The sequence below is a fragment of the Bos javanicus genome, chromosome 1, assembly GCF_032452875.1.
Source record: "Bos javanicus breed banteng chromosome 1, ARS-OSU_banteng_1.0, whole genome shotgun sequence".
NCBI lineage: Eukaryota > Metazoa > Chordata > Mammalia > Artiodactyla > Bovidae > Bos > Bos javanicus.
In genome coordinates, this window is record NC_083868.1 from 130028892 (window position 1) to 130100102 (window position 71211).

The window sequence follows — 71211 nt, forward strand, 5'->3', positions numbered from 1 at the left end:
TCTCTATTTACTTTGAACTTCTCAATTCTGGAGATATATTTCCCAGAGTGGGCGCTGGACCACCCAGCAGAATTACCAGGAAAGCTTTTTGAACCTATGGATTCCTAAGCCCCATCTCAGATACCCTAGGTCAGCTCCCTGCACTAGGGTCCAGGAATCTGCATGTTGAAAGGGCTCCATGATCAGCCTTATGCTCCATTAAGACTGAGAACCGCTTCTTTTTTTTTTTTTTTTTGGCTGCCCTGTGTCTTCGTTCTGCACCCAGGTTTCTTTGTTGCAGCGCACAGGTTTTCTCTAGTTGCAGCACATGGAGGCTTCTCCAGTTGTGGAGTACAGGCTCTAGAGCACACTGTCTCAGTAGCTGCAGTGTGCAGGCTCTTCAGTTGCAGTGCTCAAACTTAGCTGCTCCACGACATATGAGAACATAGAGTTCCCCGACCTGGGATGGAACCTGTACCCCCTGCATTGGAAGGCAGATTCTTAACCACCAGACCACCAGGGAAGTTCCTGGGAACCACTTCTTCAGAGATGTATTTCACCAAGTTGTAGTTTCGTCCATTTCTACAGGTTTCATGTTTCACTCTGCTTCAGTTCAACAAAAATTCATGGAGAGCCTGCTCCGGACCAGATGCTGTTCCAGGCACAGAGGGGGCAGCACTGGCAGGGACCGAGGTCCTGCCTTCATGGAGGCTGCAGTGATTTCAGTTTCATGACAATGCCAACAGCCACAGCATGCTAGGACTCTTTTTTTTTTTTTAACAAGTAGAAAACAGCACTTAGCGTGTAAGCAACTTACACAGACTGCTAAGTGATGTTTCTAGAGCTAGAATCTACTCCCCTCATTTCAGACCCACATTCTTTGCACTGCCCCTCAGAGCATTAAAGGCTCAGCTGGTGGAGTGAGACCTGCAAAGACCCTTAGCAGACAACCAACTGGAATGTCCAAGAGGTTTTAATTGTCATTTCAACTCTAACCAGTTGCCCCTACATGTGAGGGAAGGCTCTGCAACTAACCTAAGATCATGGCATCCAGTCATGGAAGAGCCGACTCATTAGAAAAGACCCTGATGCTGGGAAAGATTGAAGGCAGGAGAAGAAGGAGACAACAGAGGACAAGATGGTTGGACAGCATCACTGACTTGATGGACATGAGTTTGCGTAAGCTCCAGGAGTTGGTGATGGACAGGGAAGCCTGGTGTGCTGCAGTCCATGGGGTCACAGAGTCGGAGATGACTGAGCGACTGAACAATAATAACTGAACTACCAATACAACCAGGATCAATGAAAAAGTTGCTGCAATTGGTTAATGATGTCTACAGGGGGTATAGAACCAGGGAGTGGCTGCACGGACTGCATATGAACACTGGTCCTGTATATGCACAAACCCTCCCTTCTTAGGTATGTATGTATGTATGTATCTTTGGTTGTGCTGGGTCTTTGTTGCTGTGCACAGGCTTTCTCAAGTTGTGGTGAGGCGGGCTACTCTCTAGTTGCAGTGTGCGGGCGTATTATTACAGTGGCTTCTCTTGTGCAGCGCAGGCTCTAGGCACTCATGCTTCAGCAGTTGCAGCACGCAGTCTCAGTAGCTGCGGCTCCCGGGCTTAGTTGCTCTGAGGCATGTGGAATCATCCCAGGCCAGGGATCCAACCCATGTCCTCTGCATTGGCAGGTGGACTCTCATCCACTGTACCACCAGGAAGTCCAAACCCTCCATTTTATAGATGAGGAAACTGAGGTCCAGAGAGAAATAAGTTATCCAGGTCTCAGACCTGGGACTGGACTTGAACCAAGGCCTCTAAAATTATAGTCACGGGCTCTTTATACTATCCAGTGCTATCTTTCCCATGCAGCCAAGATAATTAAACTGAGAAGTGGATCAAAGCGTCAGGAATCAAAGACTTTCTGGTAGTGGTGCCAAGGGTCCTGTGGAGGCCAGAAGACGGAGGAGAGGCTGAAATGGTGGGAGGTCCCAACAGGACCAGCAGGGAGCCTGCTGCTGCTGCAGCTCTTTAGTCTCTCAGTCGTGTCCGACTCTGTATGACCCCATGGACTGTAGCCCGCCAGGCTCCTCTTTCCATGAGATTCTCCAAGCAAGAATACCAGAGTGGGTTGCCATTTCCTTCTCCAGGGGATCTTCCTGATCCAGGAATTCAATCCATGCCCCCTGTTTGGCAGGTGGATTCTTTACTGCTGAGCCACCAGGGAGCCTAACTAGGGAGGCAGTCCCTCCCACTTCTGCCCTCCCAGGGAGGGAAGGAAGAAACCCACATTACTGAGCCCTCACCTGTGCGAAGCACTGTGCTAACTACATCAATCATCCCCTTTAATCCTTTCAATCACCACATGAAGAAGCTCCAGCCAGAGGAGGAAACAGAGTTGGGGAAGCGGGGGGGTGTTAAGTGACTGAGCCAAGCTCACATAACCCAAACCAGGGCAGGCTCCCAGGTATTGGTGGCTCTACACCCCACCTATGACCACACAGCGGGGCTTAGAGCACATGCTTTGGGTCCAAAAGACCTTATTTTGCGTCCCAACTCTACCACACGCTGGCTCTATAACTTTGGCAAGTGCCTTGACCTCTCAGTCTTTGCATCTGTCAAATGGAGAGATAGCAAGCCTTAGCTCAGAAGGTTGCTGCTATAGTATTAAAAGAAATAACATATAGGAAGCACTAAGCCATAGAATATAGTAAGTGCTCATTAAATGGCAGCCCTTACTGTTGCCCTCACCACTGCCTTGGGCATGTCACCTGAACACCTGGCACCCAGTGCTGGCTGGGATGTCTTTCTTGGAAGTCTCATCTTAAGATCATCTTGTTCCTACAGCTGGAGTTAGCAGCCCCACTTGCAAATGTTTTCAAGTATCATGTAAATCACAAGGGAGTGAGTCTGTGGAGAAGTTAGGAAGCGCATTACCCACAGACAGACTCACCTCAGAACAACTGCCACAAGATGGCAGCCTAAGAAGTAGCCATAAATCAGCAGAGCTCTTCCAAGTCAGGCCACACCCTGTCAGATGGGGTCTCCCCCAGCTCTGTTCACACTGACTACGGTGAGCAAGGACCTCTTCAGGGCACTTCCTGAGGTGGTCGCTGCTTTCCTGACCTCACTAGGGACTATTAGGGCATCAAAGAAGGGAGTTTGGAGTTTTAACCTAAGACAGTGAAGCGTGGAGCTTATATTTACTAAGAGTAAATAAAAGTGATGTGTTTCTTTTAGATGACTCTTCCAATAAATGTATGGTTACCATGGGAGAAAGCGGGATGGGGTGAGGGGTAAACTGGGAGATTGGGATTGACATATACACACTACTATGTATAAAATAGATAATTAATCAGGAACTACTGTACAGCAAAGGGAATCTACTCAATCTGTAACGACCTATATGGAAAAAAGAATCTAAAAAAGAAGGGACATATGTATATGTATAACTGATTCACTTTTCTGTACACCTGAAACTAACACAACACTGTAAATCAATTACACTCCAATTTAAAAAATTTTAAGAAATAAATAAACAATAAAATGTATTTTTTGAATTAAGGTCCCCAATAATATACCTAAGTAAAAAGTGTTACTAAAAGGCAGTAGTTTCCATTTTGTTTTTGGAAATCAGACCCAAAGAAGTAGTAAACTTAGAAGGCCTGAGATGCACCCCCCCACACACACACACAATGGGTCCCAGTAAGTGCCACATCTCCTCTGATCCCCTGATTCAAGGAGGAGGAGCACCCTCAGCCTCATTCATTGCACAACCTAACATTTATTGTATTTTATATGCATTATCTCATTGACTCCTCCTCACAAAACCTTATACAAGTAAGATAACATTATTATAGTCCCCATGTTAGACGTGAGAAAATAGGCTCAGTGATATTAAGTAACTTGCACACAAAGTTCTCAGTCACAAGTGGTAGGTCCAGAAGGCAGGCTTAGTTCCTCCTACTCCAGTACTTGATTTCTAACACCTTCAAGATCAGACATCTCCTGCTGCTCAAAGAATTCCTCAGTCAGTTCAGTCACTCAGTCATGTACAACTCTTTGTGACTCCATGGACTGCAGCACTCCAGGCTTCCCTGTCCATCACCAACTCGCGGAGCTTACTCAAACTCATGTCCATTGAGTCAGTGATGCCATCCAACCATCTCATCCTCTGTCATCCCCTTCTCCTCCCACTTTCAATCTTTCCCAGCATCAGGGTCTTTTCAAATGAGTCAGTTCTTCACATCAGGTGGCCAAAGTATTGGAGTTTCAGCTTCAGCATCAGTCCTTCCAATGAATATTCAGGACTGATTTCCTTTAGCATGGACTGGTTGAATCTCCTTGCTGTCCAAGGGACTCTCAAGAGTCTTCTCCAACACCACGGCTCAAAAGCATCAATTCTTCTGTGCTCAGCTTTCTTTATAGTCCAACTCTCACATCCATACATGACCACTGGAAAAACCATAGCTTTGACTAGACAGACCTTTGTTGGCAAAGTAATGTCTCTGATTTTTAATATGCTGTCTAGATTTGTTATAACTTTTCTTCCAAGGAGCAAGCATCTTTGAATTTCATGGCTGCAGTCACCATCTGCAGTGATTTTGGAGCCCCCAAAATAAAGTCTGTCACTGTTTCCCCATCTATTTGCCATGAAGTGATGGGACCAGATGCCATGATCTTAGTTTTCTGAATGTTGAGTTTTAAGCCAACTTTTTCCCTCTCCTCTTTCACTTTCATCAAGAGGCTCTTTAGTTCTTCATTTTCTGCCATAAGGATGGTGCATATCTTAAGCATGCATAAAGCCCTAGACAATGAAGGTAGGAAGTGGAAAAATGCATGGTCTCAGACCTTGCATGCTAAGTCACTTCAGTCGTGTGGGACTTTTTGTGACGCTATAGACTGGAGCCCACCAGGCTCCTGTGTCCACGGGATTCTCCAAGCAAGAATCCTGCAGTGGGCTTCTACGCCCTTCTCCAGAGGATTTTCCTGACCCAGTGATCAAACCCAGGTCTCCCACATTGCAGGTGGATTCTTTACCATCTGAGCCACCAAGGAAGCCCCTCTCTGCCCTCAAGGGCCTTCAATCTACTGAAGGCAAGAACAACAGTCAGAATTGCCACCATGTGGCTGGGATAGTTTTCTTGGAGAAGAATCTTAGCATAAGTTCTGAAACAAAAGCTTTCACCAAAACCCCAGGGCCTAGGGCTTCTTCATGAACATGGCCCACTTCCTCCAGAATCCCAGAAACCCTTCATTTTGGCTGGTGCTTAACTGGAATAGGCAATGGGGGAGGGCTGGGCCATGCTCTGATGACCAAGCTGTCATGATGTAACCTTGACTTGACCTTGCTGTCTACCCACAGATGTCCTGGTCTGGAGGAAACACAATCTGTCATTTAGGCAGGAGCCAATACCAAGAATGGGGCTGGAATCATCGTGTTTACCCCTGTGAACTGCTGTCACATAGAAGCACTTTCAAAGGGCAGCTGATAAAATTGCTGTTTTGACCCTCCTTTTAGCTGAAAACCAGACACCGTCAAAATAGCTTTTCTTTTTATTAGCTACATTATTGGAGAAATGGTGAAGAATTGATTTCATAATTGATTCTCCAAATAAAGATAATGTCTGTAGAGTAAACAGGCAAGAGCTGACCAAGGAAGGATACGTGTGTGTGTGTGTGTGTGGGTGTGTGTGTGTATCTGCCTGTCCTAATGTGCGGCTATGTCTCATCTCAGAACATGTGGTCTGCTCAGACTTTGTTCATCCTCCATAGACAAGACCTCTTTGCCCCCAGACCTCATGGAGTGCAGTCAACCAGGCTGCCTGGAACCATCCCTGATTTCAGTCTGAAAAGTAGCAAGCTCTAATGGAACAGCCATTATATCAACAGTCTCTAGAATGAATTAAAAGCTTAGAATAAAGTTATTCATTTAAGTGTTCAACCAATATTCACTGAGGCCAAGTTTCAGGGGATACAAAAGTCATCAAAAAAGCTAGTTCCTGCCCCTGGATAAGCTAGTAAGGAAGGCAGACATAAAACAAATAATTCTGTAAGCAAATATAAAGTACCACTAAATTAAAAATAAAAAGAATAAAGTATCAGAGATGGTAGTAGCTTGGCTGAAGGGGTGGGAACGGAGATGGACAGGATAGACAGACACAGAGAAGCTGAGACTAAGAGTGCTGACTGTAAAGGCAGTTCTCCCCTGCCCCTGACCTAGAACTGCAATATTCTGTGGTTTACATCTTCCTTGTCGGTCCGTTGTTTATTCAGATTATTTTAAAATCATAGAATCTTAAAGACCTGCAATCTTTAAAGTCATGGAATCTTAGTTTTTTTGTTTGGGTTGTTTCTTTTTTTCTTGTGGGATCTTAGTTTCCTGACCAGGGATGGAACCCAGACCCTGGCAGTGAAAGCACCAACTCCTAACCACTGGACTGTCAGGGAATTCCCAAGGAATCTTAACTGTTAAACTGTGGGCCATAGGGCCTTAGGTTTCTATGGGATACCCTGATATGCTCTGGGGATCTGAGACCTGTAGTCCCCACTTTTAACCAGTGCAGTCCCACTCTCATCTATTGGGAAAATCACCAATTTTACAGATGAGAAAACTTCCAGTTCCCTGGGGGCTGAAACCTCCTCTCTTCCTAGAAGGCACATTACTTTTCCAGTTCAGGGCACACTCCATCTTCCTAAGCCACCATTTTTGCAACCGCAGGGCCCTTCCTCTGCCTGGTGGGCTGCCATTAGGACCCGGGGAGCAAGCCCACCCCACAGGCCATGAGGCCTCACTGCGCCGTTTGTAGTCGCTCCTCGGGTCATCCCTGTCAAGCCCGTGGTGTCAGAAAGCGCAGACCTGCACTGAGAGCCAGGTCACCCTGAGCTGTGGGGCCGCCGGCCGGAGCCCCTGTTTATTTTCCTTCCTGGACACACCGGTGACGTGGTGTTTGAAAAGCTCCAATGAGACTGGAATGAGAGTCCACAGGAGAATGGACGGTCACCTCACAGAGGCCTGCTGGTGATTTGGAATGTCCTTCAGAAGGCTTTTTAATAAACTTTGTTTGTGGTCTGCCTTGATGAGGAACACATTTGCCTGGGATCGGCAGGGATGTTTGGTTTCTAGGCTTCCCTTTCTTGGCCTTAGAAGTTCTTGGTGGCAGTGGCTGCCTGCAGGCCCTGGGGACTCCCCTGTGGAGGGCTGACCTGCCTCCAGCTTTGTCCCCGTAACTTTAGTCCTGCTACACTCCTGGCCCCTGGTGTCCCTGATAAACTCCAGAGCTCAAAGTGCAGGGTCAGAAAGGTTTGAAAGTTCAACAGGAAAAAAAGGTCCCATTACCTTTTCTAAGAAGCTTCCAGGCTCAGCACTGGAATTTGTTTTTTTTTTAATCCATCAAATAATGTCTCTTTGCCTCCCGGCTCTCCCTGTTCCCTGCTTTCCCAGCCTACATCAACTGTGAGAATTCGTTTCAGTAGCTTACACGCATAACAGTTTCTGGCCAAGAATCCCCACTAGAAAGAGGAATACATTTACAGGCCTACTCCTCCAACTGGGTTTATCTCCCAGGCAGGAGTAGGCAACAACCAGCTGCTTTCCTGGTTGTTTCCTACCTGTGTCCTGGTAGACACCCCACGTGTGGTAAGTGACCTGAAACTCTGTGCTGAACTGTTCTATTTGTCCAAAAAGGGATGAGCACTCAGCCCATGTGCCCTGTGGCCTGAGATACACGCATATAGATGAACCTCCTGGAGAAGGGGTACTTCTTATTCCCGTTTGACTCGGGGGTGCACAAAGCAAAAAGTGGTCCAGGGAAGACAGGTCTGCGGTAATCTGAGGTCAGGGGACAGGAAGGAGGCAGCAGAGCCATGATCCTGCTCCATTTTTTCAGGGTGACCTCCACACGGCCCAATGGAACAAATGCCCACGCTGAGTGAAACATTTGCCAAAAACTGTAACAGCATGGAATAGGGGTGACAAGAAAGAGAACTGGTAAGAAGCACACTACAGTTGACTAACAGCAAAGTCTGCGACCTGCTAGGGGTCAGGGCGGTGCCCAGGATAAGGGTTTCCTGCTGCTCCCTGGAGTCACACAAACTGCCAACAGTGGATTTAAAACCCACTCTGCTGTGTGCCCTTGAGCAAGTTGCTTAGCCTCTCGTCTTTTCTCCTCTGTGCAATGGGGATGACAGTACTTTCCTTGAAGAGCTGTTTTTGTTCATTTTTTTAATTTAGCTGCCCCGGGTCTCAGTTGCAGTATGTGGGATCATCAGTCTTCACTGTGACATGTGGGATTTGTAGTTGCAGCATGTGAACTCAGCTGTGGCATGTGGGATCTGGCTCCCTGACCAGGAATTGATCCCAGGCCCCCTGCATTGGGAGCACAAAGTTTTAGCCACTGGACCACCAGGGAGGTCCCAAAGAGCTGTTTTTATGGTTAGAAAATAATATATGATGTATGTATGTATACAAATGCATAGAAAGAAAACTGAAAGGATAAATCCCAAAGTTAGGAGACAGGCAAGAGAGTGGGGAGGGAACTGAAGGTGGGAGAGAAGGAGGGGCTTTGGCTTTCTTTCACCAGGCAGATAAAGACAGTGTTGGGGGACAGAGAGAGAAGAAAAACTGTGATTCGTTTAATACTACGCTTAGCGCATTGCACACAGTAAATCCTTAGTAAACAGTAACTCTTGGTACTCACCTTTTTCTCTAAAGTCTTAGATACTTATGTGGTAAAGGACCTGTCACCATGAAAAGTCCCTTGTAATAGTCCCTTTGGATTCTGACCTGGGGCAGAGGAAGGAGTGGTGGTCAAAGGGCCCCTGATCCTTTATTTTGGTTCAAAACCACCAACAGGAGAGGAAGCTGGATGTGTGGACACCCCGTGGGTTACTTTCTTGTTATGAAATCCGAGCGGGAGCAGTTCCCGCCTGGCTAGAAAACGTGTGGCCTCCCTTCCGGCCTCGGCTGGAGCCCCTCTCAGGCTGTGCTCTTGCCAGACCCAGGCGGCCCCCCTCACAATACCATCCTGGAGGGGCAGCCCAGATATGCGGTACAAAAACACCCCCGCAGCAGCCCATTTCATAACATCACGTGTCCAAATAAATGGAGCTGTTGACTCAGGCTAATTCGATGAGGGGCCTTTCCTAAAGAGCAATCTGTGTGAAGCTAAGAAAAACAGGATTCTTGGTGGACTTAGGCTCCTAATCCCCAGCTTCCCCAGCAGAGCCATGGCCTGGAAGAGCTGGGGGGCCTCCCAGAGATGCCCTGTGACGAGTGGGCCAGAAGGCTGCATTCTTGTTCTGCAGCCTGCCTCCAGGCTTGCTCATCCCTCCAGGCTAGTTCATTCTGCCAGGGCAGGAGGATGGGGGCCTCCGGGCTGCAGTCGGGCCAGGACCCAGGCTGAGGGCTTCCCTGGGGCTGCACACCTGAGCTGTGGGCGACTGGGCCCAGTGAAGGCGCCCCACAAGCCCCTCACTGTTACCTCACATAGGCTTACTTTAACCCCAAGAGTTGGGTACCATTCAAGCTGTGATTATCCAGGCTTACTTTCCAAGGGGAAATTAAAGGGAGAGGTGGGTTTATGGGGAACCCCCCCACCTCCACACACACACACACACCCCAGCATACAAAAGAAAAAGGAGGAAAACAAGAGGGGCTGTGTTATAAGCATCTGCAGAGGGGCTGGCCCCCTGGCCAGGCCCACACTATCTTGCATCCACATCTCTTCTGTGAGTGCCTGTGAGCAGGGACCCTGTTCAAGACCTCTTTCCAAGTCACCTGGGGGTCAGTCAAGATCCAGGGCTTGTTTTGAGGAATAAATCTGGAAACTTGTGCCAAGGGCTTGGCCCCTTGCCCAGCCTGCAGCAAATGCTTCATCAGTGGTCTAGCCCTGTCCATGAGTCTTACATGGCCGGCAAACAGTGGGTTGGAACTGTGGCTCCTGCCAGAACATGGGGAGTTTATAAATAGGTAAACAAGACAGACATTAGAAAAGGGCCTCGGACCCTCAGCTAAGAACTAGGAGAACTGGAGTTCAGAGCATAGAGCAAGATTACAGAAATACCCAGAGAGGGCTTCCTGAAGGAGCTGAAATTCCCAGAGGGGCCATGAAGGGACAGGCAGGATTTGGGCCCATGGAGACGAGAGAGGATGACATTCAAGTGCGGAAAAGGCAAACACAAAGGTGGGAAACCAGAAAGGAGTCCAGCAGGAGCAGAATGTCTGCAGGGGGCCAGCGGGAGAAGAGGTTAACATTTCAGAGGAGACGCTGGACCTCAAGTGGCCAAACAAGACCCTTAATGCAGGGATGGAGCCCAAACAGGAAGTGCTGCAGGTAAAACAGGAAGCTGCACCTTACTAACTGCCCTGTACAGCCAGCCAGGTCTGCCCCCTCGCCTCTACTCATGCACTTCCCTCACCTCTCTCACCTCCTGGACTTATCCTCCCATCTGCCCTCATACACACTCAAAACTAGCCCTCCCCAAGAAGCCTTCTGTAAGGGTTTGGGAGTCAGACTGGGCTTGAGCAAGTCACTCAACTTCAACAGACCTCCTCTTTATACTCACACTTGCTTAGCTGTGAAATGGGAAAAGTACCTACTTCTGTGGCTATACTGAGATGAAATTAGATAACATATGTAAAGTGCCTCATAAGTGTCTGACACATAGTAAGGAGGTTCTCAGTAAACACTTGGGGTCTGAATGGATTTCAAGCCATGTAACCTCCAACCTTTCCACCCTGTGAAGCCCTCTCTATCTTTCCTTTTCTCCTCACACTTGTTGGCATAGGCTCCCCACTGGAACGCCTTCCCTACTCAGCCTAACACAGCACCCCACAGAAGCCCAGCTCAGCATCCTCAGGCCTGACATCACATGGTCCTAATTATGTACACCACATTATTCACTGTTCCCTCAGAGGTCAGACCTAGTTGTCCACTCCTTGGAGGCAGAGAACAGTCCACCTTCCCTCCACAGTAACCAGGATAAAGCTAGGTACGTGCTGTGCGCTGGGCAGGGACTGCAGCTCAAATATCTTCAAAGACCAGGCAGGTCACACAAATGAGGGATGCAAGCCTGGTGACGTACTTAGGGCATGGTGGGGCCTGTGGCAACCTGGCCAGCCTTGCTGTGTGTTGATTGGTTGACCAAGTTGCACAGGGAAGAGGCTCTTTAGAGACAGAAGTCCTGGATCCCTTGGTGGACAGGTGACTATAAGCCAAGAGGCTTCCCTCTCTCTGGACCACAGGGACACTATCTGTCCAGAGAAGCCAATAAACCCTTTCAGGCAGTTCCTAAGCCATGAAAAAGATCAAATGAGTTGGTGTTTCCAAGAACACTTTGAAAGCCTGAGGCCCTGTGGGACCTGAGGGACCATGTGCCGAAGTCTTAACATTTTCCCCAAACCAGGCCCCATATCTCAGATGATCAGGAACGGGTGTACTGTTAGGGGAGCTTAAAAGGCCCCTGCTGCCCAGCTGGGAGCCGCCTCCTATCTCCCCACGATCTCTGGTGGCCCTGGCTCCACAAGAGGGTGGTAATTGGGTCCCTCTGGAAAACAGCAGAAGTGGCTTAAGGCAGCTGGAGGCGGCAGAAACCCTATCCCCTCCAGAACCCTGACATTCTCATCAGCTCCCTTCCCACCCACCAGCCACGGCTGCAGCTTCCTGGGACCACCTGGCTTCCTGCTTGCCTCTGTTCCCATGGCTCCCTGCAGGTCCTCTCCACTGCCTTGGCTGAGGCCAGTGACTGGAGCTGCTCCAGGGCTGTCTTCACTCCAAGGTCTTGGTGGCAGCTGCCAAATGGCACAGTGACCTCCTCAACCCCAGTTCCAACGTCGCTCACTTCCTGAGGCAGGGGGACACTGAGCCCCAATCTTTAGCCCAGCTTGACCCCAGACACTGAGGCCTTGTGGCCATGAACAAGTGCCATGAACAAGTGCGTTCCTGGCTTTGCATCAGAGATGTACTATGATATTAGGTTGGTGCAACCTTAATTACGGTTTTGAACTGTGAATTTTAAATCATTATAAGTAGGCAGAAACACATCTTTATTTATTAAAATAGGAGCCATTACAACTAACACACTTTTTATGAATAAGAAATGTTTGTTTATTCTTGTAGCATAAAAATCTGTGCTTCAGAATTTGAAAAACTCTTGGAAAGCATTTTCTGCCTCCTGCTGGCTGTGGAAGTGTTTTCCCTGCAAAAAGTTGTCAAGATTGAAAAAGTGGTGTCGGTTGGCAAGAGGTCAGGCAAATGAGGCAAAACATCCAACCCAATTCATTCAACTTCTGAAATGTTGGTTGTGCAATATGGTCGGGCATTGTTGTAGAGAAGAACTGGGCCCTTTCTGTTGATCAATACTGGCTGCAGGCATTGCAGTTTTCGGAGCAGCTCATTGATTTGCTGAGCATACTTCTCAGATGTAATGCTTTCTCCAAGATTCAGAAAGCTGTAGTGGATCAGATGGGCAGCAGACCACCGAACAGTGGTTATGACATTTTTATGGTACAAGTTTGGCTTTAGGAAATGCTTTGGAGCTTCTCAGTCCAATCACTGAGTTGGTCTTTGCCAGTGGTCATATAAGATCACTTTTCATTGCACGTCACAATCCGATTGAGAAATGGTTCACTGTTGTTGCATAGAATAAGAGAAGACAACACTTCAAAACAACAATTTTTTTTCCAGTCAGCTCATGAGGCACTCACTTACCAAGCTTTTTCACCTTTCCATTTGCTTCAAATGCCAAATGACCATAGAATGGTCAATGCTGAGTTCTTCAGCAACTTATGTAGTTGTAAGAGGATCAGCTTTGATGATGGCTCTCAATTGTCACTGTCAACTTGCGATAGCTGGCCACTCCACTCCTCATCTTCAATGCTCTCATCTCCTTTGCAAATGTCTTGAACCACCACTGTACTATTCCTTTGTTAGCAATTCCTGGGCCAAATGCGTTGTTGAAGTTGCTAGTTTTCTCTACTGATTTACAACCCATTTTGAACTCAAATAAGAAAATTGCTCAAATTTGCTTTCTGTCTAACACAAATTCCATAATCTAAAATAAATATAAAATAAACAGCAAGTAATAAATCATTAGCCAAAAAAAACATAAAGCAAGAAATACACATTAAAATGATGTATAACATAACCACATTTATTTAGAATGTATTCCAATACTGAATGGCAAATTTCAACAATGCAAAAACTGTGATTACTTTTACACCAACCTAATAGTTTCCAGGGCTCATGTATGCATGCTAAGTTGCTTCAGTCATGTCCAACTCTTTGCGACCCTATGGACTGTAACCTGCCAGGCTCCTCTGTCCGCAGGATTCTCCAAGCAAGAATACTGGAGTGGGTTGCCATGCCCTCCTCCTCCAGGGAATCTTCCTGACCCAGGGATCGAACCTGCATCTCTTACGTCTCCTGAATTGGCAGGCAGGTTCTTTAGCACTAACGCCACCTGGGAAGCCCTGCCAGGCCTCAAGCACCAGCTATTTACCCAGCACTTTCCATATCCTTTCAACAGCCCCAAGAGGCGGTATTATTACACCCATTTTTCAGAAGGGAGAACTTCAGTTTGGAGAGGTTAGGTAACTTGCCAAGATACAGATATAGAATTTAACCCCAGTTCTCACTAAAAGCTATTGTGTGTGTGTGTGTGTGTATGGTGTGTGTATACATATACATATACACACACACCATCCCTCACCCATGAACATCCCCCTAGTTACTGCTCTTTCTCTCCCCACTTTTTATCTATTAATCTTAAGAAAATTATCTGGGGAATGCTCTGGTGATCCAGGACTTGGTGCTTTCACTGCCATGGCCCGGGTTCAATCCCTAGTTACTAACTAAGATCCTGCAAGCCACACAGTGTGACCAAGACAAAGAAAATTTTCTGTGCTCATTCTCTGCACTTCTTCATCTCCCTCAAATAACTTCAATCTGGCTGCTATACTATTTGCCTCACTCTCATGTCATAAAATAATATTTGTAAAATGTTCCTAGCAGGAGTAATATAACAGTAGGGGATTCAGAGGTAAAAACTATTATATATAAAATAAGCTACAAGGATATATTATATAACACACAGCATATAACCAGTGTTTTATATAACTGTAAGTGGAGTACATGGGCTTCCCAGGTGGCTCAGTTGGTAAAGAATCCACCTGCTGATACAGACAGAGAAGGCAATGGCAACCCACTCCAGTACTCTTGCCTGGAAAATCCCATGGACGGAGGAGCCTGGTAGGCTGCCATCCATGGAGTCACACAGAGTTGGACACAACAGAAGTGACTTAGCAGCAGCTGATGCAGAAGACGCCAAGTTCAATCCCTGGGTCAGGAAGATCCCCTGGAGAAGGAAATAGAAACCCACTCCAATATTCTTGCCTGGGAAATCCCATGGACTGAGGAGCCTGGTGGGCTACAGTCCCAAGGGTTACAAAAAGTCAGACATGACTGAGTGAGTAAGCATAGCATGTAAGTGGAGTACAAACTTTAAAAATTGTGAATCACTCTATTGCACACCTGTAACTTATATAATAGTGTATATCAGCTATACTTCAAAAATAATAAGTAAATAAATACATATAATCATTTTTAAATGTTCATATTAGTTTTATTAGGGCTTACCAGGTGGCTTAGTGGTAAAGAATCCATCTGCCAAGCAGGAAACGCAAGTTCGATCCCTGGATAAGGAAGATCTCCTGGAGAAGGAAATGGCAACCCACTTCAGTATTCTTGTTTGGAAAATCCCAGACAGAGGAGCCTGGAGGGCTACAGTCCATGGGGTCACAAGAGTCAGACACAACTGAGCGGGTAAACAACAACAAACTCATCAACTTTATTATGGTATCTAAAAACTGTATGCAGCTCAGGTGTCTAACAATAGGAGAATGGATAAAGTAACTGTGTTATAGTCAAACAATGAAATATTACCCAGCAATAAAAATGAACAAAATACGGTACACATACCCACAAAATATGAGTGAATCTCAAGATTCTTTTCCTGAATGAAAGAATAATTACCTGAAAAAATAAACCTGGTAAGAATTTCTAAACCAGGCAAAACCAGTCCATGAAGGAAACAACAAAAGCGTTGCCTCTGTGTGGGGGCAGGGACTGACTGGGAGTGGGCAGGAGGGAACTTTCCTGCAGAGATGATGATACTCTATATCTTCATATTATACAGGTGGATACATCAGTCAAGACTCATGTGTGGTAGAGTTAATACTAGCTCATTTGTACATGGGGGGAAGAACCATAAATAAATATTTAACTCTGGTTAATCATATGTATGGGCTTTCCTGCTAGCTCAGACGGTAAAGAATCCACCTGCAATGCAGGAGACTGGGATTCAATCCCTGGGTTGGGAAGATTCCCTGGAAAAGGGAATGGCTATCCACTCCAGTATTCCTGCCTGGAGAATTCCATGGACAGAGGAGCCTGGCAGGGTATAGTCATGGGGTTGCAAAGAGTTGGACACGACTGAGCAACTAACATTTTTACTTTCTTTTTTTTTTTTTTTCTTAGGAGCCCAAGCACGATGTACCCTCCTTTGCTCGCCATTGCGACCAGCTACAGAACCTAAAAGCCCCACGCCTCCGCTTCAGCGCCACTCTTTACTTTCAATAATATGTATGCCAGGTAATCCCCTGGTGGTCCAGTGGCTAGGACTCAGCATTCTCACTGCCAGGGGCCCACGTTCCATCCCTGGTTGAAGAAATAAGATCCCAGAAGCAACAAGGCACAGCCAAAAATATATATGTGTGTGTGTGTGTGTGTGTGTGTGTGTGTGTGTGTATGCTGAACAGGCTTCCCTGGTGGTTCAGACTGTAAAGAATCCACCTGCAATGGGGAAGACCTGGGTTTGATTCCTGGGTTGGGAAGATCCCCTGGAGGAGGATGGCAACCCACTGCAGTATTCTGGCCTGTAGAAACCCCATGGACAGAGGAGCCTGGTGGGTTACAGTCCATGGGGTCGCAAAGAGTCAGACATGACTGAGCGACTAAGCACAGCACATGCGTGCTGAACTGTTTAGAGATGAAGTATACTGATGTCTGCAACTTACTTTGAAACTTATCAAAATACAAAAGGAACAGATGGATGACTAGAAGGATGGATAAATGGATAGACACATAATAAAGCAAATACAGCAAAACAACAATTGTAAACTCTGGGTAGATAGTATGTATATGTATTATGCTTGAAGATTTTTATAATGAAGTTGAAGATTTTTATAATGGAGGAAGGAGATCATTACCAATAACTTCCTAAAGGCTACATTAAATGAAATCAGAAAAACTGGGTTCAAAATCTTGACAAAGCCATTTCCTACCTGTCTGATCTAGGACAGGACTTAAATTTGCCAAGTCTCAACATAGTAGTGCATAAAAAGAAGCTGATAAATAAGGTCTGTGCCACATAGTACTCGTGAGGATGACGTGAGAGAACATATATGAAGATCCTGGAGAGGTTCATCGTGACCTGAAGCTATAAGAGGAAGAAGGAGGAGAAGGAGGGAGTGGGGGGAGGGGAGGGAGGGGAGGGAAAAAGAGAAAAAGGAGAGTCTTCTACTACAAACTTACAGAAACTCTAGATTTTAAAATAACTAATAAAAAAGATCATTTTTTTTCAACTTCTTGCTCTCAAGAAAGAAAAATCCCTAGAACCAGAAATAGAGGGAACTGAAAGCCAGAAGAGCCGCACGAGAGAAGACACTGCGGAAGCCCCAGGCAAGGGGCAGAGGGCTTGCAGACTGCAAAATCTCCTTAAAGGCAGGGTGCTGCAATTTGAACTTTCTTATGGACACAAGAGACAGAGCTTTGGGATCACTCAAGTTAAATTAGGAATGAGAGTCCTACAGAAAGTCAGGACTTGTGAAGAGCTGCACCCTTAGTATAAAGCAGCTTAGAAAAACTTCCCCACCAGCCCAGAGACATAGCAATAAAACTTGTCTCTTCCTGATCGCCCAGAAGAAATCAAAACACCATCCTTTCACCACGTGTTGGTTTAGAGGTGGACTTCTACCACCCACATTGTATAGCAATCCCAAGTCAAAAAATTAACAAATAAATTAAAAATAGTTTCCAAGCTGCTGATGCCTCCAGGGTACCTGGCAAAACCAAAATGAAACCTCTTTTTGAGGTCATTCCTACAACTCAGGCAGTCAGTATAGGATTCTCACCAATAAAGAAATCACTAATGAAAATGGCAGACAACACAAATAAAAGCTTACCATGAGCAACTTTTCAGACACAAAGAAACAAGATAAATAGCATCCCAAGAGCTTCTCATAGATGAACATTCTGAAAGACTGTAAAATAAGTATGTTTAAAATAATAAAAGAGAAAAAGAGAAGAAACCAGAAACCATAATGAAACACCAGGCAGTTGTTTAAAGAACCAAACAAAATTTGTATAAATGAAAAAATAGTCATCAAAATTAAAATTTACTGGATGAGTAAAATCATATTTTAGATGGAGCTGAAAAGAAAATTACTGACTTAGAAAATAGCTATGAGGAGGTCACCCATAATATTGTACAAAGAGATAAAGCAATGGAAAGTATAAAAGATAATTATGTGAAAAAGAAAATTTTATAATAAAAAAGAACAAATAATGGGAGAAAAGATAATATTAAAAGATATAACAGCCAGAAATTCTCAAAAATGATGAATAATATGAATCTTCATGAAGAAGCAGCACTCCAGTCCTCAAACAAAATATACAAAAATAATTCCGTGCCTAGACATACCATATTAAAACTGCAAAACATCAAGATAAAATCTTAAAACAGCTAGAGAGAACAGACACATTACCCACAAAGGAACAATTAGGCTTAACTCAACTTCTCAGCAGACACCACAGATGCCAGAAAGTAACAGAACATTCCAAGTATCTTCCTTCCATGTGCTGAGGAAAAGTAACTGTCACCTGCAGTGTTCTATATCCAGTGATATTAACATTTAAGACGGAGAATGAAATTTCTTAATTTCACCAGGATTTTCTACTCACAAACTTTTGGTGAAAGCACCATGAAACTATATACATCGGGAAGAAGGAAATTAAACTCAAAAGGAAGAAATGGGTGAACAAAGAAAATGCAAACATGTAAGTGACTCTAAAATAAGCATTAACTGTAAAAACACACAGATAATTGTGACAAAGTCTTAGCACATAACAAGTGCTTGACTGCTGTTTATTGGTTGGTGGTGATTCTTGACTGCATATACCTCTCCTGAGACATAATGCTACATGCGTTTTGGGCACAAACTCAAAAGCACTTCAGCTTATGGTTGTCATACCCTATTCACTTCTTCATTCCAGGAGTATTTTATCACTTCTGATCTGCATTTATTTTTTTTTTCCATCTTCTGTTGATGAGGGAGGGAATTCCAGTTTGAGTTCAGTCTAGTATTTTGAAACACCACTCGTTAAATTTTTAATGAACTGAAAAAATTATTCCCACCCCTCTGATACTGCACCCGACAAGAACAATCCCCACTGCCTGCCAGACTTCAGAAGAGTTAGATTCTTACATGGTGACTTGGGGCTCCAAGTACAGGTCTGTCTTTACTTACAATGGAGTTACCTCTCAATAAACCCTTCATAAGTTGAAAATATCGTCAGTCGAAAATGCATTTCATATACCTAATCTACTAAATATCATAGCTTAGCCTAGCCTGCCTTAAACACACTCAGAAGACTATAGTTGGGTAAAGCCTGTTTTATAGTAAAGGGTTGAATATCCCATGCAGTTTATTGAACACTATATAGAAATTGAAAAACGGAGTGGCTGTATGGGTACAGAATGGTTGTTAGTATATCAGTTAGTTAATCTCATGGTCTCGTAGCTGAGAGCTGCAGCTTGCTACCACTGCCCAGTATCACGAGAGTGTTATACCACATTATCACCAGGAAAAGATCAAACTGTGAAGTTCAGTTTTTACTGAATTTGTATCACTTCCACACCACTGTAAAGGCTAAAAATCAGAATTCAGGGACCATGCGTATAAGTGTTCCAGCAACCAAAACAAAGTCACACAATGTCACTTCCGCTGTACCGTACTGGTCAAGGTAATCACACAAACATCCAGATTCAAAGGGAGGGGACACAGACCCTACCCCTTAAAGCGAGGAATGCCACCGAATTTGGAGCTCTTATTTTAAAACTATCACCTGCAATGAGAACACAGCTGAAATTCGGTGCAATTAAAAGTAGGAGGCAGGCTTTACAGGTGGCTCTAGTGGTAAAGAATCCACCTGCCAACACAGGAGACGTAAGAGGCATGGGTTCGATCCCTGGGTTGCAAAGATCTCCTGGAGGAGGGCTTGACAACCCCTTCCAGTATTCTTGCCTGGAGAATCCCATGGACAGAAGAGCCTGGAAGGCTACAATCCATAGGGTCGCAGAGTTGGACATGAATGAAGCGACTTAGCGTGCACTCACACAAAGTGAAAGGTAAATAACCAGTAACAACAATGAGATCTGTAAGTTCCTGAGCACATCCCACGTTCCAGACACTTTCATATTTCACTTACCTTTATGCTGAACCTGTGATATAGGTAGGACTAATACACCCCATCTTACAGAGGAGGATGTGCACTCATAGGGTCAATGCGAATGCCCAAGGTCCTAGAACTAAAGAGTAGCCAGATTCAAATCCAGGACAGCCACAGGGCAAGGCCATCCTTTTACCCACCCTACTATGCTAATTCTTAAAGTAACTGAGCAGGGATAGCATACTCCAGTCCTGGCTGCCTATGAGGAATCTGAGCTTGGAGCCAGCCATCAGGAGAGGGAGGTGGCACCCCAGAGCAGGGGCTTCCTGTATAAACAGGAGGCACATGGGAAGCGGCACTGTGGTGCAGGGACAATGGGCAGTGAGCAGGCAGGGCCTCCTGTCTCCGGTGGGCGCTCAGGGCTGCGGGCGGCAGGGCAGGAACAGCTGGGGCCCTGACTCCCTGACGCCTGGCCCAGGAGAGGAACTGCCCCTCTCATGGCTTTCCCAGGAGGAAGTTCCCTACTGATTCTCGGGAAGCCCTTCCCATCCCAGGCCTCGGCTGTGCCTAGACCTCCTCTTTCTTCTTCAGGAGCATGTTGTCTTTAGGGCTAATCTGGGATACAGGCCTCCTCTGAAGTCCCTGTGGGCTGGAGGCTTGGAGGGTGTGGGCAAGCCAGGCCAGGCTCAGATGCCAATCTAGGAGGCAGCCACCTGTGAAACGTGTGCTAAGGGAAAGAGCATAGGGCAATTAAAGGAAAAAAAAATTGGAATATGTAAAGTAAAAAGACCTGACTCCACATCGCAGCTACAGTTCTTACAGCTGTGTGACCTTGGGCAAGACACTTAACCTCTCTGAGCCAGTTTCCTCACTTGTCAACTCTGAAGAGTCATTTGAAGGTTAAATGAGATAATTGGTGTAAAGTTACCAACACATAGTGAGAGTTACATAAACAGTACCTATGAGTATTTAAAGCACATAGAAGCTCCTCCAACCTCTGCCCAACAACCAGTTTACTGTAGCATCTAAACTTTCACCATCAGAGAGACTGTGTCACCACTAAAATCACCTCCTAAGAGGCAAGGCACCCCAAGTCTGGGAAGCCAGAGAAAGTGGGCTTGAGGGAGGGTCCCAAGCAGCCCCTCATCACTGCCTTCCCAAGGCTCCCCTTACACCACACTCTCCTGGTCACCCCCTCTTCTCTGTCAACTCCTGCTTTTTACTAACTCCTCAACTCTACCCATCTCTCTCTTTTTTTTTTTTTCTCTCTCCACCCTCCTTGGGTGTATTCATCCTGTCCCATCTATAGGTTGGTGACTCCCAAACCTCTCTCATGAGTCCATACCTGCACGTCCAACTGCCTCCCAAACATCTCTAGCTGGATGCCCCTTGGGCAGCTCAAATGCAACTTGTTCCTCACAGATAATCATCTCACGCAAGAAACCAGTGGGCCCTTCTCACCATCTTCCTGCTCCTTCCTTAGCAGGCCTATCACCTCTCCCCCCGTGTGCCTGTCACGTCCTTCCATCCTCTAAGCCACAGTCAGAATAGGCTTTCTAACAGACAAACCCTCCCTTTCACTCCCATTTGACAGCCAAATGGCCTCAGGATAAAGTCCAAGTCCCTCAGGAAGGCACCCTTGGCCCTTAGTGATGGGTCAACGGGGTAGAGCCTCATGGTTCACTGCCTGCCACCTCTCCCCAATACTGGGCACTGCCAAACCCAGCCGCAGGTGGTTCCCTAAGAACATCATTCCCTTCCTCTTAAGACTTAACCCCAGTATCACCTCCTCCAAGAAGACTTCCTCCTCCTTCCCCTATCAGAACTTATCACACTATACTGTATATGCCTGTTGACCTACACAGCTCACAAAACTGTACTTTCTAAGGGCAAGAACAAGGCCTTCCTCTCTAGATCCCCAGGTCCAGCACAGGACCAGTATGAAGGTAGTGTCTGGATATGTTCATTTGAATGAATGAATGAATGACCAATTCTGCCCAACAAGGAATGGTACCTAAAGGCAATCTTTGTGGGACAGCCAGTCTCAAGCAAACCCACATATATGATAGAAGCTTCCTCCTCCCAGATGAGTCATGTAGTTTATTTTTATTTAATTTTTGGCCACGCAGCAGGGCATCTTAGTTTTCAGACCAGTGGAACGGAAGCATGGAGTCTTAACCACTGGACGACCAGGGAAGTCCCAGCTCATGTAGTTTAAAGCTTGAAAACAATTTTGAGCCACAGCCCCAGAAGTCACGGAAATGACAGACATTCTGTAATGGCACTTTTTTAAAGACTCAAACCGGAGAGAAAAGGGGTGGGTGTGGGGGAGTGTGCGTGTTTGCACACATCAGTGAGGACATACGCGAACAATTGCATGTGAATGTGTGGGCACACCTGTGCAGAATATATGTGGAATGGTGGGCACACACTCACCATCTGTGATTTGTTCTCCATTCATCACTCTACAGATGAAAGGACCACCCCATGACATAGAAATAATGCCCCGGAACTTGCGAGCACCCATTTCTCAGGGAAAATTAGAGCCAAGGCAGCCCCGCCCGGCCCGCATGAAGCTCCAGCTTCCCCGCACAGGGATTCCCTCGTCTGGATTTTACCTCGTCTCCAGTGTCGCCCCTGCCTAGAGACCGTCTTAGCTACGCCTTCTTGCGGCCACAGGAAGCTGCAGCGGGTCCCGCCGTCTCGAGGCGGATCCTCTCTTCCCTTCCAGGACAGGCCTTCGAGGAAGGGCTTAGCAGAGGCAGACAGTGAGGGGCCAGAGTCTCCAAGGACTCGAGGAGACAGGGAGATGGCGGGGCGACCGCAGGGCAGGCCCCAGCCGGCCCGGCCGCTCTGGGCGCGCGCGTCTGCGCTGAGAGCCGAGGGCCACGCACCACGCCCGGCGGAGGCCCCGCGCCCCAGGCTTCGGTGCGCTCCACACCGGCTTCCTGCGCCGCCGCGGGCAAGGATGACACGGTCGGAACGGCCCTGGCCCAGACCGCCGCCGGCCGCCGCTTCCGGCGCTGCAAAGCGAGGAAGCCCCCCGGCGGCGTCGGGCCAGCCGGCTTCCGGCCCGTGGGACGTGCAACGCGGGGTCAGCGTCCTGCACCCTCGGCACGCGGCGTGCCTGGCACACCCGGAAGCTGCCCTTTCCTTCCTCCATCCGAGGGCCTGGCAAGACGGCCCACACAGCCTTTGCCTTCTAGTCCTCCGGGAACCTCTCCCATCCAGAATTCCCTCCTCTTCATCCTGGCATCTCACCATCCTTGAACATACACGTTCGGACCCCAGCTGTTGGCCTAGCGTCCCTCCCATTCCCAGTTTCTACCTCTCTCAGAACTATCATGAAATCCTGGATTGAATCATACTAAAGTATCAATGACTAAAAACATTTGAAGGCCTCATCTTTCCCCAGACTAAATCTGCACCTAGGAGAAAGAAGCGCTAAACTTGGAATCTCAGACATTCATTCAACAAACATTTTCTGCACTGCAGGGACATCAGTAACTAAGAATACAAAGATAAGAACGCAGTCACCACCCTCAGGGAGTTCACACTCTAGGAGGAGATAAACAAATTAAGAAATAATTGACAGCAGAGGGTAATAATTGCTGAGATAGAAGGAAGCACCAACAAAGTGCCATAGGAGCCCAAACACCCAGCCCAGCCTGCTGATGTAGATTATTGCAGTGGTTCCCAGCCTTTCTGGAACCAGAGACCGGTTTTGTGGAAGATAGCTTTTGCATGGCCCGGGAGTGGTGGGGATGGTTTCGGGACAATTCAAGCAGGTTACATTTATTGTGCACTGCACTTCTACTCTAATGCCTCCACTGATCTGACAGAAGGTACCAGTTTGCGGCCTGGATGTTGGGTACCCCTGGATTACTAAGCCAGGGAATACCTCCCAAGAGAAGCCTATGCTTGAGCACACTTAAAGGATGAAGAGCAAGCAGCTGAGAGGATGAGCAAGTCACTTTTACCAAGACCCACATGACCAAGGATGCACACCTCATTTGGACTGAGAGGAGGGGTGGACAGGAACACAGAGCACCCAAAACGTGGACATGCTGAGAAGCCCCCACAGCCTGTTGAAGGCAGAGGGGATGTCCAACTCACCTTCAGAGCCCTCTTTCTGGCATAACATAAACACTTAAAAAACGTTTGTTGAATCACAACCAACAAGCTGATCTACTGTGGAGTGAGTGTGCATTGTCTTTCTTCCCAATCAGACTGAAGAAAACTCTTCATGCGTAGAAACTAGGTCTTTTCCATGTCCACCATACCACTTGGCACATACTTTGGCACCTGACAGGCACAAAGCTGAAAAGCACCCCTTGATTAAGGCAGTAACATGCTGTTTTCTGGCCCCCAGCACCGGCAGTGTCAGGGGGTGGGGAGGGCAACACAGCCTCTCCTGGGGGCATGACCTTTACCTGCCAGGCCTGCTCAGATTACCCAGCCAGAAATCTCCCCTTTCTTCCTCTTGTCACCTATGGCATTTGCATCTTGGACTGGGGGGATGTGTACAGGCTGTGTACCTGTCACCTGGAACTCCCTGTGGGCAGAGATCACACGTGGCTCCTCTTTGCATCCCCACACCTAGAACAGCCACTGCACAGAAAAGGGTCCAACACGTGTGTGAAGAAGCAAATTAAGTGATTGGGGAGTTTGTGAATTTGTTCATTCTTTCTTTTCTTCCTTTCTTCTTTTGGATGGAAGACACTCCTGATACCATTCAAGATGCACAAAAGCAGCTGTTTCCTAAATGATCACTTAGCGTCCCTTGTCATTGTCATTAAATATAAGAAAAATCCATTATTCATCCTGCCTGTCCTTCACAGACACTACCTCAGGGCAACCAAATGGTTGATAAGGAGTTTCTCTTTATGGAAGAGTCCAGTTAATTAATGAAGAAGGAACGACAAGATTAGAATATCACCATTTTGCTAATGAATCCTAATGAATAAAGCCTCTAGACAGTGATCATCAATGGCTGTTAAAATCCAAAAGAGGAAAAATTAAACATTAGTGTGTCCTGATTGAACTATGGACTTCCCTGGCAGTTCAGACAGTAAAGAATCTGCCTGTAATGTGGGAAACCTGGGTTCGATCCCTGGGTTAGAAAGATCCCCTGGAGGAGGAAATGGCAACCCATTCCAGTATTCTTGTCTGGAAAATCTCATGGAGAGGGGAGTCTGGAGGGTTATGAACTATGCAACACTATTGGTGAAGTGTTCTTGCCAAAATATCAAACCTGATCTAACCAAGCCTCTAGATCTACCTGCACACAGGAAATACAGAGGACAGAGGAGCATGTTAAAGGATGCCACAGGGATGCAATCAGCAAAATCCAGGCTGGGAGAAGCCCTGTCCTACAGGACGAGTGGTCCACTATTGTAGAGAAATAAAGCATGGAGAAAGAAAAGAGATATTGGGCAAAAAGACTTAAGAGACACATTAACCAAATGCAATAGTCCGTCTAGTCAAAGCTATGGTTTTTTTCAGTAGTCATGTATGGATGTGAGAGTTGGACTATAAAGAAAGCTGAGAGCTGAAGAATTGGTGTGTTTGAACTGTGGTGTTGACGAAGACTTTTGAGAGTCCCTTGGACAGCAAGGAGATCCAACCAGTCCATCCTAAAGGAAATCAGTCCTGAATATTCATTGGAAGGACTGAGGCTGAAGCTGAAACTCCAATACTTTGGCCAGCTGACTTGAAGAACTAACTAACTGGAAAAGACCCTTTTGCTGGGAAAGATTGAAGGCAGGAGGAGAAGGGGATGACAGAGGATGAGATGGTTTATGGCATCACTGACTCGATGGACATGAGTTTGAGTAAGCTTTGGGAGTTGGTAATAGACAGGGAAGTTTGGCATGCTGCAGTCTATGGGGTCACAAAGAGTCGGACACAACTGAACTGAACTGAATATATGGATAGGGCTTCCCTGATGGCTCAGCAAGTAAAAAATTTGCCTGCCAATGCAGGAAATACAGGAGACCCAGGTTTGATCCCTGGGACGTGAAGATTCCCTGGAGGAGGAAAATGGTGACCCCCTCCAATATTCCTGCCTGAAATATCACATGAACAGAGGAGCCTGGTGGCCTACAGTCCAAAATGTCACAGAGTCGAATACAACTGAGTGATTAAGCACACACAAAAAAATATGGATATATGGATCTTATTTGGGTCTTGGCTCACATCAACTTTAAAATCCTTTTGAGATATTTAAGAAAATCTGAACATTAACTGTGTATTTGATATACTAAAAAAAAATCACCCTCAATTTTTAGATATGATGATGGTAGTATGGCTATTTTTTTAAGTGCTAATATTTTAGGGATATTGACTCTCATATATACAAGTAAAGTAATAGATACGATGTCTCTATTTGGTTTCAAAAGAATGGTGGGGAAAGGGTAAAGAAATGGGTGGGGATATAGAGAAAACCAGATGGAGGTTCACTGTACTATTCTCTCTTCTATTTTATAGACTTGAAATGTGCCAAAATAACAGGCTAAAAACAAAGAGATCAGACACATTGTTATTATCGGTATTATTACTATTACTACTGTATATTGTCACTCTGCTTATTTAACTTATATGCAGAGTACATCATGAGAAACGCTGGACTGGAAGAAACACAAGCTGGAATCAAGATTGCCGGAAGAAACATCAATAACCTCAGATATGCAGATGACACCACCCTTATGGCAGAAAGTGAAGAGGAACTAAAAAGCCTCTTGATGAAAGTGAAAGTGGAGAGTGAAAAAGTTGGCTTAAAGCTCAACATTCAGAAAACGAAGATCATGGCATCTGGTTCCATCACATCATGGCAAATAGATGGGGAAACAGCGGAAACAATGTTAGACTTTATTTTTCTGGGTTCCAAAATCACTGCAGATGGTGATTGCAGCCATGAAATTAAGACACTTACTCCTTGGAAGGAAAGTTATGACCAACCTAGATAGCATATTCAAAAACAGAGACATTACTTTGCCAACAAAGGTCCATCTAGTCAAGGCTATGGTTTTTCCAGTGGTCATGTATGGATGTGAGAGTTGGACTGTGAAGAAAGCTGAGCACCAAAGAATTGATACTTTTGAACTGTGGTGTTGGAGAAGTCCCTTGGACTGCAAGGAGATCCAACCAGCCCATTCTAAAGGAGGTCAGTCCTGGGTGTTCTTTGGAAGGAATGATGCTAAAGTTGAAACTCCAGTACCTTGGCCACCTCATGCAAAGAGTTGACTCATTGGAAAAGACTCTGATGCTGGGAGGGATTGGGGGCAGGAGGAGAAGGGGACGACAGAGGATGAGATGGCTGGATGGCATCACCAACTCGATGGATGTGAGTCTGAGTGAACTCTGGGAGTTGGTGATGGACAGGGAAGCCTGGCGTGATGCGATTCATGGGGTTGTTAAGAGTCGGACACGACTGAGCGACTGAACTGGCTGACTGACTACTACTATTATTATTATTACTGGGTTTTTTAGTGTTTCTTCTTTAACAGATCCTGTGCTAAATACTTTTCATACAGTATATTATTTAATCTTCTCAAGAAGACTATACCTGAATACTATTATTTCTGTTTGCAGATAAGGGAACTGAAGCACAGAGAGATTGGATAATAGCCCAAAGTCACACAGCAAGTAGATCGTGGAGCCAGGATTTAAGTATAGATCTACTGAAATCCAAGCCCACTCTCTCCCATTCCACCATCTCACTTACCAACACTGGCTTCCCAGGGACCAGGCATCACTCTCTCTGTTTGACAGATGAAGAAGCTGAGGCTCTGTTCAGTAATAACTAGCAAAGTTGAAGACACTTGAATCCTTTGATCCAGCAGTCTCACTTCTTGGTAAACTGTAGCACATGAGCACTGGCAGACATATACATGGACATCCATAGCAGGCTAGTTGGTAACCTTAAAGAACAGGAAATAACCCAATGTCCCCCAACAAGAACACTGATAAATAAACTGTGCTGTGTCCGTACAATGGAATGGTACAACCCAGTGAAAATGAATGGAGTTTGTCTTGTTTCAATCGGGAACTTTTCTCAAACATAAAGTTGAATGAAAAAGCAAACAGGCATCTTTCTGCAATAGCAGGATACCATTTAAATAAAGTTAGGAAACACAGCAATACTAAGTATCACTTAGAAATGCATACATGTCAAACAAGTATTAAAATAGCTGTGGGAATATTTAGCACCAAATTTATTGTAATCACTTCAGGAGAGAGGGACAGAGAAGGATCAGAGAGGATTCAGGGGAGTCTTTGACTATATCATCAAGACTTCTTGAAAAAGGTTGTGGAGAAGCAGGAATCCCATTTGGGAGTGCACACTGCTTCATTCTATAAGGAGGGTAATTTGGCAATATCTATCAAGGTTACAAATGCACATATCCTTGGATATAACTCTACATATTTACAAATTTTTGTACAGATATATGCACATGCCTACAAAATTAGATATATACAAGATTGCACATTAAAGTATTTTTTCCTTTAATGAACCATCATAGGCTTTTGGTATTCTGTTTTTAATTTTTATGGGAATATAGTTGCTTTACAATGTTGTGTTAGTATCTATTGTACAGCAAACTGAGTCAATCATACTTTTATATATGCGTTTGTATGTGTGTGTGCATGCTCAGTTCTGTCCGGCTCTCTGTGATCCCATGGACTGTAGCCCACCAGGCTAGTCTCTCCGTGGGATTTCCCAAGCAAGAATACTGGAGTGGGGTGCCATTTCCTACTGTAGGGGATCTTCCCGACTGAGCAATCAGACCATGTCTCCTGCATTGGCAGGCAAATTCTTTACCTGCTGAGCCATAGAGGAAGCCCATATTTACATATATCTCCTCTTTTTTTGGATTTCCTTCCCATTTACGTCACCACAGAGCACTAAGTAGAGTTCCCTGAGCTATACAGTATGTTCTTATTAGTTACCTACTTTATGCTGTGCTGTGCTTAGTCACACAGCCATGTCCAGCTCTTTGTGACCCCATGTAGCCTGCCAGGTTCCTCTGTCCATGGGGATTCTCCAGGCAAGAATACTGGAGTGGGTTGCCATGCCCTCCTCTAGGGGATCGTTCCAACCCAGGGATCAAACCCAGGTCTCCCACATTGCAGGCAGATTCTTTACCAGCTGAGCTACCAGGGAAGCCCTACCTATTTTATACACAGTATCAGTAGTGTATATATATATTCAATCCCAATCTCCCAATTCATCCCATCTCCCTTTTCCCTCTTGGTATCTATATGTTTGTTCTCTACATCTATGTCTCTATTTCTGCTTTGTAAATAAGATCGTCTATACCAATTTTTTCAGACTTTAACAGTATGGTTTACAAAAGCAAAGTATTTGAAACAAGCTAATATTCAGTTCAGTTCAGTTCAGTCGCTCAGTCATGTCCGACTCTTTGCAACCCAATGAATCGCAGCACGCCAGGCCTCCCTGTCCATCACCAACTCCCGGAGTTCACTCAGACTCACGTCCATCGAGTCGGTGATGCCATCCAGCCATCTCATCCTCTGTCGTCCCCTTCTCCTCCTGCCCCCAATCCCTCCCAGCATCAGAGTCTTTTCCAATGAGTCAACTCTTCACATCAGGTGGCCAAAGTATTGGAGTTTCAGCTTTAGCATCATTCCTTCCAAAGAACACCCAGGACTGATCTCCTTCAGAATGGACTGGTTGGATCTCCTTGCAGTCCAAGGGACTCTCAAGAGTCTTCTCCAACACCACACTTCAAAAGTATCAATTCTTCGGCGCTCAGCCTTCTTCACAGTCCAACTCTCACATCCATACATGACCACTGGAAAAACCATAGCCTTGACTAGATGGACCTTTGTTGGCAAAGTAATGTCTCTGCTTTTGAATATGCTATCTAGGTTGGTCATAACTTTCCTTCCAAGGAGTAAGCGTCTTTTAATTTCATGGCTGCAGTCACCATCTGCAGTGATTTTGGAACCCAAAAAATAAAGTCTGACACTGTTTCCACTGTTTGCCCGTCTATTTCCCATGAAGTGATGGGACCAGATGCCATGATCTTCATTTTCTGAATGTTGAGCTTTAAGCCAACTTTTTCACTCTCCACTTTCACTTTCATCAAGAGGCTTTTTAGTTCCTCTTCACTTTCTGCCATAAGGGTGGTGTCATCTGCATATATGAGGTTATTGACATTTCTACCAGCATTCTTGATTCCAGCTTGTGTTTCTTCCAGTCCAGCATTTCTCATGATGTACTCTGCATATAAGTTAAATAAGCAGGGTGACAATCTACAGCCTTGACATACTCCTTTTCCTATTTGGAACCAGTCTGTTGTTCCATGTCCAGTTCTAACTGTTGCTTCCTGACCTGTATACAGATTTCTCAAGAGGCAGGTCAGGTGGTCTGGTATTCCCATCTCTTTCAGAATTTTCCACAGTTTATTGTGATCCACACAGTCAAAGTCTTTGGCATAGTCAACAAAGCAGAAATAGATGTTTTTCTGGAACTCTCTTTTCCATGATCCAGCAGATGTTGGCAATTTGATCTCTGGTTCCTCTGCCTTTTCTAAAACCAGCTTGAACATCAGGAAGTTCACAGTTCGTGTAGTGCTGAAGCCTGGCTTGGAGAATTTTGAGCATTACTAGGGAATGCATTGATATGGAAAGATTTCTAAAGTGCAGAACACTGTGCACTCAATGCTTCCATGTGCAAAACAGTGAGGGAGGACCAGAGAATGTATGTAGTATGTTGCATATGTCCCAGAAGGCTACACCCTAAACTAGGGTCACTTGCTGCCTGTGAGATGGGTGACAGGGACAGAATTGAGAGACTTTTCATTGTAAGCCTTCTATTTTTTTTTTAAATTTTGGTATATGTAAAGATATTGCCTGTTCAAAGAATGATAAAAATGTGAAAAGTCTGAACCTAAGCAAGGTTTCATAATCTCTGAGGCTGATGTCAATAAGAATTAGGACAGAGGGGAATTCCCTAGTGGTCCAGTAGCTAAGAGTCCTCGCTCCCGATGCAGGACCCCAGTTGGATCCCTGGTCAGGGAACTAGATCCCACATATCGCAGTGCAGCCAAATAAATAAATAAATAACAATTAAAAAAAAGAATTAGTACAGAGATCTGTGTTAACCACTCCACTACAGCACCTCCCAGCCTGCAGTGGGTGTGCATAGGCGACAATACCACGCACCAGGACCTTCCTTCCATCTACACTACTTTTGGGGCCTACATTGTGTATTTCTAGACCTTCATTCCCATCACCCTTTTGAGGGGGGCCTTTCTTGTTCAGACATGCTACCAGTTCCCATTCCTTAGAAGTACTGCTTCCTCGCAAAAGGTTAAGGCCAAGAGGTACCTGGATAGAGCACACAAGAATCCTGGACTGTTCCCACCCAAAGCCCCAAAATCCTGACCACGGTTTCCCCCAACAAAAGCCTCTTGTACCACCACCACAGCAGCCTGCCAGCAATTACCCCCAATTACAAACCCAGAGCCCAGCAAGGCCTCAATTAGTCTAAAAAGGGGCCTGAGGAGGAGCCAGCCACACAGTGTAGTGCCCACGTATCACCTCCACCCACAGGGCAGCACATTCCTCTCTGTGAAGCCCAAGGCCTTGGTTACTTGGTAAGCAAGTCCTCAGGATATAATCCTGAGAAGGCATTTGGCTCTTCTCCGAGTGACCATTCCCTGCAGGGCTCAGTCAAGCACTCTGTCCTGAAGTGCAGCCCCTCCCTGCACAGACTGCTCACATCCTTCCCACTCCCCACTATCCCAGGCAGCGTGTGACATTTCCGGGTTATCATCCTCATCAACCCCAGATGAACATCCCTGGATGAATCTGCAGACAGAGGGATGCCCAGGGTTGATGCCTCTAAATCACCATGGTTAGGGATTTGGCTCAATGTGTTGGGAGGAGGACCAAATGCCCACCTCTTCCCAGGAAAGGATGGCCTCTGAATTCTTCTCGGAAGCATCCAGAAACAAACTTGTCCCTGGTCTAATCTTTTCCTGCCAATTCCCTGAGAGGAACACCATCAGGTTGCAGAGCCCTGGGCTTGGCAAACTTTGAGGTTTTCATGAATTAGCCCCCATGCCTGTCTTCTTCACAGTGGGTGTGCATGGCTGTGAGAATGTGTGCCTATGTGTGTATACGTAGATCTCAAGCTTAAGTGTGACTTTGTATTTAGGGAGGACCAGAGGTTACAGGAAATAGGTCTCATAAATAATAGCTAGATTTGGTCAGATGGAAGGAAGGACTGTCTGACCTGGCAGGGACAGAGCTCCCACGTCAAACTGCCACTTAGTGACTGGGGGCCTCCAGCAACTTACTTAACTTCTCTGAGCCTCAGTTTCTTCATCTATCAAATGCGAATAGTACCAACATTTCAGTTTGTCACAAAAATGAAATGAGAGAGAGAGACGGTTTGGGAAAGATCCCTGGTGTTCTCCTACTTGCTGCAAGTAATAAATCCTTCCTTCTCCGAGGGAAAAAAAAATTAAATGAGAAAATGCATGTCAAGTCCCTGGTTCAAAATAAGTGTTTAATAAAAGACAGCTACTTTAACTCTTTATTATGAGGACAACAATAGCTGGAGGTACAAAGAGGTCTTCAGAGAACGCTTTCTAGAAGGAAATGTTTTCTAGAAGGCCCTGTTACAGCATGTCTCTCTGTCTGTGTAACACTGTAATTTGTTCTTCCACTTTGGAAAACTGGCAATTTCTACTAAAACTAAACAGATGCCCACTGTCCTACATAGCCATTCGAGTGACTATGAAATGTCCTTCACAAAAAGACATGTAAAAAAACATTGACAGCCGCTTTATTTATGACATCCCAAGACTGGAAACAACACCATCGATAGGTGAATGGATAAGCAAATTGTGGAATATTACACAGCAATAAAGAGAATGAATGTCTGATACATGCAACAAGATGGGTGAATCACGAAAATATTTTATGCAAAAGAAACCAGACCCAAAGAGTACATATTATATACCCCACTTATGAAGTGGAAAGTTAATTTATGATGGTAGAAATCAGAATACATGTTACCTTTGGGAGTACGTATTGATGAGGCTGGAATTTCTAAGAAAGGGACTACACATGAAGAAGAGTGGCTCAGATCTTGAGCTGGCCCTGTGTGGTCCAGCCACTCTTCTTCACCTGTAGTCCCTTTCTTAGAAATTCCAGTTATTCCCTCATAACTAGGGAAATGGCATTTCTCAATTCTCTGTGGAGCACAGCCATGTTCCAATTCCACTCTAATGCATTAAACCCATGCTGGTGGGAAACACTGAGTGAGAAGTAGAGGACAGAGTTTCTGTCCATCGAGGTTTACAGTTTGGACATGGACAAAAGCAACTTTGGGTTTCCCTGGTAAGCTCAGTCAGTAAAGAATCTGCCTGCAATGCAGGAGATGAGGATCGATGCCTGGGGTCAGGAAGATGCCCTGGAGAAGGAAATGGCAACCCACTCCAGTATTCCTGCCTGGAGAATTCCATGAACAGAGGAGCCTGGTGGGCTACAGTCCATGGGGTCTCAAGAGTTGAACATAACTTAGTGACTAAACCACCACCACCACCAAAAGCAACTTTAAACAACACATCAGCTCCCTCCTCCCTAGACTTCTCTCTCTGGGGAGCATTCCAGAGGTCTTTGGAAGAGAAAGGTCCTGACATGGCCCAGGAACCAGACCCCCTCTGTCTTTTCAACCCTGAACTAGGCTCAACCAGGGAAAAGGTCTACAATTGCTCTGCAGTCTGCCTGGTACAGGGGAGGGTATACACTCCTTGGGGCAAAGAGGGGCTGGTGGACTTGAGGTTCAACATCAGTAAGGTAAGGAGGGACCCAGAACTCTGGCCTGCTGCTACCCAGCTCAGCTATCCACAGGGTAGGGTAGGGCCGGCAGGGGGGTTGGAGGTGGGGGAGATTCAGCAAGACACTTACCAACTGGGAACAACTCTCAGCTCTGTTTGTAAGTTCTTCCCCAGAATGGGTAATGGCTTCTTCTCTCTCCCTTTCTCTCTCTCTCTCTCTCCCCCTCCCTCCTTACTCTTTCTCACTCACTCTCCCAAGCACTTATTTGGATAAGTGACTCTGCTAATCCTAACCAGGCAGAATAATACCAGCTGGCCTGGAGCCTGGTGCTGGGTGAATGTATGCACAAGAGAGAACCACGCAACCTTCTCTGCAGCCTGTCGCAGTAAGTTCAGCTACAGAACAGAGATGAAGCCTATGTGAGGAGTCTGCATGTATTAAAGTGTGTCAGGGGTCTGTTCTGTACCTGAGCTTCTCTAAAGAACTCTAAACAGCGATCTCACCATGGGAACATCCAGGTGGCAACCCAGTCACGTTAAACATAGGCCAAGGACATCAGAGAATCAGCAGGCTTCTGGGAGTGTCAGACTTGCAGACACGGAGCCAAGAGATCAGCCACGGGATAGCTGGGTGTGGGAGTGTGTGAAGAGGCTTAGAGTGCCTGCCTCAGATTAGCAGGTTTTCCACCAAAATGTGCAAGATCCGAACTAGTATATGTGACAGGTGAGTGTGAGAGAGTAGTGGGGAAAGGGGGAACTGAGCGGGCGCAGGGAGGATACAGAAGCTGACAGAGAGATGGATAGAGGCATGTGAGCTGGGTAGAGGGCCCTGGAGTCCGGGGCGGGAGGGACCTGGGTAGCTCTAACAGCTGCTGAGGCGTAGAGTCGCGTGGGGATGTGTTAACCAACACGGATATTCAGGCTTCTCTTTTCCCGCCGGCGAGGCACAGCAGAGCTCCCTCTTGCCCCGCAGTAGTAGGGAGCGGAAGGTGTTGGAGAACCCCGCTGGTTGTGGCGCGGGACCCGCTGAGCCGCGCGGGGTTAGCTCTGCCGCCTCGGGCCGCCGCGCCGCTCGCGCGACTGTGGCAGGATTCCCTGCCGTGGGGAGAGGAGCGCCTCGCCCCTTGAAAGCCGAGGGCGCCGCTCGCGCCGGCTGTCTGGGCCTCCACCGCGCGGCACGGGCGCTGGGCCCGCAGCCATGTTCGGTCAGCGGTCTCTTCACCGCTCTGACAGCACTGCTCGGGCGGGAAGACCGGAGGCGCAGCGGCGGGCCCCTGGGAAAACGGGACAGGAGAGATTGGGAGCTCCGCCCAGCCCCTGGACGTGGGCACCACCCCAGGGTCACCGAGCCGTAGCCCTGAGTCGCTGCGACGCCCTGGGGCCCCACACAAGCCTCGGCGCGGTCCGCCCTGCCGGCGGGATCCCGACCTCGCTCGGAAGCCGGGCCCTCCCCAGCCTGGCCAAGAGGGTCAGAAGGGAACCGAGGCGCGCCCCACGGCTTCCTGGAGAGATCAATACCTGCAGGCAGGACTCCTCTTCCTGCCACTCAGAAAATCCTTTAGAGGAACCCCTTCCTTTAACCCCAGCCCCTACACACACACACACACACACACACACACACACACACACACACACTCTCTCTCTCTCTCTCTCTCTCTCTCTCTCTCTCTCCCCTCAAAGGCTGAAAGGGAGCTGAGTTTGGAATTCGGGGAAGTGATGACACACACAACAATGCTGTCACACCTGGCTGCTGCAGGCCAGCAGCGGAAATGCCTGCAAGGGGGAGAGAGACAGAGAAAGAGGACACCAGCCTGGGTGGTCAGAAAGAAATAGAGGACAGAGCACCCACCCCCAGGTAGGGACAGACCCAGCTCTTTTTGCCTCTGTCAAAGCCCTGGGGGAGGATGGGCAGTGGGGTCCATCTGTAGCAGCTCTAAGCCCAACTCACACCATTCCTACCCAGAGCCTGGCCACAAATGGGAGTAAGGAAGGAAAAAACACCTTCACTCCAGCTCAGGAAACAACAACAAAAGTTCTGAAGAAGAGCCACTTGCCTCCCGTGTATGCTGGAAGCAGTGAAAAAAACAAGACACCTTGGGGTCTTTTCAGTATTTAGTGAGGTGAGTTTAGGAGAGCCCTGCTTCCTCTTACTGTGGTGCTCAGGCCACACTGCCCTGCTGACCTCTCAGGAGTCGTCTTCAAGGTGCTGAATTCCAGAGAGCCTGATCACCCTGTCCTCTGTTCTTTTAATTGCAGAATGAAGATCAGGATCCTAAGTGGGAAGAAGCAGCTCGTGAGGGTGGCCTGTGGATGCTGGGGAAAAGGCCCAGAGGCCACCAGTGGCTCTTCCCCAGAGACTGGGCAGCTTGGGAGGAAGAGGGAGCAACAGGCATTGGGCCAGTCAATCCAGACATGCCAACTAGTACACACGAAATTGCATGCCATCCATTCAGTTCACCTTCCTGCACAAAGGACCCTGGCTCCGACAGTGACAGGAGTTTGGGGCATGAGGACTCAAAACACCGGCCATCTATCTCACACTTTATGTGACTGCAGACTTTTTGTTAAGGCCGAGTTAACCATTAAAAGGCACACTTGAGTATTTTTCCAGCACTGATTTCCCCCAAGACGACCTCCATGCATGCAACTGGGTCCCAATCAGTTTCTGCTGAACGTAGGTGAGAACCCACCCCTCAGCACTGGAGAAAGATCAGAACAAAGGTCTTGTCCGGAGAGAGATTTAAACAAATGCCTCTCTCATCGCCTGTTGTTTTTCTTCCTAGGCTGTGACAGAATATGTACACTGGCAGGCAGGCGGGCAGGATGAATTGAGAAAGAAAAGAAAAGGAGGAGAAGAGAGAAGGAGTGAAGAAATAAAGGAGGGGAGGAGAAAAGAGAAGATGAAAAAGAAGATGCAATATTCATGCGTCACATTTACCCTGATACATGATATACAAATGTCATTATGCATCTATAAAGTATAAACGTGTTTTACCCCATAAATATAAATCTCACATCTTGTATCTGTGCATACCTGTGTTTCTGCACACGCACATCCGAACAGCTATCTCACGTGTCACAAGGACAGACCCTGCCCATGATTTCTATTTGTAATACGAAGCACAGACGTAAACTATCCCCCAAAGCCCCACGACAACGTTCGCGCCTGTGTCGGAGCAGAAGCAGAGTGGGGTCTACTTGGTGTTTTAAAGCGTACGTCCAACCCGCAGGATTAAGACGCGGATACTGAGTAGGTATCATAGGTCCAGGAGCAGCGCGAGGAAGAGCGGGAGCTTCAGGCGGAGCCCCTGGGCGCCTCCTCCCAGCGATCCTCTTCTCCGGCTCCGTCCCGGCCCAGACAGGCCAGGCCAAGGTTTCTCCGTTCAGTGACACGCGTTTCTGGGCTGATTTTCCCAAAGCCACCGCTCAGCCCTCTCCACTCCACCCCTGTCCGGCCCCCTCGCCGTCCCGCCCCTCCCCCGGGCCCGAGCTAGTTTAGCCCCGAGCCAGCAGCGAAGGGCAGAGCCCAGGAGCCGTTTTCTTTCACCTGGACGCTGCGAGGAGGCTTGGCGCGCCTCTCCGCGCTAGGGCCCAAGTTCCTTGCGCGCGCGGGCCGAGGGCGGACGGACCTCGCCGGGGCCCTCGGCATCTCCCGGCCCAGTCCGCAGAGCGAGCCCCGGCAGATTCAAGGGCTTGTGAAAGCGTGAGCGCGGCTGTCCGCCGGGCTCCCTAAGCTCGCTGGGAGGGGGCAAACCGGTCCGGGCTGTGCGGGGCGTTTACAAAAAAGTGACTTGGAGATGAACTCTCCCGTGCGCGACTGGCCGCCCCGCTATAGGGGCGAAGGCGCCTGACGCAAGCGGAACTCCGCGGAGCCCATACGAATCAGAACAGAGCGAGGCTCCTGGCGCTCTGGAAACTCCAGGAGGCAGCTCCGCCAGAGACGCGGGTCGTGTCTCGGGAAACCGGAGGGTGGGGGGAGGGGAAGAGCGCAGAAAAGAAAACCCACCGAGGCGGGGACTGGCCTGGGCGGGGAGGGGCGGCGGAGCCGGAGCCCCTCTCTGTTGGGCGGACTCCCCATGGCCAGAGGCTAAGCTCCACTCCCGCCGGCCGCTCCCTTGGGGAAGGGAAAGACGAGGAGAGAGGAGCGAGAGGCCGCCAGCAAGAACGCGGGCGGCATCCGCGAGTCTGCAGAAGTTTGAGACTCGGCCGTGAACGGACTTGTGCGCCCGGATTCTTTGCCGCGCCAGCGCCAGCGGAAAAGAGCAGGGTCTGCCCGGCCGCGGCGCGCCGGCTTTGTCATGATGGCCAGCTACCCCGAGCCCGAGAACGCCTCGGGGGCCCTGCTGGCCCCGGAGACCGGCCGCGCAGCCAAGGAGCCCGAGGCGCCGCCGCCGCCCAGCCCGGGCAAGGGCGGCGGCGGCGGTACGGGGACAGCCCCGGAGAAGCCGGACCCGGCGCAGAAGCCCCCATACTCTTATGTAGCGCTCATCGCCATGGCGATCCGCGAGAGCGCCGAGAAGAGGCTCACGCTGTCCGGCATCTACCAGTACATTATAGCCAAGTTCCCGTTCTACGAGAAGAACAAGAAGGGCTGGCAGAATAGCATCCGCCACAACCTCAGCCTCAACGAGTGCTTCATCAAGGTGCCGCGCGAGGGCGGCGGCGAGCGCAAGGGCAACTACTGGACGCTGGACCCGGCCTGCGAGGACATGTTCGAGAAGGGCAACTACCGGCGCCGCCGCCGCATGAAGCGGCCCTTCCGGCCGCCGCCCGCGCACTTCCAGCCCGGCAAGGGGCTCTTTGGGGCCGGAGGCGCTGCGGGTGGCTGCGGCGTGGCGGGAGCAGGGGCAGACGGCTACGGCTACCTGGCGCCCCCCAAGTACCTGCAGTCCGGCTTCCTCAACAACTCGTGGCCGCTACCGCAGCCGCCTTCGCCCATGCCCTACGCCTCCTGCCAGATGGCGGCGGCCGCCGCGGCGGCTGCAGCGGCCGCGGCGGCCGCGGGCCCGGGCAGCCCCGGCGCGGCCGCGGTGGTCAAGGGGCTGGCGGGCCCGGCCGCCTCGTACGGGCCGTACTCGCGCGTGCAAAGCATGGCGCTGCCTCCCGGCGTAGTGAACTCGTACAACGGTCTGGGAGGCCCTCCCGCCGCGCCTCCGCCGCCGCCGCACCCCCACTCACACCCGCACGCACACCATCTGCACGCGGCCGCCGCACCCCCACCGGCCCCGCCGCACCACGGGGCTGCCGCGCCGCCCCCGGGGCAGCTCAGCCCAGCCAGTCCGGCCACTGCCGCGCCCCCGGCGCCCGCGCCCACCAACGCACCCGGCCTGCAGTTCGCCTGCGCCCGGCAGCCCGAGCTCGCCATGATGCATTGCTCTTACTGGGACCACGACAGCAAGACCGGCGCGCTGCACTCGCGCCTCGATCTCTGAGAGTCCAGCGCACGAAGGCTGCGAGGATGCAGGGACGCGCGACGCCCGCCTTGGCCGCAGCAGCCGGCCAGACCGCGCGCCCGCTGGGGCCCCCTGAGCCAGCGCCCACCGCCCCTCTGCGCCTCCTCGCTCTCCTGGGCTCCTCTTGCTCCTCTTTGTCTCCGCTTCTCCCTCTGTGTTCGCCTCCCTGCCCTCTTTGCCCTTTCGCTCTTCTGGCCTGCAGGCCGCCTCTCCACGCGTTTTCCGCAGGCCTAGCCTTCTCCGGGTACCCCAGCGTCGGGGCTGGACACCCGTCGCCAAAATTCAAGGCGGAGAGGAAGTGCCCGGGGCCGAGGTGCAACCGGGCCTCGGCAACGCAGGCCTCCTGGCCTTTTTTCACAGGTCGGTGCACTCGCACTCGGCTCTCCGCCGGGCTGCCGCGCCATCCTTGGCTAGAAGCGCCGGCATAGGCCGGCAACAAGACCCGCGCCGCCCGAGAAAGGGACAAACGGGTGTTTGCTCCGCGTACCCTTTTGGAGCTATTCAGAAGCCCCTTCCTGGGGCCCACTGGGCAGGGCGGGGGTTGGGCTGGATCAGGGAGCCGGGTCTGCCTCTCTCGGCGGCCTGTGCCCGGGTTTACACAGCATCCCGGCTCGGAGAGAGACTGCGTTTCCTCCGCTCTCCATCCCGGCGTTTGGGGCCCCTTCAGGCCCGGGCGGCTGGCTCATGTTTTGCTAAAAAGATCACGAGGGCTATTTTGGATAATATCAAAAAGTATTTTTTAAAGGAAAAAAATTCACCGGAAAACCGGCGAAGTATTGTGGCCTTGGAGTTTGCTAAAGCAAAACATGAAAATCTTTTGCAGGAGATTTGAAGAATTCCTGTCGGGCCTTCAAAAAGCTATGTCCAGAGAGGTAGGAGTATATGCCCAGTATCGGATGGTTTCCTTTACAAATTAGAGTATTTCACCCCTCAACCTATCTTTTCTAAAAAAGTCAAAAACAAATTTCCCCCTATCTTCCGATGCCAGCCCTGAGCGCGGGGAGATCACTGTCCGCCTGGCGGAAGCTGCAGGGTCGACTCATCGCCTCCCTGATTTTTGTTTTTCAAACGTCTTGCTTCTCCCACTTGGGGCAAGAGAAATGTGAAACCCGGCAGCAGTCGGACCAGGCGGGCTTGTGGCTCCGAGCCTGCCGGCCCACAGCTCTAGACCTGGTTGTTTTGTAGTGTGTCGTTCGGAGGACCAAATTTTCCTAGAAAGAACTAGAGCACTTTTGTTGTTTTGTTGTTTGTTTGTTGTTGTTGTTTTGTCTTGTCAATTCTCGAATAAATTTTGTGTTTCTTTCTTTTAACACGGACTTACATTATTTACATGGCGCCTAAGTTTGTTCCGAAGCTCCGTTAAAACAGGGAGATTTTCAGCAAAAATGTATCCTTTCTCAGATAAACGAGGGTTGAGGACGGCCAGAGTGGGGGGCCTTTGTGGTTGTGCTGCTGCTTTGTTTTCCCGGAATAGTTTGTTTCGTGTGTCATCGCTGGCTTGTTGCGGCTGTTTCACGTCATGGGAGAGACTTTATCTGCCGTGATTCTTTCACAAGGCCCACTGTAGGTAGGATTTGTTCTATTTTTACATCCATGCAAGTTTGAACTTTACCTCTTACACAGCCATGCTAGGCGTATAGGTCATATTTGTATTATATTGTCTTTATGCTATTCAGTTTTTCTAGCTATATCTAACAGAAGAATTTATTCCAAATAGATAAAATCTTCGTTGTGGTCATGCTCTGTAAGCTGCAAACCTCTGTACAAATGTAACGAGTGACTGGTTGCCTTATTTTTAATAGTCGGAATTCATTTACCTTGACATATGTGTGAGAGATTTGGGGATCAGAGAGAGGTGGCTATAGAAATTTAATCTTTTCTCTCTCTTTTTCTTTACTGAGACTCGTCATCGAATTAAGACTGGCGCTTTTGTGCAGGCACACAGGCAGGCGTTTGACTGGATTGCAGGCTGCTAGGGGTATTATGCATTGGAGAAGGAAATGGCAACCCACTCCAGTGTTCTTGCCTGGAGAATCCCAGGGACAGGGGAGCCTGGTGGGCTGCCATTTATGGGGTCGCACAGAGTCGGACACGACTGAAGTGACTTAGCAGCAGCAGGGGGATTAGAGGTGGTCAGTGTTGAGTCCTCTGGTGGGATGACAAGTATTATCCAGCTCTCGCCCCCTCTGCAGTTCAGCTTGAGCAGGACCGGGTGCCCAGCCACGTGTTGCTCTCTGCCCCTCACTTAGCCTGTATAGCAGTGGCCACAGATCTAGGCCAACCAGTAACCTGGGAGGGGCTGCCGGCATCTTCCTTGGGCATCCTGGGGAGGCGGGAAGGTGGAGGATGAAGCTGTGGGGCTTCTGAAAGGCATCACGCTGAAACCAGGACTGGAGCCTGCCAGGGCCAGGAGAACCAGAGCACACTGCAAATACGACTCAGCCAGCTGGGGCAGGCAAGAAGCCCAAGAGGCTGATCAGGCTTGGCGTCTGAGGGTTTCTGGCAACCTGTTGCAATTTTGTCTGGCTGACTAAGGTGAGTAGCGGAAAAGAAAGTGGACTGCTGCATACTTGTCTTTGCTTTCTGTGGTGTGAACAACTATCTCATGGGCAGTTGTATAGTCTATACCTCCTGTAAATGAATGTGTGTTCGGTGTAAGTTGTGTCCTGGTTACAGGGAGGGCGGTGTCCATGTCTGTCACTCACCTTGGGAGAAGGCATATATTTTAGGCATTGTACTAATCGTATCACTAATTCAGGGAATGCTTCCTGGGACCAGACATGTGCAGTTATGTTCTGGGTATGTAATCTTGGTTTGCTGAATGAAAACAGAGTACACACAGCGCCTTTGCTTCAGCTGGTTGAGGCTCTCTGTTCCAAGCCTGACTCCCAGCACCCCACAACTGCTACTCCAAGCAGAGAAAACAGAGGAGGGAAATCTGGGTAGAGCCCCTGGTGAGGTGGGAAAGTTGTCCTAGGCCAGCACTGGAGGACAGACCCTCTCTCAGTTCCCCAAGAACTGAAAGGCGAGAGGCACCCACAACTGGGGAAAGAGCAGTAGCCTCTCCCAGTTTGGAGGATGAGATGAAGGAATCTGGGAGGGATTCCTGGTCTACACAGAGATTGGAGGAGTTGAGAGAAAGAAGCCAAATCATACCCCGCTTCCCCGTGGATGCCCACAGGAAGACATCTGTCTCTAATTCCAGCCCCAGGAGTTTCTGCAAAACTCTATAGTTTGGTCATTTCCCCCTAGTGTTACAAGTTCGGGGCAATGGTTGACTTTCTTCATCTCTCATTTCCTTTCTTTCCTCTCCCTCTTTGCACTTTTGAGTTTCTGTTACAGAAGATGATCTAAGGAATTCCCTAAGCAAGGACAAAAGTATTTAAGAGAGTTCTTGGTATGTAGCAATTATGCCTTAGCATATACAGTCTGGTCTAGATGGCCAGACCACGTGGGTATATGTATATGTCTGCCAGAGTATATTGTAAATACTACGTAAATAGTTTGATACAAATACACTGCCAATTTCAGCATGTCCTAGATAATGAGTTGCTACACATGGCATTGAATGAGGAGTACGTGTGTACTTATATGCATGTAAATATCCTCACACTCAGCACTGACAAGATGAGCCCCGCCCCCTCACGTTTACACACAAATTCTTGGTCAACCCCACACCCTAGAACTGCTCAGCCAGAGTACTTGGGTTCTGGTGGGGAGCATCCTGTTCTCAGAGGGATCTGGGAGAAATCTTTCCCAGTGCAGTATATGTACCAAGGGACTGTAAGGTGAGGACCTAGGGGGTTCCCTGAGATGGCCCTGCATCCTACTCTAGAGGCTGTTCTGGACCTGTTTCCTCCTTTCCTAAATAAAGCATTCACTGCTGTGCATCCTGGGTTTAGGTGGGCAGGAGGCCCAACACCTTTCACCTTAGGGTTAGGTGCCCTCTGGTCCTTGTCTGGGCCTCTCACCTTCCGAGGCTGGAGCTACAGATTGGGAAGAGCCCCCTGGTGGTGGGTGGAAACCAGGGGCAGACCAGGGCTTCTTGCAGCCACAGGGGCAGTAGAGGATGGGCCAGGAAATTGGGTCAGACCCAACACCATCTGCCTGTGAATAAGCTCTTCCCTTAATGGAGCTTTGGAGCACTGGAACTGCTGAGCCAGGCTCGTGGTCTCCAGGAGCAGGTCAGGGGCCAGGAAGTGGCTTGGTCAGGCTCAGGAGTCCTGCAGTGCTCCCACTCTGTAAGCCAATGGTGACTATGTCTTGCTGCCTCCACAGGTCAGCCCCTACTTCTGGGAGTAGCCTGTGGAACCTGTAGGAAGAGATGGGCCCAGAAGCCCTCACCTCTCCTCTGTGGTGGGGACCAGAGGCCTGGAGTGGTTGGAAATGGTCTTCATGCCCCAAGTCTGTGTTAGGGAGTACCAGAAGTGAAGGATTCTTAAAACCAAGTGGTCTGATTGGCTTTCTGCTTTCTGGAGAGTGGGCTCCACTGTGTCACAAGAGTGTCTGGACCCCAGAACCCCCAAATCTTGTTTACATTTAAGGAATCTGGGGTCCTGAGAAGAGAAGGGGCCAGCCAGAGGTCACCCAGCTAGCTGTCTGTGGGACAAACAGCCTCAGAAATTTTAAGGAGAGACCTGAGAGTTTCGAGCCCAGTTCAGCCCTGCTGACTGTGTTGGAGAGCTAAGTGGGTAAAGGGGAAGGCAGCCAGAGGAGAAGGAAGCACAGGGTTGGATCTGAGCCGTGGACTGACTGTACTCTGGAAACTTCTGTTGTGCCAGCTGTTTGCTGCCCAGGCTCCAGCTCAGTGGTAAGCTCTCACAAACCTGTCCTGGGACCAGGTCACTCCAGGGAGGTGCAGGATGGGGCAATGACAGAGGCTGTTCAGCCTGGAAGGACTAGTGTGGAGGCCACTGACCTTTAATAACTGTGGGATGTTGGTAAAAAAAAAATAATAATAATTCTGAATTTCAGTTTTCTCATCTGTAAAATAGAATATATATATATATATATATATATATATATATATATATATATATCTTGCAGGGTTATTAAAATAATTAAATGTTCTACTGTCAAAACGCCCAGTTTACAGTAGATGGTCAATATGGTTTTCCTTCCCCTACTCAAAGAGGAATGTAACAAAGAAAGAGAATGGATGGAGAAAAGGAAGAAAAGGGGAGGGGAGGAGGGGGAAGGGAGGAAGAAAGGAAAAACCTTAGGTAGTAACTCTGTGGGGTCTGACCTTCAAACGCAGCGGCTATGGCCACCCAAACGAGCCCCAAGAGCCCGGGCCACCGATCACCTTCCCGCGGCGGTGCGCCGCCGACTGCTTCCACCCTGACCCAGCCCTGGGGCTGAGCCGCGTGCTGTTACAGGAATACCCAAGTCTTGAGGGCACAGACCGAGAGCCCAGTTCAGGGCTTCCCCAACCTCCCTCTCGTTTCTCCTAAGGCTCTCTTCGATAAGGTTTTCTCTGAGAAAGGCCCGCTAACCTGCGAAATGACACTGACTCAGGCGCTTGGGTCCGGACACAGCCGCGACTCTCAAGCTCTGGGGCAGACCCTTCCCGCCCTCAGGCACCTCCCTCTAGAACGCGAGGCTGTTAGAAATTTTCTCCTTTTTTTCAGAAAAACAATAGGTAGCCACCTGGCGGGAGCTGGCGAAGATCAGCTTGCGGGAGAGGCTGCCCTCGGTCTTTGCGGACAAACGGGAAACCTGAGGGTAAACGCAGGAAGCGGGTTGGTCGAGCTTCAGCAGGCAGACACGCTGCCCGCAGGTGGCAGCGAGGACCGCATGGTGCCGCGGCTCCGCACACCCGCCCGGGCGCCGGAGCCTCCTGTTTGCGGGCCTGGTGGCGGCGCTGCAAGCGCGGATAGTCAGGAGCGAATCCGGCTCCACCTAGCAGTTCTAAACCAAATTCGGGGAGAAAGGCTAGGCCTGTCCGATCTCAGGGTGCTACCGACGGCAGAGCCGGCAGGGGAAGCCCAAAAGGCCCTGATGGTCCCCGGAGGTGGCGAAGCGCACCCGTCATTGGCCGCCAGAGTCCCCACCACGTCGGGAGACCGACTCCGCTTCTTCACGTTAGAAGCACAACCTGACCCCTCGTCCTTAATAATGGCCCTATCAAACCGAATAAAATAAAACCTTTCCCAAATTCTCCACGGAAAGTTTTCTTTAGGCAGACAAAAAAGGACAGGACCCCGGGAATATTAATGGACGAACAGGAAAGGGGAATGTGCTTCTTGCTTTTTTGTTTGTTTCTAGGCACAAAGAAGGAAATTCGACACATATTTTTAAAAGTCTCCCCGCAACAAGCCCTAAAAGTCTGAGTGTGAGCAGAGAGTCAGGAAACCGAGCCCCCGCCCGCAGTGACACCGGGCCTTTGTCTTCTTTCCTGAAGCCCCCATGACTGCTGACCGCGCCAAGATAAAGGCCGGGTCAGAGCCCTGTGGAATCCCGAGGGAGGGGGCCGCGGGGCCGTCCACTGGCCACTTCCAACAGGCCGGCCTTGCTGGAATGGGGCTACTCGGCCAGGGGCTGCTCCCCAACCCCCAGGCCCAACTGAGGCACGGACCTGCATTTCTCAACTTGCCCTGCGTCTTCAGCCACTAAATTTCCTCGACCCAGCCCCACCAGCATTACATTTTCCTACTTAAGGACTCCAGGAGAGAGGTGAGGGCCATGTCCGCTCCCCAGCCGGACGGACTTTTCCTGACTTGATCCTTTGGAGTGGACTTGTGAGCAACTTCTGCTGCATCTCTGGCGCTTGCGGCCGCTGGGCTCTGTTGACCAACAGGATCCGAACCCGTGCCCTGCCTTCGCGGCGGAGCCTCTGTGCTACTTACTGTCTCAGGTCTGTGCAGACCTGAGGCTCCTCTAGCTCTTGGCCTCAAAATTTCTGCGTCATGCCCTCCTGTCGGCGGAACGGGTCTGCGGTGGTGACGGGAGAGCGTTTGTGACCTTATTCTGCTGCTCTCTCTGTGATCTGAAATGTGGGTCGCAGCGGAGCTCAAGCCGCGGCGATACTGACTTTGCAAGGCAGCAGCCTCTGGCTTTCCAGGGTACTTGCTTGGGGCCCTTTCTCCGCAGACACACGCAGGTGATGGGAGTGCCTCGCAGCTTAGAACTATTCCTAAGAAAGAAGGGGAAGACGGGCCCGGCGACTGCATGAGCAGATGGCGGGGTCTCCAGCAGCCACGCTGCGCGCCTCCCACGAACACCAGGTTGTGCTCTGGGGCCCCCGGCCAGCGCTGCAGCCGCACGTTTTCCCAAGCTGATGAGGAATCTTCGGTTCCCCTCCCTTCATGATGGCTTGTGGAGTAGGGGCCTGGGCCGCCTTTCCAGAGCCGAATGGAAGATCCGGGCCCCACTTTTATCTTCCACAGAGACGCGACCTGGAGAGGAAAAAGAAAGGCGACAGACCAGGGAAGTGAGGTCCCCAGGCTTCGCGTGCCGAAGTGCCCTCCACCTCTTCCTTCTCTCCACCCTTGCTCCCTCCAGCCGACTCGGGGATCCTGGTCCCTATTGAAACTAGAGCTGGCCAGCGGCCGTCTGATGAGAGATAAAGGAGCTCGGCGGCGCCGAAACGCTGACCGGATCCGGGAGCAGCACCTGAGATCCTACTTCCCCAGGTGGCACTGACTCAGTTTGAGAGAAACGGTCAGCTGAACGGTGTGCACATTCTGCCTCCAGACACAAACAGTAGCGTCCGCATTCGGAATGTGCATAGACACATCTACACGAGAGAATCCCGTATCTGTGTGCATATACATGCACACGTGTGTGCATCTGAGCCTAGAGAGACAGACACATCTACACACGTGTGATATACCTGTGCATATATCTGAACACTCATCTTGCCTCTGTCCTGTTCGTGGGCTGTGCAGACGCTGACGGAGCCGGCTGCTGGTGAGTGGCAATTATGCCTCACACTTACACAGGCTTTGACAGTTTCTAATCAGGATTTTTACAACTCACGCGGAGAATACTGCCCTTCTGAATTTTCAATGGGGAAACAAGCCCAGGCAAGTTAATGGGTGCCGTTTTCACACAGACCCGGAGAGACCCGGGCCAGCCAAAGACCTGGCCAGTTTGTTAAAGGTGGATGTGTTTGCTAGACGCGCACCAAGGTTGGCCTGTTTAGCTCACTAAGCTACCTCCAGGCCCGGTTGGCCTTGGCCCTTGGCCAGGCTTCCTGGGAAACCCACCGCGCCGGGTGTCTGGTCTCAATTCGTTTGATGATAAGCGCGCTCTGCCGGAGCTCGGTGACCCCGGTGTCCAGGGCAGAGGAGCTTAGGGCTTGCAGGAGTACCGAGGAAGAGCGCCGAAGATTCCAGGGCTGTGACCGCCCACGCCCAGCTGGGTCCCCAAAGCCTAGCGGGCCTGCGTCCTCACGACAGCCACGACAGGCAAATGCGCGATCCTTTCACCCCAGCCGCAAGCCCAGGAGCCCTGAGTTGTGCCAGAGCAGGAACAGTAACGAACGAATTCTGCTGTCTCATATCTCGAATGGCCCTGCAAAGCCCGGAGCCCACCGTGCCCATTTTACAGACGTGGTTAGTCGGAGGCAAGAAAGGTACAGTAAGTTGCCCCAGAGTCAACAGCCGAGAAGTGACCGGGGTCGGGGCAGGAATCCCTAGTTAGCCGAGTCTGGATCTTAAAGCGCGGCTCCTCTGCTTCCAACCCGGATCGCCAGGTCCCTCCTTGTGCCAAGTCTCCTGCGCGCAGTTCGGAGTCGCCCGGCTCCTAGCCTCTGACTTCCCTCACCAAGGACGCAAAGACTATTCTAGCTCTCACCCACATCACTAAAAAGGTTCCTACACGCTTGTAACATGTTGCTTATATAGCAACATCCCTGTGTGTGTTGGGCTTTGCTTCTTCTGGGGTATCTGGTTTCCCGGCCCCAAGCCTTCGCACTCCTGAGACTGGGGTTGTCCGAGGGCTGCAGCTTGACCACATCTCGCCGGGTGCCCTTGGGCCCCGGAGCCCGGCTCCGGCAGGCTGAGGTCGCTGGGCTCCGGGCTCCAAGGCCGCCCGCACCCGGCCGAGCCGGGGCGCTGGAAGAGAGCCTGCGGCGTGGCGGGGTCGCCCGGCGGCCTCACAGCCTCGAGGCTGCCATCTGCTGGCCTTAAACGACATCATCGCCGCCTCCCTCAGCTGCCCCGGAGCTTAGCCGACAAGAGGGGCTCGAGCAAGGCAAGACAACCCCACACAGCGCCGAGTGGGTGACACCACTCTCGCGGGATCCCGGGAGTGGCCGACGCGCCTTCAACCACTGCCGGTACTCTCTGATGCCTCTCAGTTTCTGGTCCCTGCTCCCCGCTGGCACCGGACACTCCACGTGCTCCAATCCGGAGCCGCTCAGAAAGCCAAAGCTCTGTGCTGGCAATCTAACTGACCTGGGGTTTCTGCCCGGATCCCGAACTCACCGACCCTCCGGGAAAGCGGGCTGGGGTTCGGGGCGGGGGGGGACGCCACAACCTACAGGCGCCCAGCAGGCGCGTCACAGCAGGCCATTGGCGGACTCAGAAGAGAACCCCAGACTGTGCTCAGGCTCTTTGATTTTCCGCATCATGGCATTCATTGGCACCCCTGGGTCAAGACCCATAAAACACTGCCGCCCCCCCCCACTCCGCTGGACTTCCATCTCTACTAGATAGTCGCCCTGGCGCCTGGCTACCTCTATTTCTCGCAGTGCACTTGTCTCCTCAACCAAATTAGGGGTGCTTCAAAGAACCGAAAGGACCGGTCTCCAGCCTATACCGCGCGGCCTTGCCCGGAGTCTGCCGAGCGGAGCCGGAGCAACCATCCTTATTCTTGAAAATAAGCCCTGGGCAGTGCGGTGCGAAGACTCTTTGGCCTGCTGAAATCCAAGGTGGGATAAAAATTATTCAGTAATCATACTTGTGCCCTTCCAGTGCTACATGTTAGGACTTTGCATGTTTTCACTTTTTCTCTCATTTATAAAGCTAACCCAGATTAAAGAAAATTGAGAAAAAGAGAACAAAATTTACAGTGATCGCACCCTTCCTCCGCTGTGCAACCACAGGTAATATTTTGATGACTTTCCTCTGATCTTCCATCTATTTTAATAAATCTAATTTACATAATTAAAAGAATATATTTTATATGGAATTTGCCATTTTGTATACTACTTCTTTTTACCTTTCACCACGAGGGTTTCTCCAAGTCTGATCCTTTGAAAGATGATTTTCAATGAATAAATAATCCATCCAATAATAAATAAAGCCCTAGAATGGTTTAATAATCCATCAAATAGGTAAGCCATAATTTTTTAATATAACAGCACTAATCCACTTTGTTTCAGATCTAGGAAACACACTCTCTTGGTCATTAAATATAGAATCAATAGTTGATAAAAAAAAAATCTTGAGTCCTTTGCTAGCCCAAAAAGGAGTGTTGTGGTCCCACTGTCAGGGCACAAAGGATCCACCCAGAAATTTGAAATTGCGGTTGAGCTGGGAGAGAGCCTTCCACAGCCTGCTGACAGCTATTTCCCTCTGCTGGAGACCAGTGGAGCTGGGGTGCTGGTTGAAATGTTCTGAAAGAAAACAGGGATAAGGAATGTGCCTGAAAAGCTGCCCTGGACTGCTTCTAGGACCAAAGCTCTGAATCCCCAGCTAGCACTCAAGAAGGTAGCTTAGACCTGGGTTTCTGTGTGCAGTATCTTATAACAGGGGTCAAACATGCATTTATCTGGATCCTGGATCTTCCCTTAGAAGCTGTGTGACCTCATAAAAACTGCTCAACCTTTCTGAACCTCATTCAAAAAATTGCAGTAATAATGCCACCACACTGAGATTTTTTTTTAAGTATTCCACTAAATGATTACATCATTTAGCCTGGTACCTGAACCAAGAAATTCTCAATACACAGTAGCTACTGCCTCTGCAGCTGCTGCTGCTATTGCTTCTGGCACTTACTTTGGTCTCAGGGATCACTGCAGTTGCCCTCTCCCTCAACTCCTGACCCCACTGCTACTGTTAAACACAAGGCTGAATCCTGGCAGTAAGCCGGGTCCAGGTTCTCAGGGCTGGAGTCGTTTCCAGCACTCTGGTTGGGCTGCTCAGGACCTACTGACAATCAGGCCTGGGCTTGGGCTGTTTATACTAGAACCGTTAAAACAGGAAAATATGCAAACCCTTCATTCACAAGGATCCGGCTATTGTTGGGTCAGAAATGATATTTTTGTTTCTAAAATAAAAAGTACATTTGCTGCTTTACTCACACATACAAACGCTGTGTGTGTGTGTGTGTGTCTGTGTGTGTGTGTGTTGGTGGGGAGGGAGTTGTGTCTACAGGCAAAGTAAATGATCTAATTCATTTGACCAGTTCAACAAGCCTGAACTTCACTGGGCTCTATTCTATCCGTATAGGATCTTATCCATCCCTCAAACAAAATGACTTCAAAAGCCATCTCCCAGACATGATAGGGGGATACCACCTCCAATTAGAAAAGAGGTTAAAAGGGAATTTCATAAATTACATTAATTCAGCCAGCCTGATCCCAGTAGATGCAAATACATATCAAAATCTCACCAAGAAAGATTTTCAAGGGCAGATTTCATGATCCTCTTCATACTGGGCATCTTTTGCTTCTCTGAGGCTGGTGCCTGGTGATCTATGTATGTGCATCTCTCAGTCAGTTTCTCCAGGTGATTCTGATGAAGCCCATGGAGCCACATTGTGGAACCACTCCTGTTCCCAATTGAATTGAAAGCTGAGGTTTCTCCTAGTGGACGCCGGAAAATACAGATTCCAAAGAATCTTCCATTGGGACCACATGGAGTTACAAAGAGCCTGATTCAAACACCGGATGTGTGTGTGTGTGTGTGTGTGTGTGTGTGTGTGTGTGTGGTGGGGGGTGGGGTGTGAATACATGTTTGTTTTTGTGTGCTTTCGTTGTACTGTTGCCTGTGCGTGTGTCGGGCCTCTTTGGTCATAAGTAACATAAACCCACTAGAGCTGGCTTAAACCAAACAGAGGGGGTGGGGTGAGATTGTTGAAAAAGAGGCTGAGGTGATGGCAAGAACCCAGGTAGATTTCCTCTACAGACTGACTTTTCTTGTTGCTCTGAACAGGCTTCTCCTCTGCTGTGTTCTAGAGAGGAGCCTAGTCATAGCTCAAATCTCTGCATCCCAATTCTCTTTTCCTTTGAAAGAGAGAGAAACTGGCCTACCAGGGTTGGGTCCTGTCAACTGGAACTGTTGCTGAGGGACGGCGTAGGGGATGGGGACGTCTTATAGTTTTGGATGGTTCCTCCCTGCAGGGAGAGAGCAGTCATGGTGCTCACTGTAGGCTAAGCAGACACCCCCAAAAGCCTAATTTGTTTCAGCTTGGCCCCTCCAACCACTCAATCAGTAGCTCAGAGCTTCTTGATGCTAGCTGCACTCCAAAAATTACCCGGGGAGCCTTAAAAAACATTGTGTCCAGGCCCCATATATGGGATGTAAGCAGGGCATCAGGATTTTTCAAAGCGACCCTGGTGATTCCAACACACAATAGCGATAACTTAATAGGGAACCTAGAGCCAATTTAGCCATTTCCTAAATCCACAGTTTCAAAGTACAACTAATTAAGAGGAAAAGTATGAAAACCTAATGGGTTGCTGCTGCTGCTACTGCTGCTGCTAAGTCACTTCAGTCATGTCCTACTCTGCGCAACCCGATAGATGGCAGCCCACCAGGCTCCCCGTCCCTGGGATTCTCCAGGCAAGAACACTAGAGTGGGTTGCCATTTCCTTCTCCAACGCATGAAAGTGAAATGTGAAAGTGAGGTCGCTCAGTCATGTCCGACTCCTAGCGACCCCGTGGACTGCAGCCTACCAGGCTCCTCTGTCCATGGGATTTGCCAGGCAAGAGTACTGGAGTGGGTTGCCATTGCTTATTTTCATCTAAATTGGAGACTGATGTCCTAATCCCAATGTTAAATGCCATGATTATTCACATTTGACATTCTCTAAACCTCTTGGTGCAAATGTTGTTACATTCCTAAAGAAACTTGCCTTTTCTGGAGATCCTGAGCAACAAAAACCAAAGGATGCCTCCCTGTGGCTTTGGTTGATCCCCGCCCCGCAAGGACTACCTACCCTTTCTTTTCCAAGGTCTCCAGCTTGCTGGGGCAGTCCCAAAGCTCCCAGCACCGAAGCACACTGACCTTGCTGGCTCCCACCCCACATCTGTGCTTCAGGGTTCCCACCCAGGAGCCTCTGACACAGGAGACTAAAAAGGAGAGACCTTGCCTCCTTAGCCAAGCTGAAGGATGCTGATCAAAACCTTGTCCTACGGAATTCCCTGGTGGGCCAGCGGTTAAGACTTGGCGCTTTCACTGCAGTGGGCCTGGGTTCAAATCCCTGGTCCAGAAACTAAAATACCACAAGATGTGCAAAGTGGCCAAAAAAATACCAAACACCTTGTCCTAGGCCATGGAAAACTTGAGGAAGGTCTTCATTTTCTTTTGTTTCCCCTTCTGCTAAGTTTCCCTAAACAGTTAATCAGCTGAACAGCAAATATTTCATAAATTGCTATAATGTACAAAGCAGGGGAGGGGAAGGTGTCACTCCCCATTCTGTTGCTGGCAGAAAAGCAACAGCGACCCCTCTAGGCCTGGCCTTGCATGGATCCAAAGGAGTACATTAAAGGGCCCTTTCCAGCCCTGGACTCAAGCACACCTAAAGGGTGAGGGATAGCAAGAAGGAGAAGGGAGCTGTCGTACCTGGTTGTGTGCAAGAATGGGAGTGGGAAATGCTGCTTTCCCATGCCTGAATCACCCTGACAACTGTTCCCTGCCCCAAGAACCAGACAGCACAGAAAGCAAGACCAAACTGCTTCTGAAAGCTGGAAAGGCAGTCAACACAAAGGCCAGTGACTGATAAAGGATGTACAGAGGGTGGGGCTGAGCACACATACCGTTACCATTTTGCAGCTACACTAAGGGCTTTGTTGCTATTATTGTTTAGTCGATGTCACATCCAACTTTTTTGCAACCCCATGGACATGTAGCCTGCCTGGCTCCTCTGTCCATGGAATTTCCCAGGCAAGAATACTGGAGTGGGTTGCCATTTCCTTCTCCAGGAGATCTCTACCCAGGGATTGAACCTGTGTCTCCTGCATTGGCAGGTGGATTCTTTACCACTGAATCACCTGGAAATAAAGCCTAGGGTAATGGTTTCCAAACTGTGGAACCCAGATCATCAGCGTCACCCAGGATCTTATTGAAAAAACCCATTGAATTAGCAACTCAGGGGTGGGGGTGGGGTGGGGTGGGGTGGGAAGCAATCCAAGTCCTCCCGGTGACTGTGGTGCACTGGAGTTGGAGAATCAGTTGGGGTGCAGGCACTCATTGCAGACTTAGTAAGTCTAACTCTTCCAGGTCTCTCAATGGTTTCCATGAAGCGATGCAGGACCTCAGAGATATCACCCCAGCAAGAATTACTGCTCCTGTCCTCTCCAGTATCCACCTGATCACCCCACATACTCCACTCCCCTCCCCCCTCCACACACTCCCTACTAGGAATCTCTGGCCCAGGCAGGACAACACAGAGCCCAGGAGCTTCTCTAGAGGCCGAGAAGCTGGAACAGAAGCATCACCCAGATAAGCTGCCTAGAATCCTAGAGCTGGCATCAGTTTTTTTCAAAGGGCTTTGGCAATTGCCCACTTACCCTTACAGGCTGCTGGGAAATTCCAGCCAGGGAGCTTTGGAGCAGGACTTTTGGTTGGTTCACTTTTGGACAGATGCCCTTTGAGCAGTTCCTGGATAGTTGACCCCCTGTAGACCTCTGTGGGACTCAGCCATCTGAATGCCATATTTGTCCGATGGTTCTCAGAGTGGTGTATCTGGTCGAGCAGCACCAGCATTATCTGGGACGTGCAAATTCTCAGACCCTGCCCTACCTGAAATTGTCAGATCCCTACCTGAAATTGTCAGATCCCTATCTGAAATTGTCAGACCCCACCCTATCTGAAATTGTGCGGTAGGGCTCAGCAATGTGCTTAACAAGCCCTCTGGAAGATTCTGGGACTCCCTAGCCCAAGTTTGAGGACCACTGGCCTGAGGGCGATTTCGGCTCAACCGGCAGCCCACCCAGAAGCAGGGTGCTCAAATGACAGGAAGGATTCGGAGCCCCGCGGGCCAGGACTTCCCTACCCACCTCCCTGCCGCGGTGCTGGGGGCGAGTACCTTCCCCCTCGCCGCAGGGCACCGTCCCTGCGAAGCTTTGCGGGGTCGTCCGGCCCCGCGGCCGCCGGCAGAGGCCTTGCGGGTTGGAATGACGGCCGTGAGACTCCACTCTGATTTGTTTTGTTCCGTTCCGGGAGGAATAATTTGTTTCGTATTGGAATCAAAGCGCCTCTTGCGGCGCTTCCGTTTTATCTCAGAGGCTCTCGGCCGGGGTGAGGCGGCTGCTTCCCATTAGGTCTGGCATGGTCCCCATTACGCGCTGAGCCCGTCCCGCCGAGGGTACTGACGCTGACCCACCCCTGCGCCGCGGCATCCAGAGACCCACCCTCTACCCCGTTACAGATGAAGAAGAGAAGCCGGAGCCGCCCTTGGCTGTCCCAAGAGCTGGCCTCCGCTGCTTGGCTGCCCCGCGCCTGCAGCTACATCGTTAGGGCACTCTTGGGCTCAGGCTGTGTGTTTAGTCGCTTAGTCGTGTCCGACTCTTTGCGACCCCGTGGACTGTAGCCCGCCAGGCTTCCCCGTCCATGGGGATTCTACAGGCCAGAATACTGGAGTGGGTTGCCATTCCCTTCTCCAGGGGATCTTCCCAACCCAGGGATTGAACCTAGGTGTCCTGCATTCTGGGCGGATTCTTTACCTTCTGAGCCACCAGGGCTCAGGTAGCGGTCCAAAACTGCAGATACAGGCCCCTAGCTCTTCAGTGGAAGTAAGTTCAAAGGGCTCTCAGATTCGGACATGGGCCTACGGAAAGTATCCCCTGAGGGGGAGAGCATCACAGGGATTCCCTAGGTGGAGAGGAAAAGGTTTCCAGTTTACCTGTTTTCACAGCACCTAAGCCCAGACCCTACACAACTGCTCAGGGAAAACAGGTCGACTTAGTTTTCTCCTACATGGGGATTCATTTTTCCCTGGTGGCTCAGCTGGTAAAGAATCCGCCTGCAATGCCAGAGACCTGGGTTCGATCCCTGGGTTGGGAAGATCCCCTGGAGAAAGGAAGAGCTACCCACTCCAGTATTTCAGCCCGAAGAATTCCATGGACTATCCATGGGGCCTCAGAGTCGGACATGACTGAGCGACTTTCACTTTACAAACAGTATAGAACCTCACTGAGATGAGACGATTAAGAAAGAAAAGCCACAGTCAGTCCCCCTGCCTTAACATCCTCTGCAGACAAGGGGGAAGCTTACCACCACCTGTTTAAGAAGGGATGGTAGCCAAATGAAGTTGTTTGCCTGCCACGTACTGGTGTCCCCAAGGTGACAAAGGGTCTGTGCTGGGGACCTGCCAGTGCTTGGAAAAGAGCCAGACACCCCGACAACCACCAAAGTGTAACAAATGGCCCTCACAGTCCTGTTCAACCTCACACTTATTTTCTTTGATCTCATTTCTTTTTTTATTGCACGAACAATATTCTAATAATCATGACAACTTTAAAATAGGATGGAAAGCCAACAGTTATCCAACGTCTGACCACTAACAAAGCAATTCTTTCCATTTTTCCATTTTGCTACACATTTCACAACTATTTAACAAGTGTGTGATATTCAGCCATGTGGATGTGGTATAAATTATTTTACTCTGCCATTTATGATGGGCCCAAGTTTTTCACCATTATAAAAAGAAAACACTGGTTGAAGAATAATAAAATAAAATAATAAAATGTATAGTGTATTTTATAATGTTTATGCAATTAGGCAATGGATTTTTTACAGGGAATTTGAAAAGTTCAGAACATTATAAAAATCAACTGTTGGGAGTTCCCTGGTGGCCTAGTAGTTAGGATTCCAAGCTTTCACTGTCATGACCTGGGTTCAATCCCTGGTCAAGGAACTGAGATCCCAAAAGATGGGCAGCTCAGCCAAAAAAAAAAAAAAGTTGCAATTCCAACTCCCATTTTGTTCATCAAGTTTTTCTCACCACTGAGCACATGTCCCTGTACTCCTACAACTTCACGCCCTTTCATTTGTCAGGTCTTGCTTTGTATTTAATGGCTGTTTGTCTTTTCCATAGTCTTTGATTGTAATGCTACTGAAGCAAAGATTATACCATTTTCATCTCAATAATAATCATAAGAGCTAGTTTTTACTGAGTGCCTAGTCTGAGCCAGGAAGGCTGAACCCTAAAGAATTGATGCTTTTGAATTGTGGTGCTGAAGAAGACTCTTGAGAGTCCCTTGGACTGCTAGGAGTTCAAGCCAGTCAATCCTAAAGGGAATCAACCCTGAATATGTACTGGAAGGGCTGATGCTGAAACTGAAGCTCCAATACTTTGGCCACCTGATATGAGAAGCTGACTCATTGGAAAAGACCCTGATGCTGGAAAAGATTGAAGGCAAAAGAAGAAAGGGGAAGCAGAGGGTGAGATGGTAAGATAGCATCACCAACTCAATGGACATGATTTTAGCAAACTCTGGGAGACAGTGCAGGACAGAGGACCTGGTGTGCTACAGTCCACAGGGTCACAAAGAGCTGGACATGACTTAGTAAGTGAACAACAGCAGCAGTCTGTGCCAGACATAATACAACATTATCATACTGAATTCCCACTCCTATATTTTATTTCCTTTTACTCTATGAGGAAAGTGAGGCTGAGCAAGATTAAATAATTTATGCAGGGTCACCCAGCTTGTAAATAGCCCTGGGAGAGAAACTGACTTCACATTCATGCCCTTTCCATTGTGTGAACTTAAGAGCAGAATTGTATTGGGAGACAGCTTCTAAAATCTTTACTGGTTCAGGATTATAGTAATCTGGTTATTATTAATAATAACCTGTTGTATCTTTGCATCAATTACAATGTTTTTGGATTAAAAAAAAAAAAAAGAACTTTAACGATGAGGTCTTTATTATCTCATGAAAGAGAAGACTCAGAGATTAGTGGCTCCTGGCTATGAGTAGCCACTCAAAGATTTGGGTATGAGTCCTGCTCCTTGTCATCTTTCCCCTTTGTAGACTGTAGCTGGTCCAAGCATCATGTTATTTTTAAATGTCCGTGGGAAAAGGAACCATTTCTTCCAGGTTCTTTCTCAGGAATCTGGACCACTTACCCAGAAACCCTCAGTAGACTCCCCACTCATCTCACGGGCCAGGACTGATCCACATGCTTGTTCCTATTTGCTGACAAAAAGATGAGAGCACTATGTCAGCTAACTGTGGTCTGCCCAGGAGTGGGGCCAGGGTCTCAGCAGTATCTGAGTTACCTGCATCACTGAAGAAAATTAGGATTCTCTGAAGAAGGAAGAGAGGGAGAGATGGCTGTTAGAGGGGCAGCTAACACAATAATCTGAAAGGGAAATGTAGGGCTTTCCTGGTGTTATAGTGGATAAGTATCCACCTGTGAATGCAGGGGATACGGGTTCAATCCCTAGCTGGGGAAGACCCCACACTCCGTAGAGCAACTAAAGCCCCTGTGCCACAACTACTGAAGCCTGTGGGCCTAGAGCTAGTGCTCGATAACAAGAGAAGCCATTGCAATGAGAAGCCTGTGTACCACAAAGAAGAGTAACCCCCACCTGTCGCAACTAGAGAAAACCCGCATGATGCAGTGAAGATCCAGTGCAACCAAATAAAAAACTAATTTTTAAAAAAGAAAACACTGAAGGGAGGACTTCATCTTCCTCATTGTTTAAAAAAGGGAGAAATATACATTAATATAAATTAATGTATCTGAGCTAAAGTGAAATTAATTTGAAAATTTCCTTCCTCCACTTGGAATATTATTATCTGTTTTTAAATTTGTAAGTATTAACAAAGCAGTTAAATATAAATTGTCAAATGACTGTGTTTTAGTTAGACTGTGAAGTGACTGGGGAAAGAAAAGGGGTTCAGTTCTGTTGTCTTGAGACTGAACTGCTGTCTGGATCAGAGGTTCCTCTGCTCTCTGGTCCTGTCTCTCTCCTCAACTGCCTAGTCTCTCCCGGCATCCCCACCACCACCACTCTGGCTTCCCTTGCAAGTCCCCCATCCCTCTGCTTTATCAACTGCTCCCTTGGGCCACTGGTTCGCCTCCTGGATTTGGTGGCCACTCCCACTGCAAATTAACAGCCTCTCTTGAAAATTCCCACTCCCAATCTCCAAGAGAGTGACTGTTTGGGCTGCTCATCCTGTCAAGACAGCTACCTCAGAGGTTGCTGACCTGGCCAGCATCTGGAGTGACCACCATGGGGTCACAAGCTACCCCTAGGTCCATCTGGCTGACCAAGGAAGGAAGCAGGGTCACTTGTTACAAAAACTGACTGCTAAGATCAGCACCTATGGGAAGGCCTCAGCTGTGGGGATGCAGGTGTGATGAGGTGGGGGTGGGATGGTGAGGCTGGGCACATTCCATTAGAAGGTCTGACCCTTGGAGTTCATTTTGCTTTTCTGTGGCCAAACCTACACTCCTAGTATGTCAGGAGCCGCATTAGGCATTACTGACAAAATGGAGGCACAGTCCCAACACTTTCTCCTCATCTCGCAGGCACAGTCCCGGGATGGATGAAGGAGTTAGGCCTTATGATTCTAACTTGTTCTTTCTTTTCTTTGGTTGAGTTGGCTGGAAAGAATGTTAAGGTGCTTGAGAGAAACATGAGAAAGCAAAAAGCCTTCTGCAGTTGTGCCCAGAAAAATATCTATAAAATAACCATTGACATTTGTTCAAGGATCTTTACAAAGAATGTCCCAGGATGAGCACTTAGGCTGCAGCTTGAGGCCATGGGAAGGATTGTTTTCTGAGACCTGTTTGTGAGGGAAATATTTATGGCAAAAGTAGTTTTCTGAGTTTAGGGTTTAGGAATAATTAAGAATAGCTCGAAGCTTTTTTAGGAGATAGCGATCTTAAGATGCTAGGGGCAAACAGGATTTAGAAAGATAAGAAATAAACTGAGGAATGTGGCATGAGTTACAATGTAATCACAAGTATAGGACACATAAGAGAAAGTAGATAATAGTAAAGCTGATTCTGAGAGATGCTGGAGCAGGAACTCTGTTTGTAGGTCAACAATGATTTCTGGAGACAATAAATCTGGGTGGGGGAAACTAAAAATGTCAAACCTCTGACCTAATGCTTTTGTCAAAGTATAAAAGAAAACCTGAAGCTTGAAATAAACATATAGTTCCCTACTATGAGTCAGAGGCTACATCATTGTCCGCCAACACCGCTCACCCCTTCAGGCTGATTCCCTGGCTGCTGGAGCTGGACTCCGGCACTGGTAAGTCAGCTCCTTAATCTCATTCAAATCTGAGCACACAGTAGGTGCTCAATAAATGCAAGTTGGCTGGTGTCCTCATCCTAAAGGGCTGTTATGTGCTGTGCTGTGCTTAGTTGCTCAGTCATGTCCAATTCTTTGGCACCCCATGGATTGTAGCCCACCAGGTTCCTCTGCCCATGGGGATTCTCCAGGCAAGAATACTGGAGTGGGTTGCCATGCCCTCTTCCAGGGGATCTTCCCAACTCAGGGATCGAACCCAGGTCTCCCACATTGCAGGCAGATTCTTTACCATCTAAGCCACCAGGGAAGCCCAGAGCACTGGAGTGTAACCTATCCCTTCTCGGGGAATCTTCTTGACCCAGGAATTGAATCGGGGTCTCCTGCATTACAGGCAGATTCTTTACCAGCTGAGCTACCAGGGAAGGGGCTGTTATAGGCCACTCTGTATCCAACTTTCATGTGCATGCAAATGACCTGGGATTGTTAAAAAAAATGCAGATTTTAACTCAGAACAGGTGGGGTGGGGCCTGAGCACTGCATTTCTTACAGTCTCTTCTTCAGGCTCACAGGAGGCAGCTCCAGCATATCTAGGGCACAAGGTTGTAGATGACCTCAGGATTTCCTTTCAGCCCAGATATCTATAGTTTTAGGGTTCTGTCAGCATGCACCCCCACCTCCTGCCAGGCTGCCTATGACCTGCCCCCACTGACCAGATACTTTCTCCTGCAGAACATTCGCTTGGGCACATCCTATGCTAGGAATGCCCTCCCATGGTTCCATGAGCTCCACTCTACCTCAGCACTACTGACATTCTGGACCACGTAATTCTTGGTTGTGAGGGGCTGCCCTATCTGCTGGAGAGTGTTGAGCAGCAGCCCTGGTCTGCACCGATTAGATGCCAAGAGTCCCCTTCCTCAGTTGTGACAACCAAAAATGTCTCCAGACACTGCCAAAGTCACCCCTGGCTGAGAACCACTGACCTAAGACCTTGAATCAGAATCTACATTTTAACAGGGTCCCAAGTGATTCACATGTATGTTCACTCTGTCCTCTGAGCTCTCAGAGTCCTCGCTCTCTGTGCCTCTCATTTGAGAGGTCCTCACCCCTCATCTCTACTAGTATTTAGTGGGAGCTGGGACCCCAGCATGACCCTCAATTGCTCTCAATGCAGGGATGCAGGTGGGCCTGGGTGTAGAACACACCTGAAATTTCGGTCCTTCCTGGCATTTGTTCTCCTTTCTCCTTCTAAGAGAACTTTGATTTTTCTGGGGGAACCACCTCTCCCTCACTCTCACTCCAGTAGTTCAGATGGAGCCATATACACTCCCACCTCCACTCTCATGGGAGGGGATGTATATTTCACACACATCCCCATCTCCCACAGGGATTGCTTCAATGGCAGACAAGTGATTTAAGGCAAGGAGACCCAATTCCAGAAATTTGTAGGCACTGAGGGCAAAGAGAAGCTTTCTTTCCACCAAGACTGATAGCTCTAGAGAAGACATAAACCTGGAACTTACGCAGACACCCAGTTAGAGAAAGTCTGCCTGAGAGTGAAGCCAACACAATGGAAAGCAGATAAACAGAAGAGACTGAATTCCAACCACATTATTTGAGTTCCTGGTTCAAGCCATACCTGAAGACTTGCAATGAGTTTTCAGTGACATAAACCAATAAATTTCCTTTAAAAACCAAGGAGGCAGCTTGAGTTGAGTTTCCATCAATTGCAAACAGCAGGTTCATGCCTAATATGTGACTAACAGCAGTTCAGTTCAGTTCAGTCACTCAGTCTTGTCCGACTCTTTGTGACCCCATGAACCACAGCACGCCAGGCCTCCCTGTCCATCACCAACTCCCAGAGCCCACCCAAACCCATGTCCATTGAGTCAGTGATGCCATCCAACCATCTCATCCTCTGTCATCCCCTTCTCCTCCTGCCCTCAATCTTTCCCAGCATCAGGGTCTTTTCAAATGAGTCTAACTTTCTTAGGAGTTAGGTCATCATGAATGTATGGCAGGGTCCTATGGAACCATAAACTGAGGCAGAAGAGTCCTCCTCAGGAGGGTCCTAAGAACCCAGGACAACAGGCAGCACTACATCCATGCCCAGGTCACCAGGTGCAATGCAGAGCAAGTGAGGGGGCAACCTCCCATCTCTGCTGAGGTCGCTGCCTGGCTGAAAGGAGACCAGAACTATGTGGACCCCTGGATCCTCAAGTTCTGCACCTTTGAGAAGCTGTTTGATGCCCCCTGGACAGGAGAAGAGCCTCCCAGTCATCGCAGACTTGGGCAGCAATGGCAGTGAAGAGTTGCCACCCTGAAGTGGTTTCTCAAGCAGTCAAATTCCACCAGGGGGTGGGGCAGACCTGAGTATAAAGTGAGAGCAATGTGTGAGCTTTCCTGAAATGTTGCCTGGCAACCCCAGCAGCAAGAAAAACCAGCAGTTTTTCAGTAAGTCAAGGTCTTGCATCCTGCAGATGGAGAATGTAGCCGAGTAGCCTTAGCTCCCACACATAGGAAAGGCTCCATGGCGCTAAGTTTCAATAAGTTTCCCTGAAGATGCCCTGAGGAGGCAGCAGATGACCTCCTCAGAGGGGATGACCACAGGCTACATCTGTGACCTGGGAACTGAGGTTCCCAGCTTCACCAACATGGCACCGACAAAGCAGAGATGCCAGGCCCAAACGGACCGTGCAGCCTGGGAGAGCAAGCAATCTGGCGGTAACTTCTGAGAACTGATGTACCAAGACCCCGGACATCAGGCAAGGTAAGGGATTAGACGGAACTGAAAAGGACCACAGGTTGTGCTGTTTCTTTCACACCTGAATTTGTGGAAGAGCATTCAGTTCTTTCTGTGTGGTCTCTGCCTGTTCAGGGCAAGCTGTCAGGGAAAGAAAGGTCCCTGAGCACCTGAGCAGACTTGGGATGGGGATCCCAGCAGGAGAGACCCCTAGAAGTCCAGCTTTCCCTTATGCCAGGGCCCCTGTCCTTAGAAGCCTGGGTGTGAGATCTGAAGCATCCTTTTTAGCCAGGATGGGGTAGCCATGATTCAGTCACTCGGGCTCTCTCCTGAGCAAAAGGGCAAGTGCCCCAACCTGCAAACAATGAGGAAGCAGAAACCAAACTCCAGTAATAAGTGAACAGAGTGGTGGGAAGCCTGCTCTGCACATGGAAGCATCAGAGGAAATTCTAGATTCAGAGGCTCTGAGATGGAAACTTTCTCACGCATCACCAAGCCCAACCCACTTAGGAAGCTAAAAGCCAAAGAAGGCAAGGGACTTGCCTAAGATCACACAGTGAGTTGGTGGCACAGCCAGGAGCCAAGACCAGGCCTCCCAGCCCCAGACCTGGGGCTCTGTGCCCCATGTTTCAGGACACCCCCTCCCCACACCAGGGAATCTCCATGTTTCAGAAGAAGAAAGAGACAAAGCAATCTAACTGAGTTCTGGCTAAGGCTGGTTTCAGGCAATAAATAGCCAGAATTCAGTTATGTGGTAACAACAGCACCTTTCATTCATTGAGTACTAGTATTAGTCAGGATACTTCAGCAAAATAGAACCAACAGGGAGAAAGAAGGAGAGGGAGGGAGAGGGACTGATTTTAAGGAATTCAGTTCAGTTCAGTTCAGTCAGTTGTGTCCAACTCTTCGCGACCCCATGAATCGCAGCACACCAGGCCTCCCTGTCCATCACCAACTCCCGGAGTTCACTCAAACTCATGTCCATTGAGTCGGTGATGCCATCCAGCCATCTCATCTCTGTCATCCCCTTCTCCTCCTGCCCCCAATCCCTCCCAGCATCAGAGTCTTTTCCAATGAGTCAATTCTTCGCATGAGGTGGCCAAAATATTGGAGTTTCAGCTTTAGCATCAGTCCTTCCAATGAACACCCAGGACTGATCTCCTTTAAAATGGACTGGTTGGATCTCCTTGCAGTCCAAAGGACTCTCAAGAGTCTTCTCCAACACCACAGTTCAAAAGCATCAATTCTTTGGCACTCAGCTTTCTTCACAGTCCAACTCTCACATCCATACATGACCACTGGAAAAACCATAGCCCTGACTAGACGGACCTTTGTTGACAAAGTAATGTCTCTGCTTTTGAATATGCTACCTAGGTGGGTCATAACTTTCCTTCCAAGGAGTAAGTGTCTTCTATGGCTTTCATGGCTTTCATGGATTTCATGGATGCAATCACCATCTGCAGTGATTTTGGAGCCCCCAAAAATAAAGTCTGACACTGTTTCCACTGTTTCCCCATCTATTTCTCATGAAGTAATGGGACCAGATGCCATGATCTTAGTTTTCTGAATGTTGAGCTTTAAGCCAACTTTTTCAGTCTCCACTTTCACTTTCATCAAGAGGCTTTTTAGTTCTTCTTCACTTTCTGCCATAAGGATGGTGTCATCTGTGTATCTGAGGTTATTGATATTTCTCCCAGCAACTTTATTCCAGCTTGTGCTTCTTCCAGCCCAGCGTTTCTCATGATGTACTCTGCACATAAGTTAAATAAGCAGGGTGACAATATACAGCCTTGGGGGCTGGCAAATCTGAAATCCTGATATGCACAAATCATGACAGCTGGCTGGAAATTTCAGCAGGAATCCACATTGCAGTCTTCAGTCCAAAGACAGAATTGCTTCCTCTCAGGAGGACTTAATTCATTGCTCCCCAAGGCCTTCAACTGTTTCAAGGCCAGTCAGACAAAGAGGTAATCTGCTTTACACAACTCTACTGATTTAAATGTTGACCACATCTAAAAAATAATTTCATATCAACATCTAGACTGGTGTTGAACCAAAAAATCACCTAGACCATGACACAGAAAACCACCACCTAGACCATGACACAGAAAACCAACCATCACAAGCACTTACTCTGTGCCAGGCACTCAGATATTTCAAACAACCCTATGAGACAGCCAACATCATCCCCATCTCACAGAAGAAAAGCTAAGGGAGAAGCCCACAGGAAACTGTGGACCATGCCTGGAACCCCAGTCTCCCTTCCTTGTTCACAACTTCCCTCTACCTCATCGTTTCCTCTCACTCAGTTGCTAGAGCACAAAAAGGTGCTTCTAGGCTTCAGGCTCTCAGTCACTGATGCATTTTAGAATCACTGGGGAAAACCACTTTAAAAACCAAAGATAACACACTACTGTATGGAAAGCAGATAATGACAAGGACCTACTGTACAGCACAGGGAACTACATTCAACATCTGATAATAACCTATGGTGGAAAAGAATCTGAAAAATAATTGATATATATATCATACATGTATATCACTAAATAATAATTGAATCACTTTGCTGTACAGCTGCTGCTGCTGCTGCTGCTGCTGCTGCTGAGTCACTTCAGTCGTGTCCTACTCTGCGCGACCCGATAGATGGCAGCCCACCAGGCTCCCCCATCCCTGGGATTCTCCAGGCAAGAACACTGGAGTGGGTTGCCATTTCCTTCTCCAATACATGAAAGTGAAAAGTGAAAGGGAAGTCGCTCAGTCAAGTCGACTCTTAGCGACCCCATGGACTGCAGCCTTCCAGGCTCCTCCATCCATGGGATTTTCCAGGCAAGAGTACTGGAGTGGAGTGCCATTGCCTTCTCCCGAAACACTGTAAATCAACTATACTTCAATTTTAAAAAAGAAAGATACAACACTGTAAATTAACTATACACCAATAAAAAATTAATTAAGAAAGAGTTTTAGGGATTTCCCTGGTGGTGCAGTGGTTAAGAATCCAACTTGCAGTGAAGGGGATGCAGGTTCAATCCCTGATCAGGGAGCTACAATCCCACATGGCACATCCTGAAAATACTGAGCCTGTGCTCCATAACTTGAGAGTCTGTGTGTTGCAATGAAAGAGCTCACATGATGCAGTAGAGATCCTGTGTCCTCCAACTAAGATCTAGTGCAGCAAAATAAAATTTTTAAAGACAAAATTTTTGATTTTTAAATTATTTTTAAAAATTAGAAAAATTTCTTTAAAAAATTAGATAAAAGAAACTGTGAGGCTACACTTATATTCCAGATTTCCTCTTCTGTTTCCCTGTTATGTTATTTCTTAATACCTCTGAGAGCTAATCATAAAAAAAAAAGTAAAAATAAATAATTTTTTAAAATTCAAAACAAATTAAACAAAACCAGGGGGAAAAAAAGTCAATGCTTAGATCCCATTCTGGTTCCACCAGTCAGAAGTGAGCCCAAGAACCAGTATTTTAACTCCTTCCTGTTGGTTCTAATGTGCAGCAAGGCTGAGAATCCCTGCTCTAAAAGGTGTCACAGTGAAAGGCATGAGTTCCTCTTGTTTTTGGAGTGTAGGTGGCCCAACAGAAAATATACAGCCTAAAAGGAAATCAAGTAGCTATAAAATAGCCTGTGGGGAAAACTAGCAACTATATTTCCTCTCTCAGCATGAAATTAGCCATTTCCCCTCTGATTTTGAAGTAGCTTACAGTGAGGACTTCCTTAATTATTTAATTGGAAATACAAAAGAGTGAAATGGAGTCTAACTCAATCGGGCAATAAGCATTTGGTGAGCACCTGCTGAGAGCTGGGCACAGCGCCTGGCAGCCAGCAGCCAGATCTAATGCAGCTCCTGTCTTTAGCCAGCAAGCCCTTGGGGGGCCGTCAGAACAGCAAAGCAGTGCGGGGAGGGCAGTGACAGACACCTGTCCCGAAGGTCCCAGAGTCCAGAGATGGTGGAACACTGCATTTTATTCAGTGGTGTCTGTGTTCTCAGAGACGTACACCCTGGATGGATATCCCTTCTAAATCAGCAAGCCCGCAGGGCTCACGGCAGCCAGCCCCTATGAATGTAGTCAGCCTGGGCTCCCAGATGCCCGAGAGGACTCTTGCTGTCCTTTTCTGTTTCACTGGTTCTTGGTGAAATGAGAAACACTTCATGTTTTGAGTTTTTTCAAAACTCTTGGGGTTAAAATATCCTTTCTTTTCTAAACTGATCATAGAATTTAGTTTTGACAATATCAAAAGCACAACATGGAAGTTGTGAGTTAAGTTTTATTTGGGGCAAAATGAGGACTGCAGCCCAGGAGACAGCACCTCAGATACCTCTGAGAAACTGCTCCAAAGAGGCAAGGGAGACAGTTTAGTATAGATATATGATTTTTGTGAAGGGGGAATACATGCAATAAAGCACTCATTTTTCCAAAAGTTTTTTTCACTAGTCTCATGAGGCTTTTGCTAGTCACGAGGAACAGTCATCACCATGAACAATTTTATTGGTTTTCTAGATATGAGGAGATACAAGAATTGGGCTCATAAAATCAGCTCCTGAAAATATCTAACTATCTGAAGACCTGTTTTGCCAGTTTTTCCCTGAGCACAGAGTGCCTCATTTCTGCTGTCCACCCTTCAGAGTGTGTTGAAAATCTGCAGCTGCAGCAGCATATGATTTAATCCTTATAGAGGCAGATGGCAACTGACAATTGTAGTTGACACTAATGTCTTGATGTACCAAACCACAGGCTTCCCAGGTGGCACTAATGGTAAAGAATTCACCTGCTAATGCAGGAGACACAAGAGACACGAATTCCACCCCTAGGTCAGGAAGATCCCCTGGAAGTGGCAACCCGCTCCAGTTTTCATGCCTGGGAAATTCCAAAGACAGTCAAATCTATACTGTTTCCCCAATAACTTTGGGGGATATTTCACTGGTTTCCAAAACCTGGGAACAATCACTCTAGGACAATGACCTAGGGCCACATATGAGCAGGAATCTCTGGAAATGTCACCTTCTGCACCCAGACTTGTCCACCCACAGGCTCCTGAATGAACTGCGTGACACACATAAGTTGTCAGCTCTTTGAAAGAGGATATCTATGTTTTGGAGCATTGTTGTTGTTCAGTCGCTTGGCAACCCCTGGACTGCAGCACACCAGGCTTCCCTGACCCTTCACTATCTCCTAGAGTTTGCTCAAACTCATGTCCATTGAGTCGGTGATGCCATCCAATCATCTCATCCTCTGCTGCCCCCTTCTCCTTCTGCCCTCAATCTTTCCCAGCATCAGGGTCTTTTCCAATGAATCAGCTCTTTACGTCAGGTGACCAAAGTATCAGAGCTTTTGCTTCAGCATTAGTCCCATCAATTAATATTCAGGACTAATTTCCTTTAGGACTGACTGGTTGGATCTCCTTGCAATCCAAGGGACACTCAAGAGTCTCCTCCAACACTACAGCACAGTTCGAAGCATCAGCCTTCTTTATGGTCCAACTCTCACATCCACACCTGACTGCTGGAAAAAACCATAGCTTTGACTAGACGGAATTTTATCGGCAAAGTGATGCTTTTTAGTACATTGTCTAGGTTGGTCATAGCTTTTCTTCCAAGGAGCAAGCGTCTTTTAATTTCATGGCTGCAGTCACTGTCAGCAGTGATTTTGAAGCCCAAAAAAATAAAGTCCGTTGCTGTTTCCATTTTTTTCTCCACCTATTTGCCATGAAGTGATGGGATCAGATGTCATGATCTTAGGTTTTTGAATGTTTTTTGAATGTTGTGAGTTTTAAGTCAGCTTTTTTACTCTCCTCTTTCACCTTCATCAAGAAGCTCTTTAGTTCCTCTTCCCTTTCTGCCACTATTTGTTCAGAATTGCTGAACTGGGTATTTTCAGGTGTTTATTGGAAACAAATAAATACAATTTTGTACTATGTAAAGTAGAAAATGAGCATAATTTTGCTACTAATGGAACCTGGACTTCTGGGACTGGACACCCTTGACCAAACCAGGAGAGAGGGCTACAGAGTTGGCCTTTGCCACCCTACATATGCAATGCTGTCCCATCGCGGAGGTGGCCCTTTGTAAGCAATTCAGATCAACTGAGAAAGGGGCTCACCCATGACATTAGTGGCTACTAGTATATCAAAGTAACACTACTTCAATAAAAAAAAAATTGTCCTTGAGTAGATAAGAACCTGACAAGGACAAAAAAAATTATAATCAAGTTATGAAAAAAGAGAACAGTAAGAAACCCTAAGAGATGCCCCTGCCTTTTCTCTGACTGCCACCAGGCTCTTCCAGTTCTACCCCCTTTTTTCTGTGGCCACTTCTCTAGTTCCACAGCTGCCTCCAGTGTAGTTTCCAGCCCTGGGGGCAGATGGACCAGCCCTACCAACATCTGGAAGGAAATGTAAACCCTGGATTAACAATCCTGGAGTTAACAATCCACGGATGGAGTCTTCATACCATCCATGAAGGCAGAAAATTTGAATACCAGCACCAAAAGGAACCATCCACTCAGCAATTCAACGCTCAGTTGTAGATGTGTCTTGTGGCAAAAGTAAAGTCCGATGCTGTAAAGAACAATATTGTATAGGAACCTGGAATGTTAGGTCCATGAATGAAGGTTAACTGGACATGGTCAAGCAGGAGATGGCAAGAGTGAACATCGACATCTTAGGAATCAGTGAACTAAAATGGACAGGATTGGGTGAATTTAATTCAGATGACCATTATATCTACTACTGTGGGCAAGAATTCCTTACAAGTAGAAATAGAGTTGCAAAAGTCAACAAAAGAGTCCAAAATACAGAACTTAGGTACAATCTCAAAAACAACAAAATGATCTTGCTTCATTTTTAAGGCAAACCATTCAACATCACAGTAATCCAAGTCTACACCCTAACCACTAATGCCAAAGAAGCTGATGTTGAATAGTTCTAGGAAGACCTGGGAACTTCCCTGGTGGCTCAGAGGTTAAAGCGTCTGCCTCCAATGCAGGAGACCTAGGTTCAATCCCTGGGTCGGGAAGATCCCCTGGAGAAGGAAATGGCAACCCACTCCAGTATTCTTGCCTGGAGAATCCCATGGATGGAAAAGCCTGGTAGGCTACAGTCCATGGAGTTGCAAAGAGTTGGACACGACTGAGCGACTTCACTTTCACTTTCAGTTTCAGGAAGACCTACAAGACCTTCTAGAACTAAAACTAAAAAAAGATGTCATTTTCATCAAAGGGGATTGGAATGCAAAAGTAGGAAGTCAAGAGACACCTAGAGTAACAGGCAAGTTTGGCCTTGGAGTACAAAGTGAAGCAGGGTAAAGGCTAACAGAATTTTGTCAAGAGAACACACTGGCCATAGCATACACCCTTCTTCCAACAAGACAAGAGACAACTCTACACATGGACACCACCAGATAGTCAATACTGAAATCAGATTGATTATATTCTTTGCAGTGTGTTCTCTTGACAAAACTCTGTTAGCCTTTGCAGCCGAAGATGAAGAAACTCTATACAGTCAGCAAAAACAAGACCTGGAGCTGACTGTGGCTCAGATCATGAGCTCCTTATTTTAAAATTTGGCCTTAAATTGAAGAAAGTAGGGAAAACCACTAGGCCATTCAGGAATGAGCTAAATCAAATCCCTTATGATTATACAGTGGAAGTGACAAATAGATCTGTTAGACAGAGTGCCTGAAGAACTATGGACAGAGGTTCATAACATAATACGAGAGGCAGTGACCAAAATCATTCCAAAGAAGAAGAAATGCAAGGAGGCAAAGTGGTTGTCTGAGGAAACTTTACAAATAGCTGAGAAAGAAGAGAAGCAAAAAGCAAGGAAGAAAGAGAAAGATAAAATTGGAGATATCACAGGAACATTTCATGCAAAGATGGGCATGACAAAGACAGAATCAGTAAGGATCTAACAGAAACAGAAAAGATTGAGAAGAAGTGGCAAGAATACAGAGAGAAACTATACCAAAAAAGGCCATAATGACCCAAATAACCACATTGGTATGGTCACTCACTTAGAGCCAGACATCTGGGAGTATGAAGTCAAGTGGGTCTTAGGAAGCATTACTACGAACAAAGCTAGTGGAGGTGATGGAATTCCAGCTGAGCTTTTTCAAATCCTAAAAGATGATGCCGTTAAAGTTATATACTCAATATGTCAACAAATTTGGAAAACTCAGAAGTGGCCACAGGACTGGTCAGGTTTCATTACAATCCCAAAGAAGGACGATGCCACAGAACATTCAAACTACTGTACAACTGAACTCTTTTCACATGGTAGCAAGGTAATGTTCAAAGTCCTCCAAGCTAGGCTTCAGAAGGACATGAACTGAAAACTTCCAGATGTACAACCTGGGTTTAGAAAAGGCAGAGGAACCAGAGATCAAATTGCCAACCTCCATTGGATCATAGAGAAAAGAAGGGAATTCCAGAAAAACATCTGCTTCATTGACTACGTGAAAGCTTTTGACTGTGGATCACAACAAACCTTTGAAAATTCTTAACAAGATGAGAATACAGACCACCTTACCTGTCCCCTGAGAAACCTGTATGCAAGTCAAGAAGAAATAGTTAGGGACCTCCCTGGCAGTCTAGTGGTTAAGACTTTACCTTCCAATACAGGGGGTGCATGTTCGATCCCTGGTTGGGGAGCTAAGATCCCACATGTCTCATGGCCAAAAAAACGAAACATAGACCAGAAACAATACTGTTAACAAATTCAATAAAGACTTTGAAAATGGTTCGTGCACACACACACAAAATATTTTTTAAAAAAGAAGAAATCGTTAGAACTGGATATAGAACAATGGACTGGTTCAAAATTGGGAAAGGAGTATGTCAAGGCTGTATATTGTCCCCCTGCTTATTTAATTTACATGCAGAGTACATCATGCGTAATGCCAGGCTGGATGAATCACAAGCTGGAATCATGATTGCCAGGAAAATATCAACAACCTCAGATGAAACCACTTTAATGGAAGAAAATGAAGAGGAACTAAAGAGCCTCTTGAGGGCGAAAGAGGAGAGTAAAAAAAGCTGGCTTAAAACCCAACATTCAAAAAACAAAGATCATGGCATCTGATCCCATCACTTTATGGCAAATAGGTGGGAAACAGTGGAAACAGTGACAGATTTTCTTTTCTTGGGCTCCAAAATCACTGCAGACAATGACTATAGCCGTGACTACAGTGACTGTAGCTTGCTCCTTGGAAGGAAAGGTATGACAAACTCAGACATACTAAAAGCAGAGACATCACTTTGTAACAAAGATCTGTCTGGTAAAAAAAGCTATAGTTTTTCCAGTATTCATGTATGGATGT

At 48.1% G+C, this 71211-nt stretch overlaps 2 protein-coding genes and 1 non-coding gene across 4 annotated transcripts; 2 read left to right on the top strand and 1 right to left on the bottom strand.

Annotated features, from left to right (window-relative positions):
• Positions 1-12015: 12015 nt before the first annotated feature.
• On the bottom strand, positions 12016-34432 carry LOC133249680 (uncharacterized). 2 transcript variants are annotated; one of them, XR_009737057.1, is made up of 3 exons: positions 27213-34432; positions 14615-14688; positions 12016-13031 (listed from the first exon to the last, which is right to left on the bottom strand). XR_009737057.1 is itself a non-coding variant. In XM_061420433.1 (3 exons), the coding sequence occupies exons 1-3, from the start codon at positions 22799-22801 to the stop codon at positions 12996-12998; spliced, it is 807 nt and encodes a 268-aa protein (XP_061276417.1). In that variant the 5' UTR covers positions 22802-27202; the 3' UTR covers positions 12016-12995. The 2 variants fall into 2 exon arrangements, 1 of the variants encoding a protein (XP_061276417.1); XM_061420433.1 differs by lacking the exon at positions 27213-34432 and adding an exon at positions 22105-27202.
• Positions 34433-36443: 2011 nt separating this feature from the next.
• On the top strand, positions 36444-38808 carry FOXL2 (forkhead box L2). Its single transcript, XM_061420423.1, has one exon. The coding sequence runs from the start codon at positions 37605-37607 to the stop codon at positions 38736-38738; it is 1134 nt and encodes a 377-aa protein (XP_061276407.1). The 5' UTR covers positions 36444-37604; the 3' UTR covers positions 38739-38808.
• A 30030-nt stretch (positions 38809-68838) lies between these two features.
• On the top strand, positions 68839-68910 carry TRNAW-CCA (transfer RNA tryptophan (anticodon CCA)). Its single transcript has one exon. It is a non-coding gene; the product is annotated as a tRNA-Trp (tRNA).
• Positions 68911-71211: the final 2301 nt, after the last annotated feature.

Excerpts from the sequence above, each read along its gene's own strand:
- LOC133249680 (XM_061420433.1), bottom strand. The coding sequence starts at position 22,801 with ATGGGAGGGACGCTAGGCCAACAGCTGGGGTCCGAACGTGTATGTTCA. Across the intron at positions 14,689-22,104 it reads GGGGCGACACTGGAGACGAG|GAGATCTTCCTTATCCAGGG; the intron begins GTAAAATCCAGA and ends TTCCTTCTCCAG. Across the intron at positions 13,032-14,614 it reads CTTTACCACTAAGCCACCTG|ATTATGGAATTTGTGTTAGA; the intron begins GTAAGCCCTAAT and ends TATTTATTTTAG.
- FOXL2 (XM_061420423.1), top strand. The coding sequence starts at position 37,605 with ATGATGGCCAGCTACCCCGAGCCCGAGAACGCCTCGGGGGCCCTGCTG.